This window comes from Python bivittatus, unplaced genomic scaffold (genome assembly GCF_059951505.1).
Source record: "Python bivittatus isolate LINGU-HERP-01145 unplaced genomic scaffold, Pbiv_v1 ctg000480_np1212, whole genome shotgun sequence".
NCBI classification, from domain to species: Eukaryota; Metazoa; Chordata; class Lepidosauria; order Squamata; family Pythonidae; genus Python; species Python bivittatus.
The window spans coordinates 68,329,729-68,401,817 of NW_028277075.1; the positions used below are offsets into that span (position 1 = coordinate 68,329,729).

The 72,089-nt window shown below is 43.9% G+C and overlaps 1 protein-coding gene across 1 annotated transcript; it reads right to left on the reverse strand.

Annotated features, from left to right (window-relative positions):
- Positions 1–285: 285 nt before the first annotated feature.
- Positions 286–25,838, reverse strand: LOC148215004 (acyl-CoA (8-3)-desaturase-like). The gene is made up of 12 exons (XM_088145139.1): positions 25,617–25,838; positions 22,418–22,528; positions 18,926–19,123; positions 11,746–11,847; positions 7,656–7,784; positions 6,500–6,557; positions 6,051–6,127; positions 4,877–4,974; positions 2,815–2,911; positions 817–896; positions 524–649; positions 286–373 (listed from the first exon to the last, which is right to left on the reverse strand). The coding sequence occupies exons 1-12, from the start codon at positions 25,836–25,838 to the stop codon at positions 286–288; spliced, it is 1,386 nt and encodes a 461-aa protein (XP_088001265.1).
- Between the last annotated feature and the right edge of the window lie 46,251 nt (positions 25,839–72,089).

The following is a 72,089-nucleotide window of genomic DNA, read 5'->3' on the forward strand; positions in this document are numbered from 1 at the left end:
GTTTATCAACTCCTTTCCCAACCTTCTTAAATAACTCTTTGTTGTTATTTCCCTTTTCCTAATTTTGGTACCAATCAACCCAAAGTGAGAGACCCCAAGAGGTCTGCCTGAACATCTTTCTCTCTCAGGCCCACCCCCCTGCTTGTCTCCCATTCATAAATGGTGACATGCAGAGGTGGCCAAATCCTGGTGTCTGTGCTAAGGAAGGGCAACAGAGGAGTGAACCATTCCTCATTGGAAGAATCCTATTCTCTCCATAATTAAAAGTCATCCTTTCTTACCAAGTTAATTTATTTCTGTTGTCTGAGAGCCTTCCTCTCCTAATGCATGGAGATAAGCTTCCTGCCAGTGCCGCCCAGAGTCCTTCAGGCTGCTGCAGAAAGAGAAAGGGGAAGGAGAAGGGGATTTATGGCAGCGAGGGCCTCTTCACCATGGCAATCGCTTCTATGCTGTTCCTGGCTCCTTATCCTTATCACTGGATAAGCCAGTGCCTGAGAGGACCCTCCCTTAGCCATGAACTCACCGTACGATATCTGCAAAAGCAGTGAGCAGGGGCTTGCACTTGTACTGAACACCGTGCTTGGCACACAGAGATTTCACCAAAGGAGCCACCTTGTAGCAATTGTGTCGAGGCATGGTGGGGAAAAGGCTGTGAGAAGAAGAGATGGTGTCAGGTGACTATCCCAGAACTTTTGGCAGGTCCAAAACATCACAGCCCTGCTTAACATCGGCTGCGTGTGGTTTGTGACTGCCATGAAGGTCTCGCCCCTCCCCCCACATTTCTATGGCCTGCCCTTTTCTCCAGGTCATACTCACTGATGCTCAATCTGGAAGTTCAGGTGCCCAGTGAACCAGTCATTGAACCAGGAATGATCAACATTACATGTTGCTGAGAGCTAAGGGAGAAAGAGACAGCAGGTAAAGACCTCCAGTCGGTCCCTTTCTTTCCAGCCGCTGTGGCTTCCTGTCACAGGAGGCTCTATAATGAGTAACTCTTACTTGGCTTGTGTGTTGGGTTTCTCTTTCTTTGTTTTCTAAGCATCCGAGTGTAAACCTTTTTGACCCAGGCCACCTCTAATGGACAATGTGTCCTGTACCATAACCTAGTGGCTAAGAGAGTGGCAGTGCAATCTTACACATCAGAGGTGCACAATCTGAGGGTCCGAGACCACACAGGGCCCCTACAGCCTTGGCGATGGTGCCAAGAGTCATTGCAGGTTGATAGCAAATTGTCATCTTAATTTGACAGGAGAAAAGGAGAAAAGGAAGACAACATTTTTAAATATAAGACTGGAAAGTAGGCATGTAAACTATTTTTGCTTTTAAGTAAATGTAAATGAAAGAGAGAACCAATTTTGTGTAGCAGTTAAGGCATCAGATTAGAAACCAGGAGGCTGTGAGTTCTAGTCCTGCCTTAGGCACAAAGCCAGCTGTGTGACCTTGGGCCAGTCACTCTCTCTCAGCCCTAGGAAGGGGGCAAGGGCAAACCAGTTCTGAAAAACCTTGCCAAGAAAACTGCAGGGAGTTGTCCAGGCAAGCAATAGGAGTCAACAGCGACTCAAAGGCACCCCCCCCCCCAAATGAAATGACATCAAATGTAGGTGTTGTCTTGATCCCTGCCTACAGTTTTTTGAGATGCAACTTCCAGCACACCACCCACAGGCCAAGTGTGGGGATCAGCCCATTCGAAGGTGGTGTTGGCAACGGCGCTCTCTCTTTGCACCTGACAGCCTTTTGACCACTGGGGCAAATGGTGGCAGACAGAGAAGGGGAGGGTCTTCACCTGCTGCCCCTGTGTCTGTTTCTCCCCTGGCCTATGGTTACTTAAATGAGAGTCTGTGTTTAGGGAGTTTTCTTTCTCAATAAATTGAACGTTGAACTGCTAGCATTCATTGATAGCTGGGCTAAACTTGCACTGGGCATCCTAGACTATCTACTTATTGATTTATTTGTATCCACCTTTATTATTTTTATAAATAATGCTAGGTGGTGAACATGCCAAATACTCTTTCCTTCTTCTATTTTCCCCACAACTACTTTGTGAGGTGTTGCATCAATGGGAAAATATGTGGTTAAAAGGGTTGAAATTTACATTGTGTTATGATCTTAAAGAGAATTTTTATAAAATGATGTATCATTGGTACATGATGCTAGAAAAATTATCTACAATGGATTCCCTCTAGTGTCCAAACTTCCAAGTCTCATCCTATCATTTTTTTTAAATTCAAAACAGCAGCATTCTCCCTTGAAGAATATATTATAATTAATTTCAAAATCTTATTCCAAATCCATCTGGACCCTTAGCCCATTTGTAACTTTCCAAAATCAATGTTGTAATCACCCTTTTGCTGTTTGTTAAAAAAAAAAAAAAAAGATTTGTCTTACATCCTGAAACCTGTATTTAAAATTTATGTTGCAAAGGACTGAGGGAGACTTACCTGGTGCTGTAAAAGCTTGTTATTCCAAGAGTTAGGGTTAGGGTTATTAACTGAAAAGCAAAATCTGCCAGAGACCACTGTATTGTGGTCTCCTTGAGAGGAGCAATTGTCTGGAGCACTTGTGGGAGATCCCAAGTCCTCTCCTTGTCTGGAGAGGAATCCCGAAGAGCCGGTCCACTCACCAGCCCTTCATTCTGCTGCATTTGTCAGCTCTGCTCTCAGCAGAGGCATCTTCCGTTTGCCTCTAGTGCCTACAGAACTAGTGACGATCATGAAAACCCTCTGGTCAAAGACCAGGTGCCCCAAAGCATTTATAAATTAATGGATTAATTGAAAGAAACATGATGCCTCTAAGCAGAAATGGAAATGTTCTCACCTGGGCAGAGACCCAGTCTAAATTCTGGTCGTAATTGATGGTCATCGGGATGTGGTTCATCTGAGAGACCCAGAGAAACCATGTGGCTTCTAGGAGCCTATGAAAAATAAAAAGAACGCTAATTAGAAAAATTCAATTTGAGGAGAACACATTCTTTGAAAGTTTTTAAACAGGATTCTTGGGACAAACTTGATTATTTTCTTAAGGTTTTTTCTTTGTTTTCCTGAAATCGTATAAAGAGCAGTTTCTAACCCATTAGAAAAGCTTTCCTGACAAATCTCACTTGTCTCCAGATTTTCCTGCAATGCTCTGCTCTCTTTTCCTTTGCAAACATCTTCCACTTTTCCCGTGTGTTACCTTCCAATGGAAGACAGACAAGAAAATGGGAGTAAAGTACTACTGTTGTCTGTAAGTGCCTCTTATTCAGGGAGGTATTTATTTAATTATACAATTCCCAGGGGAATTGGCATTGTGGAAGTCCTGATGTCAGGCTTTCACTCTCACGCCAGAGCAGAGCACCATCTCTTTTTTTATAATAATTTTATTATACATTGTATTATACAGATAAAACTAATACAATCTGCATCATATAAAATGATATTTAAAAAGTGCGGAAAAAGGAAAGGAAAGGAAAGGAAAGGAAAGGAAAGGAAAGGAAAGGAAAGGAAAGGAAAGGAAAGGAAAGGAAAGGAAAGGAAAGGAAAAGGAAAGGAAATACAGATGAAGAAACCTCCCCCTTCTTCCCCAACAATTATCATCAACATTAACAAGTTATCCCTCTCTCTCAAATTAAAACCAAACAACTCTTCATTGCACACCTCACCCCATTCTCTATAAACCAATCTCTAAAACCACATCTCTCCATATTAATCAGCAAAAGTCCATTAAGAGTTATCAGAAATAACAAGTATTACAAACTACATCTATTAAACCCAATTTGAATCCTTCCTTTTAGAGTTATACCATTTCTATTTTCCCATAGAAAAGAGTCTTTCAATTAACTTTAAAGTCTTAAAGCAAGCCCATCTGAGCTCTTAATCCATTTAAAATATTCTAAAGCCAACACTAATCATCCTTTTGCTGTATATACTCCCCAACTTTGTTTTTACAAATCTTTACACTTGCAGTTAAAACTTCTTTTTTAAATGAAGAAAATTCACCCAGTGATTTCAGTAAGACTTGCTGATCTGAAGATTCTCACTTTAAGAAGCAGCAATAAATAAATAAATCCAAAGTGATTAAGAAATGAGCCTCAGTCAAACCTAGAATCCGTATAGGCTATGTTGGCGCCAATAAGCTCGGTGAATCCTGCAGCTCCAGCCAACTGCAAGCCAACCGCAAAAATGCAGTTGCTACCGTCTGCTCACACACACGCACACAAAAAACAGGTGTCTGGAGTACATGTGGATAATCTTAGATCTCTCCTTCTCCGGAGAGATTTTGGCAGCCCGAATCCAGCAGTTGGGTGCCGTTTTCGGTTGCAATGTTGTCCCTCTATTCTAGGGACGTCAGTTCGCCATGGCGCTCACCAGAATCGTCCCAGGCCAGAGAAGAGCACCATCTCAACCCTTTCCAGTTCCAGTCTATTGCTGGCTTATTGTCTATGAATCACCCATCTGCTGGCGCTGAAAGGCAGCTTTTTAGAGAAGGAAACACTGGGAAAGTTCCTCATGCATCAGCATTTAAGAACATTGTCAAAACACAAAAGGATTTCGCTTAAGATAAAAATACCCAGATTTTTCAAAGATGAAAAAAAGTAGCAGGTGCTTAAAGGAAAGTATTCCATTAGGCTTTGAATGTGAAGAATGGGATGTGTCAGGTGGATGAGGACTTCCCAAAGCCTTGCATGGGCATGAAAAGGTGCAGAGCTGATATTTCCTGACCACTCAACTAGAAGCCAATGGCAGTCAACTGGGGGCTTACTGTCCAGGGCGACTGTGGCTAAGCATTACAAAGCAAGTCAAGGACCGACTCATGGCTCATATCACGTTTCATACCTCCATGCACAGCAGAGGCGGCAGGAGCAGCAGCCCAGCTGAGAATTCTCTAGAACGATCCTTACCTGGCCAGCCAGTAATACGCCATGAAGCTCTTGAATCCCATTAGAGGAATGTACATGAGACAGATGCGGATGCCGTAGAACAAAGCAATAGCCATATCCTGGCAAAAAGAAAAGGAGAGTAAAATGGATGAGAAAATATTGCTTTTGTAAGTTTCAGATCTACTAATTGGTTTATGCAGTTGGGTTGATTTTAAAATCTGTGATGCTGTATGATGCAGACTAGTTCGTTTAATATATAGGGAAATGCCCTGAGGAAAGATCATGTTAAAAAGAAAGCCATTGTATTGTGACATGGCACAACAGCAGAGGAATTCACTGGTCAGTTCTGTCCTACAATGAATATCACCAATGGGGCATGCAGGCCTCAAAACCAATCAGTGTAAAGTTCCATGGACCAGTTGAGTTCTTGAAGAAAGCCACACTCGGTAGAAAACAAAAGGAATTTCAACTCCTGTGGAAGGGGAGTCATCCACCCGTTCATTTTCTTCTACCTATCCCAGGTACATGCAAACCATATGCAAGGCCTTCTCAGTGCTGCAAATCCCAGTTGGGTCTCCATAATAGCTACTTATCTCGTGGCAGTCCCCTTCCCACTCCAATAATAGCTCCAACAACATGACCACAACAGACTTCCTGTTGTATCATAGCCCAGAAAAAGGCATCCAATGAATAAAATAACTGAGAAGGTCTCTTTTCTACGGATGGCTTATTGTCTTCCAAAGGCACAGCCCTTTGACAGCCACTCGCTACAGCCACTTGCTCAGTAGAGTAAGAAAGCATTACTCTACCAAGGAGCTATTTCTTTGTTTTGCAGGTCCAGAGTAGCTCTGGGAGAGAAGAGAGAGGACTCAAAATGGCTCTGTGACCAAAAACACGTAGAAAGTTTGATTTTCATTTTAGAAGGAGGAGAGAGAGCAATTTGGTTGTGGCACTTGGTGAGGGGTGAGAGTAGTAGAAATGTATACAGCTAAAACTAAGATACTAACGGTATCTTGTGTCTCCAATGCCTGGAAGAAATGGTAACGGCATCTCCGTCATAAAGGCAATGTCTCATTCTTTTTGAGGCATCTCCCTTTCTGTGAACAGTGATGATGCAAACAGTGTTCCACTCAGTCCCCAGATACACAGTCCCATTGCAGTAAGTGTTGTGTCTGTGTGTCCGTCAATTACTTACAGTCCAGTTTTTCTTTAGAGCTGGATAGCGGAATAAGGTGAACTGCATAAAAGCCATGTATGCTACTGGAGTTAAAACTGGAAAAAATGAAACAAGAACTCAAAGATGTCTGAGCCACTCAAAGTTACAAGTATTTCTGAATGGTTCTCATTCCTTTCCCATTTCATTTTGGCTAATTAATTCTTACTACAGAATTTTTCTGTCTGCTGGCCATCTCGCCAGTCTAACTTAGCACATTCTGTATGTGTTGGGACGGCAACTCCAGAAATCTAGGAATTATGGTCTAACATCTGGAAGAGCCCAGTTAGGAAAACCTGAATATTTTTATTGAAAGAGTTTGGTCTTTGAACCCATGTATCACCCTAAGCCAGCTTTTGGCTTAGCTTCTATTGATGCTGGCGTTTTAGAGTTGGATCCACTTGTTAGGGCAAAATGGCAGAGCTACTCACAGGGAAAGTATTTGTGCTGGTGCTGGTAGGGCATATATTTCTTTTTCTTCTTGCCAAGCTGCAACAGAAGCACAGCAGTTTAGTGCAGGGCCAAGTAAACCACTCTTCAGGATAGGCCTGCTAACTCTCTTCTTCACAGTCCAGCTCAAGAAGTGTCAAATGTTATTAGTTTTCCTCATTAAGTAAGGGCAGGAGTTTGGGGAGTTGCTGTTTTAAGCAGGGTATCAATGGGTTATAGACTGTAATGGTGGTTTTAATCTTTGTATGCCACCCAGAGTCACTGCTCTGTCGCTGAGATGGTGGTTCCATAAATCACATAAATACATCCATTTCTACATAATTTGTTTTCTGCGACCTTAAGTGTGAAGTGACTTGCTCCATCCCTTCTGGACAAAAGTAGATACTGGGGACAGGCAACTTTGCTATGTCTAGAGAATGAAGGGTGCAGTAACATTTACGGTAATGTTTTTGTCTTGCTGGAAGCTCGTAGGACTTGCTAAGGACACAATCATATCACACAAATGAATATAGCCAGGTGTTTTCAAGTTTTTCTGTACTTGGCAGGGTACTTTCAGACTGGACAGGCTGAGGAAGGTTTTTGCTGTTTTGTTGCTGAAAGTCGGGGTTGCAAATCTGGGAGTTCTGGGACTTCAAAAGAAGGGAGGGGAGGGGGAATCAGGCAGTACATGTGCCTGGCAGGCCACTGGCTGCCCTTCTTGATCATCAGATACTCAGGGATTTATCGTTCTCTGAAAATTGTGCACGTCTCAGTTCAAAATGCATGCATAACGAACTTTTAGGGATAGAACATTGGAATTCTGTTCTCTGAAAGAAAATCCAGATTGTTTTTTTATTTTATTTCTTATTTCTTATCTTGATTTTTTTTAACAAAACAATGTCTAGTCTTAAAGAAAAAACATTAAAAAAATAACATTACAAACTAAAAATACAAACTGAGAAGGAACAGAAAAAAAATAACAAAACATCTGTCTTATACTAACATAGACAACTATGTTAAAGCAGGCAAGTTCCTGGCTGAACATATGTGAGATTGAATGAAACTGGAGACAAATTGCTAGATGCTCTCTAATTAAAGGTAGGCATTTCTAAATCCTTTAGGTTCTTTCAGGCACTCCCAGACCTTCCCTTTACTCACCTCCACAGAGAGGGGCTTTCCAAGGCTGAAGGGAACTGGGTGCAGGTTGATATCAGGGTCTTTCCGGAAACAGTTGGGTTTGGCATGATGCTGGTTATGTATATCAAGCCACCAGCTGCTTGAAAAACCCTGCACAGAAAATATTGGGGGGAAAAAAAGAGTCTTCATTTGCTCTTTGGAAGAACCATTGCCATGTACTTATTCCTGATCAGTCTGCTTCTTCCTGACACTAAAAATTGCTAGCACAATAAAAAGTGATAGAACTACAAAAGTAACTGAGCAAATGGGGGAATCACTCAGACAACCTTTCACTTCTCCAGGGCATTTGGCTGATAAGTCACAGTTACTCAAGCTATTCCCAAATGGTTAGGAAGATGGACCCTATCAAGGCCTGGTTCTTTTCTCATTACAAATGGTGAATTTTTATTGCAAGCTGCAAAAATCACGTCACTCTCTAGTGCTGCTGGGATAGTTACTGGAGATACACGGTCTAGATCTACGTTCTGCCTAAAAGTATGACATGCTGTATCTCTTACACCTCCTGGCCTTTTGGGCCTACGGTGTGGAAGTTTTGTTCTATATATTGGGGGAAATTAATACATACAATTAATTAATTAATTAATTAATTAATACAATTAATACATACAATTAATACATATGTGTATTGCACTGTCAAGGAGAGCAAATTAGCACAGTTGCAAAGGTGCATTAGATTAAATAATTGAAGCTAGTGCTGAAAAATTACTTTATATGTAATTTTCAATTGTGCAGTATTTATCATCCTCACCATTGAAATCCCAGAAATCATCCTTCTGTCTCCATTACAGTGTAAAGTAGAAGGAGTCAGAAATCATCCTCAAAATCTAAAAATTAAGCTTTTATATACTATATGTATTACATTTATAGCTTGTCTTTCTTTCAGGGAACACAAGGCAGACCTTGCCAGACATAGAAGAAGAAAATAATAATAATAATAATAATAATAATAATAATAATAATAATAATAATAATGATGATGATGATGATGATGATGATAATGATGATGCCACCGCCGCCTATCCCGGGTCCTTGGGAAAGACTTGATAGGTGGATAAAAATGCCAACCAGGGCCAGCAGCTGCAGAACTACTGGAAGAAAAGTTGTCTGCCCATCGCAAATATACAAAGACTGAAAACAAAGAAGTACTGATTTGCTATTACAAATCAAGTCCAAAGAGAAGAGGATATCTGAAAAAAACAAAACAGAACACGCACCACTTCTGGAAAGAACAACATCCAGAATCAGAAACAACAGAACAGAGGCTAGCAGATCAATGCTGATTTACAACATGAAACAAAGTATTCATAGAAATAGAATTCGAAGAACTGCAAAGGGCAAAGAAATCGAAGCCTTGCCAGAAGTAGCTCAGACAGTAGAGCCTTCTCCTCAGAAAGAACAAAGCTCTCTAACTAAAAAACAAGAGGAATTGAAACAAAGAATAACTGCACATCTAGAACAGGACAAAAACAACAGAATAAGGTTGCCTGCATTGAATCTTGTTACAAAGAAACAGCTAGCACAAGTATTAAATGATGCCAATACTGTAATATCAAATATAAGCCCCAGCTCACTGCAAGAAACAAACCAACTGATGTAGAGCACGGCTGTAATTATAACTGAATACCCTGGATGCAAAATCAGCACACAAGAAAAAAAGCCAAACAGTGCACCCCCAAAATGGAAGATCCGGTTGGAAAATAAGATCAGTGTGCTAAGATCAGATGCAAGCAAGCTAGAAAAGGTGAAGGAAAAGAAGTTGAAGAACAAGAAGACCAAAGAATACCTGATCAAGAAATATCACCTGGAAACAAGGAAGATCAAGGAAGTACTGGAAATAATAAACAGCAAATAACAGCCATAGCCAAGAAGATCAGCACATACGAAGCTCGAATTGCACACTACAGGCAGAATCTCCAATTTCAGTCAAATCAGAAATGTTTCAACCCATCCATCAATGAAGAGACTGCAATGAACCAGTCAACACCTGCAAAGAAGAAATAGTGCAGTTCTGAGAGCAGCTATGGGACAACCCAAAGAAATGCAACAAGAATGCAGCTTGGATAAAGCTGGTAGGTAGGAATAAAAAAGAAGCTGAAATGAAAGAACTTGTAAGAACAGCAGAAATGGTGGAGAAAAGGGCACGGAAGATCAAGAATTGGTTTGCACCAGGTGAAGATGGACTGCATGGTTTTGGTTGAAACATCTGACTGGTCTGCACCTATTCATTGCCGAGCAGTTTAACAACATACTGCAAGGAGGTGAAATTGAAGATTGGTTAACATCTGGAAAACCATACCTGATAATGAAAGATCTAGCAAAAGGGGCAGCATCAGGCAACTACAGGCCAGTTACCTACCGACAACTTTCCAATTGCTAACTGGTGTGGTAGCTGATGCAGTCCAAAAGCATCTAGGTGAAAACAAGCTCTTTCTATCTGAGCAGAAAGGAAACTGCCTGAAGAGCAGAGGGACAAAAGATCAGCTCCTAACTGACAAGATGATTTTGGAAAACTGTAAGAGAAGGAGGACCAACGTGAATGTAGCTTGGATTGATTACAAGAAGGCATTTGACTCCCTGCCACATGACTAGATAATCAAGTGCCTAGAAATAACAGGCGTCAGTAGAAACATCAGAAGCATTGTGCAAAGATCAATGGCACAGTGGAAGACACAGTTGATGGTCAGTGGCGATAGTCTGGGAGAGGTTAACATCAAGAGAGGAATCTTTCAAGGAGACTCACTATCACCACTACTGTTTGTCATTGCATTGATTCCTCTGTCAACAATACTGAACAAGTCTGGCCATGACTATCAAACATCAAAAACAAAAAGGAGGTTATCCCACCTCCTTTACATGGATGATCTGAAGCTGTATGGAATCACACCAATGGAAGTGGAATCGCTGCTCAACACTCTCCAAATATACTGCCCAGATATTGCAATGGAGTTTGGACTGGACAAATGTGCCACCCTTAACATCAACAGGGGAAAAACAGTGAAAACTGAAGGAGTCAAGATGCCCAATGGAAATAATATCAAGAGTCTGGATGAAGAAGACCACTACGAATACCTGGGCATCCCCCAGGATGACAACATCAAGCACACTGAAGTCAAGAAGACAGTTAGTACTGAATACATCAGAAGAGTGAAGAAGATCTTAAAGTCAAAACTCAGTGGTGGAAATACCATCAAGGCAGTTAACACCTGAGCAATTCCTGTCATTAGATATACAGCTGGAATAGTGGACTGGACTCAAGGTGAACTAAAAGCCGTGGATAGGAAGACCAGAAAAATAATGACAATGAGTCATGCCCTTCATCCACGCAGTGACGTTGACAGGCTCTGCTTACCAAGGAGCATAGGTGGGCATGAACGTTGCAAGTAGACCAGACAGTTGAAGAAGAAAAAGGGGCATTGGAAGAATATCTGAAGGACAGCGAAGAAGATGAACTGAAGTTAGTACACCATGAAGGCTTACTGAATACCAAAGAAACCAAACTGGCCTAGAAGAAAGAGCAAATGAAGAATAGAAAAGAGACATGGCAAGGAAAAGTATTACATGGTCAGTACACAAAAAAACTAGCAGGCAAAGCAGATAACAAGAAGACCTGGCAATGGCTAATTACAAAATACAAAGACTTGCAAACAGAAGTAGAACGACTGTGGCAAAGGAAAGCAAAGATAGTACCAATAGTAATAGGCACCTTCGGTGAAATTCCAAAACATCTGGAGCACCACTTGAAGATTATTGGCATTGACAAAATCAACATCAGTCAATTGCAAAAGGCAGCTTTACTTGGAACAGCTTACATCCTGCAACGATACCTTTAACTCCATTAAACAACATCTGCCTATCCCAGGTCCTTGGGAAGGATTCGATAGATGGATAAAAATGCCCAAACCAGTCTAAACATCTGGCTGACTGTGTGAGCAACAATAATAATAATTTAAACTTGTATGCTGCCTGATTCCAACAACTCTGGGTGACTCACAACAATTTAGCTTCAGCAAAGTTGATTTGAGAAAACCCAGCCACACTTTTAGACTCTTACCTTAAGGATTCCCATCACAAAAGTGTGAGCCAGTCTGTTCCATTTTGGCTTCTGAAAGACTGAAACATGCCCAAAATCATGCTGAAGGAAGCCATATTGGTTCTGGAAGGCAAGAAGCAACAGCAAGTGTATATGATCTTTTTCCCTGCACAAGATCTTGGTTTGTAAGGACTGGTTGTTTTGTTTAAGGATTCTTCGGGAAGTACTTAAATTCAGAAATGTAATAACAGCTATCTATGTTATTAGCAACATTAGCAAAGAAAGTTAAACAGAAATGTAGGCATCTTCATCCTAAACATTACTGATTCCCAAAAGGCTAGGAAAGAACACTGTTATAACTCCCAATAAGGCCACATCTTGCAGAAACATGGATAATTTAAAAACTTGTCTGCTGAATGCTTTGCATTACACTTCAAAGACAACCACTCAATTAAATGAAAATTCTAAATATAATGGGAGCAGGTTGGGAGCAACATTCACGTGAATTCCCACAGGGCTGCTGTAAAGCTTTCAGGCCGCCAACCATAGGAACAAGCTGAGTTCCTCAAATTTTTAGCATGAACATAATCATTTCCAAGAGAGTAAGGCCTGCATTTATGATAAATGTTGGAATAACTGGCCCCACTACATTATTGTTAGCCTTTAAAAGCTACAGCAGTGAGACAGGATGAAGTGATAGAAAAGGATCTCCCACAGCTGCACCGTAATATTTAAGTATGGTGTACATATGCATATATGGTGTACATACACAGGAGGGAATTCTACTTGCCAGCTCTCCCCATGGTGGCCCAAGCAGATTTCTGCCCACAAACTCTGCTACCTTTGAGATTCCCCCTCTTTGTTTCAAATGAGTGGGGCAATGGGAACTGCAATTGATTCTGGTCTGCATGGTCAGAGATGGAAAGTGTAGGAGTTGTAGACTGAGGAACGATTGGATTCTGACTGAGGCTCAGGCTGCATTGTGGAAGGATGGGAGGATGAGAGAAAGAATATGAGCAGAAAAGTGTGTGGAAAGAAGATGGAGGTGGAGGAGGAAAAGGAAGGAGGAAAGATAAGTCAGGTGAAGGAGAACATTAGAGGGAAGAAGTAGACTGGTGGATGGAGAAACTGTGAGAACATCTAGGGAGAGAGTCATACATCTGGAGAAGATTCAAATTTTGTATACGAGGACGGAGAAAAAGTCAACAGAGATGTAAGAAAGTTAGACTAGTGGGATAAGGGAATCACTGGAAACTGGCAACTTGTGATGGAATGGAATTATGAAGGCCAGGCTCAGGGAGAAAAACATTTTCTTTCATCTCCTGAGGTGCATGGGAAAGATAAGAGGATGAGACTGGCACCTCCCTGAGGAATTCACAATGTTGTGGCTGGCATTACTTGGGAGCTGGGGTTTTAGTCTGGGAAGATTCTTGCTAGAGGTTGTAGCTAATAAACATTGCTGGACTGAATTTACATGGTCTCTTGGAGTTCCTTGGGCTAGGCCTGACATCAGTCTTCCCAGACTCCAATACTACCTTCCAGACGAAGGAGTTTGAATCATGGCAACAGATCCCCAGGGAGCTAATTTGACACTACAGTTTTTGGCAGCAGCCCTGCTACAGCATCAGCAGCAAGTGGATGCACAGATTAATAACCTGCAAGCAGCTATGGAACAACTAATACAGCAGCTCGGACCAGTAGCCCAGCCACCACCTCCCCTGCCACTGGTGTTACTATGTTCGCCTGGTAGCATGCCAGAGAAGTACGGAGGTGAGGTGGAACAGATGAGAACCTTCCTGGCACAATGTGAGTTGTTCATGGACGGCAGACCGGGAGAGTTTCCTACAGATCGAACAAGGGTGGCTTTTGTGATGAATTTATTGAAGGGCACTGCAGCCAAGTGGGCTACCCCCCTCATAGAGACAGGGGATCCAATGCTCAACAACTACCAGAATTTCGTCACAGCATTCAGGGGGCATTTTGGAGATCCAGTGAGAAGATTAACTGCCTGTTGGGACATTCGTAAGCTCAGGCAAGGCGACAGACCGGTAAGGTTGTTCATTGCAGATTTCAAGTTGCTAGCGGGGGATATTGAGTGGAATGAAGTGGCTCTTATGGACCAGTTTAGAGAGGGGTTGGACCCTGAACTCTGGTTGGAGATGGTAAAACAAGGCATCCCAAATACTCTGGATGACCTGTATCAGCTTTGTATAATAGTTGAGGCCAGGCTCATGGAGTTGAAACAGTATGCTCCGTCTACTCCCCTTGTTGCTCCTCAGCCTTCCTTGGCCCGCTTCCCTCCCCTCATGCTGTAACAAGAGAATTTGCGGAGGGAGAGCCGATGCAATTGGGAGCTGCTCAGAGAACAGTTTAGGGGGAGGAAAGGCAGAGGAGAAGAGATTTCAACTTGTGTTTCTATTGTGGAGCCCCAGGGCATATGGTAAGAGTTTGCCAAGGTATACCAGCGGGAGCCAAATGCACGCAACAGGCACCACCCAAGAGAGCAATTTCGGTCCCAGCACAGCAGCAGGGAAGCTGGCAAAGCCCCCTCCTCAGGGCTCGCAGGGGGGGATGAGCATCAAGCAATTAAGAAGAGCTCACTACGGAGATGGCAGCCAGGCATTCATGTTAGTGCCTCTCACAGTGACATTGCCTTCCGGCTCCAAAATAGAGCTGGAGGCTCTCATAGATTCAGGCGCTACCACGAGTTTCATAGATATTCAAACTGACAGAAATGGCAGTTACCTACAGTAGATTTGGACAAACCCATGAATGTAGAGACTATAGATGCCCAACCATTGAGAGCGGGTCCAGTACTGCAATCTACAGTCCCTCTGCAGGTGACCATTAACGACCACATGGAGTTATTACCCCTGTATGTTACAGCATCTTTACAGGTGCCAGTGGTCTTGGGCACTTCATGGCTTAGGTTGCACAACCCTGACATTGACTGGACAGCGGGGGCCTTCTCATTTTCAGCTCCAGATTGTCAACACCACAAAGTACAAGGAACTATCCTCACCAATTCTCTAGCAGGCATCCAGGATGTGGGAAGGAGTATGCCTGTCAAGTATGCAGACTTTGCAGATGTTTTCGGGGAGGAGGCGGCTACGGCCTTACCCCCCCACAAAGACTGTGATTGCACAATCGATTTAAAGCCAGGTGCAAAGATTCCAGCCAGATGTCAATACCCCATGTCTGCAAAAGAGTTAGCTATTCTCAAGGATTACCTAGAGGTAAATTTGAAGAAAGGATTTATCAGGCATCAAAGTCTCCTGCCTCAGCTCCCACATTTTTTGTACCAAAGAAGCCAGACCCGCAGACGTTCAGAACTGCCGCTAGCAGGACAGTTCCGATGCGCATGGTGCATGATAATAAGGAGCTGAACAAAGTAACCATTAGAATCATTATCCACTCGCATTGATTTCAGATCTTTTAGACCGGCTACAAAAGGCTCGCATTTTCACAAAGCTAGATCTTAGAACTGCCTACAACCTTATTCGGGTGAAGGAGGGGCATGAATATCTCACTGCTTTTGATACAAGATATGGAAAATACGAATATGCTGTGATGCCGTTCGGGCTTTCTAATTGTGGAGCAGTATTTTCTAGATTTATGAATCAGATTTTCTCTGACATAATTGATTCCTATGTGGTGATTTACTTGGATGACATTCTAATATACTCTGATGATGTTCAATCACACACGATGCATGTCAGAAATGTATTACAGAGACTGAGAGAAAATAAGGTCTTTGCCAAGCCAGAGAAGTGTATATCTGATTTGCCTCAATTGGACTATTTGGGCTTTAGGATTTCAACAGAGGGACTGCAGATGGATCCTGCTAAAGTATAGACAGTGTTATCTTGGCACCCACCCCATAATGTAAAGGATGTACAACGCTTTCTGGGGTTTGCTAATTTTTACAGAAAGTTCATTCCCAATTTTGCGGAGTGCGTGAAGCCCCTTACGCAACTATTGAAGAAAGGAAAAAAGTTTGCTTGGGTGGAGGGAGAGCCGGCAGCCTTCCAACAGTTAAAACAGCTTTTTGCCTCCCAACCTCTCCTCCTGCATCCCGACCCTTCCCGCCAGTTTGTGCTCCACACAGATGCCTCTGATGTGGCGATAGGGGCGGTTTTGTTGCAGGCAGATGAGGCAGGTGTGTGTGTGGGGGGGCTGCCACGCGCCTTTTTCTTTTGCATGCTGTCTCCAGCGGAGAGAAATTATGACATTTTTAACAAAGAGTTACTTGCAATTAAAGCAGCTTTCCAGGAATGGAGGCAATGGCTGGAAGGGGCGAGGTTTCCTGTGCGGGTGCGCACGGACCATAAGAACTTGGAAGCAATGCAGAGCTCACGCTTGCTCGCTCCGCGGCAAGTGCGGTGGAGTCAGTTTTTTTCATGTTTTGATTTTTACATCACGTACGTTCCGGGGGCACGTAATTTGATGCCCGATGCGCTTTCCTGGAAACCGGAGTACATTGCTGAGCAACCACCTCAACAGCGCCCAGCGATCCTGCAGCTTCGCAACTTTAAAGAATTGGACAGTGCGAGAGAAAAGTTGGGAGCGAGTCGGCAGACAGAAGATTTACTGGTAAGAATAAGGATGCAGCAGGCGCAGGATGCTTTTGTGAGGGCTCGGATGGATGACCTCCAGGGCACCCGGCAGGGCGAGGGTTCCCCTTTTTCAGTGGAAGGAGGATGCCTCCGTCACAAGGGGAAGTTATATGTTCCTTTGTCCTTCCGGGAAGAGGTTTTACAACTTTGCTATGATAATGTAACAGCAGGACATGGAGGGATGTTTAAGACCTTGCACAGGACTTTAAGAGACTATTGGTGGCCTAAGATGGCGGCAAACATTAGAGATTATGTGGCATTTTGCCACAGACTGTGTCACAGGGAGGGGTCCCAGGGGCAGCGCATTTTCTGAAAGAACAGCAAGCAGCTCAGCAACTGTTACGGGATCAATTAGCAAGGGCGAAGGAGGCGTACAAGAGGACTGCTGATACCCGCAGGCAGACAGGTCCACAGATTTCTGTGGGGGACAAAGTGTGGTTGTCTGCCATTTTTCTAGCTTCCAGTAGGCCATCCAGAAAATTGGATGACTGGTTCGTCGGACCATTTAAAGTTTTGCAGCAGGTGAATAAGTTGGCCTTTCGATTGCAGCTGACACCATTAATGAAGGTCCATCTGGTTTTTCACCACTCCTTACTAGTTAAGGATAACCCACCAGGTCCCTTGAGAATGCACTCATCCCCACCCCCTCTGGTTGTGGTCAAAGGAGAGGAGGAATACGAGGTGGAGGCGATATTGGACTCTTGCAGGAGAGGAAAGGGAATTCAGTATTTGATTCATTGGAGGGGCAATCCTGAAGCAGAGCATTCTTGGGAGAATGCAAGGAATGTTCACGCCCTGGAGCTGGTCATAGGCATTTCCCTAGCAAACCGAAGCCTCGAATGTTGCCCGGAGCACCTGTAGTTAATCAGCAAGAAGAAGGAGGGGGCAGCGTGCTGGAGGAAGGTTTGGTGGGGGATTTAGGGGAGAAGCGGACTCAAGCTAGCAGTCCACAGCCTTCTACTTCAGGCTTGCAGATGGTAGGAGGGAGGGGGGTTGATTCTGCTAATGTTGTAGATGTTTTTCAAGACCAGTCGGATGACTGTACGGAAGAGGCAAGACGTACCGAGAGAACATCATCATCTGACATTTTCTTTCATCTCCTGAGGCGCGTGGGAAAGATAAGAGGATGAGATTGGCACCTCCTGAGGAATTCACAATGTTGTGGCTGGCATTACTTGGGAGCTGGGGTTTCAGTCTGGGAAGATTCTTGCTAGAGGTTGTAGCTAATAAACATTGCTGGACTGAATTTACATGGTCTCCTGGAGTTCCTTGGGCTAGGCCTGACACAACTTCCCTCATTGCTACTGTGGTTGGGAGAGAAAAGTTAGTGTTGGAGGTGAAGGAATGAAGGCCGTCCCTACCATTAATGAAGAGGCAGACTGGACTTGGCAGTGAGCCCATTTGCATCTGGTGCATCAGTGGTGACCTTTTTTGGAGAGGGAGGTCCGGCAACAGCCACCTCTACATTGGATGACTGCCACGCACTCTACCTGAGGCTGCCCTTCAACCATCCACAAAGTGCAATTCAGCTCCCTGCAAGCTGACGGTGTAAGATGGCTTCCTCTGGCTTCCAGGTTTTCTGAGGACAATTCAAGATGCCGGTTTTAGCCTAAAAACCCTTACGGGATATGGGCACAGGGATTCATTCCAATTAAGTCTGGCTGGCTTGTACATTCTCTTGAGGGGGGGGGGGACACACTTAGGCTAGCTTAATTTTGTCCTTTTTAATGAACGCTATGATGTGGTTTTATATTTTTACTATTTTAGGACTTAGATTTGTGGGCCCCTAGAGACATACAGTTGTGACAGTATAGTGGTAGTGGAAAATAAAAACATGGGTAAAATCTTGTGAGGGAGAGGAGGACGAGGAGGAAGAGGAGGAGGAGACAAGGACCTGAGGGTAGGATCCCTTATATACTCAATCTGTGTTCCAAGTGCTGACACAGAATATCAATTCATCTAAAAGAGGTTTTCATTGCTACAAGGGACTGTTTCTAAAGGAACTGTCAATTTGTGTGCAAAGTCTTCCTCAGGCATTTTTCTCAAGGGTTCTGTGTATGCAGGCCCACATCTGTCCCTCAACGCATCAAACACTAGAAGCTTTGGCCTGTAAATATAATCTAATTCTCTGGAAATTTTCTGTTCTTTTAAAATCAGAATTGAGAGAAGTCTCGCTCCCAAACGCCCAAATGAGTTCTCCAAACTTGGGACTCTCCATCTCCTTATATTTGACTAATATTCATGTATGCCTTTCTCTTTCTCTCTCTCTTTCTCCTCCCCCCCCCCTCCCCCGCTTCTGGGTATAAAAGACTCCCATCCTAAAGAGTGGGCAGAATATAGCAGGCCTCTGCTTGTCTGAGTGTAACATTTCATTTCTGAGCTAGAAGAACCAGCAAACCAGCAGGTCTGATTTGGTATCAACTAATTTCCCGTGTTCATATGTACAAAAAGGTTGAAACTGCATTAGCAACACACTGAATGCTTACCAAGAATATCTTAAGAAGTATTGACTTAACTATTAGTTTTGGAATACTTAAGAATAATTTCACATCCTGTTGTACTCAATAGTGATAATAGTACATTACCTGTGCAATGGTGAAAAATGCTGCGCCAATAAGGAAAGGCACCCAAGATTTTCCAAAGTACCAGATAGTGAGCCAGGATGTAATGTCTAGCAGGAAAGCGTGCAGGAACATCAAGGTAAAAAAGGCAAAACTGGACTTCAAGAGTCCCATCTTCTTCACTTTCGAGCGTAGTTCACGAAAATCCTGTACCAGCCTTTCCTGTGAGGAACGGTGACAGTTAAGAGAGCGCCCAGCAACTGGTTAGCAGAGCTTGTGCAATCTGTGCTGCATTTTCACCTTTCCATGAGATCACAAGGGCAGTGACAATAATATCCAGCTGCTTCCTTGGATCTGTGTCAACGTTGTCAGGTTCAGCCGACATGGCATGGCTAGGAACTTGCCCAGCCGCGCTTTAGCCAATTTCACTGCTCAAGCAGTAGTGCAGAAAGAGGAAGGTGATCCCCGGCTACAAGAAACCCTGACCAATCCAGGAAGGAGGCAGCAGCTCGCGGAGCGGCGTGCAGCGGAGCCGGCTGGCTCACGAGGAAGCCTGGCTCCGTGAGGAGGGGAGAGCGAGCCAGTGGAAGGCGACGGCCGGCAAAACTGAGGTGCACCCCAAAGCAGCCAATGGAGTGGCAGCATGAGGACCCGTGGGACAGCAGAAACTGCTCGCCCATGCGGGTCAGGGTCCACCTCAAGGGGGTGAGATCGGAAGCAGAGGCGAAAGTCAATGCCCTGCTGGACTCAGGATGCACCCACTGCCTGATCCACCCGGTACTGGCATCTGTGTTGGGGCTCAGAGTGAGGAGACTCAGGGAGCCCCTCGCACTCAGCCAGTTGGATGGATCAACAGCGGGGGAGGGCGGCGCAGTATCACACTGAGCCAGTCAGTTTGACAGTTGGGACAAACCGGGAGGAGCTATGCTTGGTAGTTGCCCCGGTGGCCAACCATGCACTAGTGCTAGGGCTGGCATGGCTTACACGCCAGAACCCGCACATCGATTGGGCGGCTAAGACGGTGCGGTTCGGCGGCACCACCGAGCAGACAGGGTCAAGCCATGGAGGAGGTGCAAGAGCAGAGGACCCCACGGAGCTTGGCGAAGTGGCGGCTGTGCGACAGAGAGCCGAGGGCCAGCAAGCTGCAGTAGCGACGGCAGTGGGGCCTGGGCAACCAACCGCACGCGAGGCAAGGACAATGCCAAGGGTGACCAGCAGAGGAACGGGGGCAGAAGCACACGAGGGGGTGCGGCAGCAGAGACGGTGTGATTCAACGGCACCACCGGACAGACTGGGCTGAGCCGCGGGATCTGAGGACCCCACGGAGCTTGTCGAGGTGGTGGCTGTGCGACAGAGAACCAAGGGCCGGCAAGCTGCAGCAGCGATGGCAGTGGGGTCCAGGCAACCAACCGCATGTGAGGCAAATACGAGGACAGCACTGAGGGCAACCGACAAATGAGAGGGTCCGGCAGCCGCAGAGGCAACTCTGGGAATTCCCGAGGTGGCGGGAGCGCCGGTGCTGAGAGGCACCAGCCCCGCGATAGAGGGGGTGAGGACAGCCGCGGAAAAGGTGGCGAGGTCGGAGACCGCCGAGGTGGCGGTGGCATCGACGGTGAAGGGCCACGTAGCAACGCAGAGGTCGGCTATAGCAGAGACGGCGGCAGCAGGACCCGAGGGCTCCGTAGCAAAGCAGGTGGCGATCACACTGGCGCCGAGAGCGGGGGCCGTAGAGGTGATGGGAGCTGAGCAGTCTGCGCCAAGCGTGAGTGGAGCAGCCGGCGGTAGACAAGGACCTGGCCATGGCCAGGGGAACCTGGAGGGTTGTAGGACCCTGCGGGAGTTGCTGCTCATATGGACGGACCCGACGACCCAGCGGGAGGCAAAAGGCAGAATCCAAACCCCAGTGGAGAAACAGGGGAAGGGAGCCAAGCTGGAGCTGAGGCATCACTGTGCGGAGGTGAACGAGGGAGACTCCTGGTTGGCAAGCAACAAGGACTCCCTAAAGAAACAAGGGACCTGGTGGGAGCACCAAGGGAGGCTCTACGTTCCAGAAGCTTGCCGGGTGGATGTGCTCAGAAGAGGGCACACCGAGGAAATGACGGGACATTGTGGGTTCGTTAGAACTTTCCACCTCTTGCGTGAACAGTTTTGGTGGCTGTCTCTCCAGAGGTATACGAGGGAATATGTGGCCAGCTGTTTGATGTGCACAGCGACGAGGGAAGGGAAGGAGAACCTTCGGGGACCCATTCCAATAAGTGACTCGGCCATGGTAAGACCAAAGCCCCAGCCCGAGGAAAGGCACGCCATTATGGCAGATGGGGGGGCAGCATCCCGGCAGCCCAATTAAGGAGGGGGATTTGTCTTCAGGGGGGCGGTATGTCAGGTTCAGCTGGCGCGGCACAGTTAGGAACTTGCCCAGCCGCGCTTTAGTCAATTTCACCGCTTGAGCGCCAGCGCAGAAAGAGGAAGTGTGAAACCACAAACTAATGAATGGGAAACCTGGTTCCACTTTACTAATCTGGAGCGGATGCGTTGTGTTAATGCCGGATGGCCACGGGTGCTATGGACAAAGGGGAGAGCCGCGGATTGAGGAAGAGCAATCAGGTCCCCGGCTTTGCGCAAAGACCCAACGAAGGCAATGACCACGCCGGCGGCTAACAACAATCAAAGGACAACAGAACTGGGCTGAACCTGACATTAGAGTAAAAGGGGGGATTACAGTGGGCAATCTGTAATTCGCACAAGTACTATGTAACCTAGCAACGGGGCTAGCGGGGGATTACATTTTTCAACTATAAATTAAACCATGTAATGTGCCAAGCCAGTCTTGGCTTTGTCTGTAACTGTTGCGTTACGCTTGAGTAAACCTCTTTTGTGAACCACACGTGTCACGGGAGTTTTTCTTATCGAACGGGGCATTCCTTACAAACGTCTCAGCAGGTACACGTGAAAAGTTATTTCTGCTGCTTCCTCATCTTTGCTTTAGGCAGAACAGACATTGTACAGGGGGTAGTTCAAAGCATTAGGACAAGGCAAATGAGGCTTCCTGCATCATCATGAAGAGAGAACACACCAAGGGAAGTTTCCAGCTTATATTTATACTGTGTAATAAACATCTATTCTTATACCAAACTAGTCGTTCTTGAAGGCTATACATCCTCAGACTATGCTTTGACTTGTGAAAGCGTAACGAGATCGATTCTACTTTATTCTTCATTTCAGTTGTTTAACTGAGGAGAAGACAAATGGCTTGTTGGCGCTTGTTGCCCTGGAAGGCAGAAATTAGTACTGCAAATAGCAGAATTAGATACAGGTCACTACGGGAACTATCAGTGCAACTACTTGGGGATTCCTAGCCATGTTCTGTCTACTCCATGCTCTAACTGCAATAGAGGATTTTGTCTACATGTGAATGGATTCGGTTCTCTCTTCATCTCTCTCTCTCTCTCTCAGACACAGACACAGATCCACGTGGAGGTGCCTTGTGTTCTAAAGGCAGAGCTGGGAAATACTCACATTTTTGGTGGGCTCGCAGCTAGGTTGATTCGGTGCCAGTTCTCCAATTAATAGTGAGTTCAAATATTTCTTTACCAGCCCCTTATCCTTGTGGAAAGCTTCAAAAGCATCCTGATAAATTCAGAAAGAAAGGAGGTGTAAAAAGGAGAAGACAGCAGGGCTGATATGGTAGATATGGTTATTTATTTATGTATTTATTTATTAATTTGTAATGTTTGTATAGCTGCCTGTCTTAAAACCAACTCTGGGCTGGGTGGCTTGGTCTCCTTTTGTGAAAACGTTTAGCTACTGTGGATGCTGAGGCACTATACACAACATTGCTCACAAATATGGACTTCAAACTATCAAGATAATAACTGATGACAACACAGCACAGCTTCCTACCATACAGGAAACCTATAGATCATCAAGCATACCTACCTGCTTCCAGCTTCCATCCGGAATATACCATCAAATCCACGGTCTACACCCAGGCCTTATGTTATCTGAATTTCTTTTGACCCACTAGACAGAGATGCTCAATTGATGGACTAAACCAGGCATTCAGGAGGCTAAACGCCCCACCCAGTGAGAACAATAGAGTCAGACTGATTCTCAGAGAGGAACTATTGAAGTACAGATCTACAAAAACAGAACCACAGAGGACCACCGGCTGTTATTTACAGCTCACAACACAAGCCGCTCAAGTGCAACAAATAAGCTACAGTCCATCCTGGACAAAGACACAGAGCTTTTTTAGATATTTGGTGGCAGGCCCATAGTTGCATACTGTACTTATTCAATGAATTCTGAAACAACTCCTCTTAAGCTACAAGAAACAACAGGACAATGATGCTAACGGGAACCAGATCCTACAATGGCCCCAGTGTCTACTTTGCTCCTACATTTACATCAGCAACATCCTCACCACCCACAGTAACATGATAAAGTTAGAGGTTCCTTCACATGTTCTTCTTCTGTTGTGATACAGACCATCATCTGCCAGCAATGCCTACCTGGATTCTATGTGAGACAAACAGAGCAGACTTCACCCAAAAGAGTTAATGGATACAAGTTTGACATCGGAACTCAAAAGAAGGATAAGGCAACAGTAGAGCATTTCAGCCTTCCAGAACATTCCATTATAGATCTCAAAGCAGGAGTTGGAATCAAAGAACCTTCACCAGCAGAACAAAGTGTGAGACAGCTGAACCTACGTACATCAAGAGGTTTCAGGCTATCTCAGAAGGCCTTCACAAAGACAGTGGGGCTTTGACCCATTATAACTGTCTAACTTGTTTCCCAAGGAACCTTCATCTGCATAATTCCCCAGTTTCCCCTTTCCTTTCCCACTTTCCTTTCTTCCCTACTGCCACATTCCATGCACATAAATCCTGTATCAATTTAGCCACTCTGTGCATCTGATGAAGTGAGCTAGAGCTCAATTCTCCAGTTGTAGCGTATAAACTCCTATTGCTTTGATGTGATTTCTTTAATTCTCATTCATTCATTCATTCATTCATTCATTCATTCATTCATTCATTCATTATTCCAAATTTAGACACCGCCCATCTCACAAGAAAATTGCATCATTCTGATGTTCTTATAGGGAATTAAATGTTGCTGACCTCCTTTGAAGAAGGTTTTCTTGTTCATAGAGTGATTGTGTATGGATTCGCCATTCAGTATAATTCTCCCTTTCATAAAACCACAAAAATTATGATTCAATGTCAAGGTAGAATGTCATGAGCATATCAATGGTGGTCTGCTGACAAGTATGGCACTAATACCTGGATGTCCCATAAGAGATGGTTTAATATAAAGAGACCTTTCTGTCAGGGATTAATCTGAGGGCAGAATATATTAGGTATTTCTCAGACATGTCTAGAGGTTTTAATATTGCATGTATCCAGAAAGTGTGATCCTTTTCCACCCGCTGCAGATGCTTCAAAGATCAAAAGCGCTCATAGATGTGCAAGAATATAGAGGATGACTCTGAATTGATCTATCTGTCTGTCTGTCTGTCTGTCTGTCTGTCTGTCTGTCTATCTATCTATCTATCTATCTATCTATCTATCTATCTATCCATCCATCCATCCATCCATCCATCCATCCATCCATCCACACGGACATACACACATACATATACAAACATACATACATACATACACACACACACACACACACACCCAGGGCCTGAAGGAGAACTAGAGAGGACGTGGAAAGTCAAGGCCAAAGTGGTCCCAGTGGTGGTAGGAGTACTCAGGGCTGTGACTCCTAAGCTGGGAGAATGGCTCCAACAGATCCCAGGAACAACATCAGAGCTCTCTGTCCAGAAGAGTGCAGTGCTAGGAACAGCGAAGATACTGTGCAGAACCCTCAAACTCCCAGGCCTCTGGAAGACACATACCACCCGTAGGGGTGAGAGGGGAATTTTATATATTCGTGTGTGTGTACGTATATATATGAACATAGAAACAAAATATTTCTTCTAAATATATTCTGGGTCTATAAACCATTGTATTATGAAATATAAAATAGAGGCTACAGATCCTAAACTTACCTGGAATTCAGACCCCACTTAATTTACTAAAAAGTGCTAAAAGCCCACAATACTTGATAGAGCACACACATCTTTGCTACCAATATTACTCATATATTTTAGCTGAGAAAGTCTGCTAAACTGAATTTAGCTTAGGCAAGATGTAACCTGTGTCTATATTTTTGCACAAACACCTCAGAGCAGGCCTTCAGATCTAAGCCGCATTTTGGCAAACGGGGAATTGTTCACATTTCCTAGAAGTCAATCAGGTTTAAGCAACCGAACTGCAGCCAGACATTTACTTGAAACTGAAAAGGAGGCTGCAAATCACAGCAACCTGTTTCTCTGGTGATCAGCTGCCATGTCCCTGCCCCATCCCCTTCCCAATGCCACTTTTGAATTTTGGTCAGATTTTGTCACTCAGTCCTCCAAAATTGCCAAGTGACACAGCCACCACCTGGAGCTTCCCTACATTATGTCACATCACTGGGCTGTCCAACCCAAATTGACTTGGCTTCAGGCAAGAGGGATTCTTTTCCCCTCATTCTGCTAGCTGAGAACCTTGGAGAATGGCCGGGGAAGACAGGACCTCAACCAGAAGGGTGTGCATGCAAAGCAAGTGCTTTGTGGCAGCCCTCAGGTCATTCTGAACTCTCTTTCCCCCCAGCAAGGACTCACCGTGGCATCTTGTCCAGAATAGTGTCTGATGAGACGAGGCCCTCCTGGATGCCGCAAATAGAACTGGCTGACATCATAAACCTTTCGGTCGATGACCAGCCATCTCTCTTCCTTGAAGTCTCCATTGCCTGTGCGGAGCCCCACCTCCTCCCAGGTGAAAAGCCGGGTGACCCCTGGCTCAACTTCTGGCTTCCCTGCACTGGCTCCTGACTGAGGGGACATTCTCACTGGGGACATTGAGTTCCACTAACTTGTGGGCTGTGCTGTTTCTCCTGTGGAAAGTTGAAGCAACTCTGCCTCTTCCTTCTGTTAGATGTTGTAGACAACTTTATATACACCTCTAGCAACCACCCATACCACTCTTAATCTTCTGTTGCTCCAGGCATGCTCTTGCAAGCCTCCCTGCTCCCAATACATTTCTCAATGGAGATGGTGTAAGAATGTTTTGCTACCCATAACGTCTATTGTGTTTAGAATATAAAACTGGATGAACAAACATATTTTTCAGTGGAGTTTTTAAATAAACAACAGAATATATCAGTATATAAATTTTTATGCTGGCTTCTGTATCTTGGGCAAGAGCACTGTAACATTCCACAGAAAATCATCATCAGGAACAGTAATTTCTACTGGCTTCTGGTGAGGACTGATGGCAAACTACACATCCCTGAAGGGTGGAGATCAGTGGTGCAACAGCAAATTCTGGCTGGCAAAATCTCTCTGGAAAAAGGAGAGATGATGAGATTGCCCACTTGCGCTCTGGAGAGCTGCTCCTCATGAGTAGACTGCAGGAACTGAGGTTTTTTTGGTTGACCTGCGAGTCGAGTGGCTGGAAGTCGAGGGATTTCAATCACACTCACAGCCATAATGCAGCCTACAGTCAGGTCCAGAAATATTGGGACATCGACACAATTTTAACATCTTTGGCTCTATACACCACCACAATGGATTTGGAATGAAACAAACACAATGTGCCTTAACTGCAGACTGTCAGCTTTAATTTGAGGGTATGTACATGCAACTCAGGTGAACGGTGTAGGAATTACAACAGTTTGCATATGTGCCTCCCACTTGTTAAGGGACCAAAAGTAATGGGACAATTGGCTTCTCAGCTGTTCCATGGCCAGGTGTGTGATATTCCCTCAGTATCCCAATTACAATGTGCAGATAAAAGGCCCAGAGTTCAATTCAAGTGTGCTATTTGCATTTGGAATCTGTTGCTGTCAACTCTCAAGATGAGATCCAAAGAGCTGTCACTATCAGTGAAGCAAGCCATCATTAGGCTGAAGAAACAAAACAAACCCATCAGAGAGATAGCAAGAACATTAGGCGTGGCCAAAACAACTGTTTGGAACATTCTCAAAAAGAAGGAATGCACCGGTGAGCTCAGCAACACCAAAAGACCCGGGAGACAATGGAAAACAACTGTGGTGGATGACCGAAGAATCCTTTCCCTGGTGAAGAAAACACCCTTCACAACAGTTGGTCAGATCAAGAACACTCTCCAGGAGGTAGGTGTATGTGTGTCAAAGTCAACAATCAAAAGAAGACGTCACCAGAGTGAATACAGAGGGCTCACCACAAGATGTAAACCATTGGTGAGCCTCAAAAACAGGAAGGCCAGATTAGAGTTTGCCAAACGACATCTAAAAAAGCCTTCACAGTTCTGGAACAACATCCTATGGACAGATGAGACCAAGATCAACTTGTACCAGAGTGATGGAAAGAGAAGAGTATGGAGAAGGAAAGGAACTGCTCATGATCCTAAGCATACCACCTCATCAGTGAAGCATGGTGGTGGTAGTGTCATGGCGTGGGCATGTACGGCTGCCAATGGAACTGGTTCTCTTGTATTTATTGCTGATGTGACTGCTGACAAAAGCAGCAGGATGAATTCTGCAGTGTTTCGGGCAATATTATCTGCTCACATTCAGCCAAATGCTGCAGAACTCATTGGACGGCGCTTCACAGTACAGATGGACAATGACCCAAAGCATACTGCAAAAGCAACCAAAGAGTTTTTGAAGGGACAGAAGTGGAATGTTATGCAATGGCCAAGTCAATCACCTGACCTGAATCCCATTGAGCATGCATTTCACTTGCTGAAGACAAAACTGAAGGGAAAATGCCCCAAGAACAAGCAGGAACTGAAGACAGTTGCAGTAGAGGCCTGGCAGAGCATCACCAGGGATGAAACCCAGCATCTGGTGATGTCTATGCGTTCCAGGCTTCAGGCTGTGATTGACCGCAACGGATTTGCAACCAAGTATTAAAAAGGGAAAGTTTGATTTATGATGATTATTCTGTCCAATTACTTTTGGTCCCTTAACAAGTGGGAGGCACATATGCAAACTGTTGTAATTCCTACACCGTTCACCTGAGTTGGATGTACATACCCTCAAATTAAAGCTGACAGTCTGCAGTTAAGGCACATTGTGTTTGTTTCATTCCAAATCCATTGTGGTGGTGTATAGAGCCAAAGATGTTAGAATTGTGTCGATGTCCCAATATTTCTGGACCTGACTGTATATGGACATAAGGTTCACTGAGCCTCATTTCTTAGCCACTTTTGAATGCAACTTATTGATAGCTAAAGAGGGATTTTCTGAGGGGCAGGATAAAATTCCACTTGGTGAGTTATTCCTTTTTCTGCATTACAAAGGAATAAAGGACTCCTGGGGGAGCAATGGTGGATTGAAGATGACTCCAGTTTTTGCAGAGCCTACAACCATGGCAGTTAAGAGGAGCTGGAGAAAAGTCTGGCTCTTCAGAACCATCTCCAGACAAAGGAGATGACCGCATCACCCACAAGTACTCCTTACAGAGGCTCCCTGTGATGAGATTGTAATTTAGTGGGTTGAGTGCTCTGGGAGTCTTAGGAATCACACAGCCCAAGCCACGGTTTGGAGCCTCCAAAGAGACACTAGATTTGCTTTTATTTCCTTTTTTAATTAACCAAGGAAATTACTTATTAGTGATTTACTTGGAAATTAAAAAACATTCTGAAAGGCAGGTTGCTGTACCTAAGGAGAATTTCTTTCTATCCTGGGAGAAAGAAGATTTAAGTTAGTTTAAAGATTAAAAAGACACATTTTAACCTTTGGAAAACAGTGAAAGGGAATCAAGAATGTTCTCCATTCACCACTGAGCTCTATTCACCACCGAGAGAGGGGAGGGGAAAGAGGACAGAGTGAAACTGCTGTCTGCTGAAGGATTTCAGCTCCGTGCAGAGATGAAATCCTTCAGCAGGCAGCTCTTTCACTCCATCCACTTAATGACCCGAAACATCACTTAAGGACTGCAACTGGGAATGCCCGGATTGCAGTCATTGAGCAAAGCAGTCACGTGGGTATCTCGCTTAACAAACGAGATTGAGATTCCGGTCCCAATTGTGGACCTTAGATGAGGATTACCTGTAAAGGGAATATCCTGATTATAAATCAGAAGAGTGACGTGGAGAATTATCTTATTTTGGATCCACAGAAGGGAAGCACTAAATCTCTGAAGCTGCTACTGAAAACAGATGGAGAGAAAATGATAAGAAATCACTATGAGGGACTTTATTTGAAGAAGCGACTGAAGATTAAGCCTCTTAAAAAGAAGAAAAAGGAATTCAAAGTGGACTTATTTAACCAGGTTTAAATTGTATAAATTTTGATTTTGGGTTGTTATTATTGGAATTTTATTTTTTTTTTGACCAGGATTGCAAGACAATGTAAAGATTTTTTCATATGGGGATAAAACTTTTACCTCCTACTTGTGAGAATTATGGGTTAGAATGTAAAAAGGACCTATTGGATCTAGTTTAAAATATATATGTTAATATTATGGATATTCTTTATACATATGGAGATAAGTCTTTTATGTTTTACATATTAGAAAAAGTTATAAGTGAAAATGAAAAATAGATTTATTTGCTTAAGATTAAAACAAATAGGTTATTACTGCTGGTATTCTTAATGCTTTTGCTGAGTAAGACTGATCAATATGTCTTTCTATAATTTGGTTATTGTTGAGCAATGAGAAATGGGAAGAGGAGTTTTTTTTTCTGTAATATCAGAGAAGGTGTGAAGTTACTGTAAATGCTTATACTTGTTTGGAGGGAGGGGGGAGTCATGTTTTATATGTCTTTCTTTCTCTTTCTCTTGTTCTCTTCTTTCTTCTTCTTTGTTTGTATATCTTTTCTAATTCTGTATTTGCTTTTAACTATAGAAAACTAACAAAATATTATTAAAAAAGGAATAAAGAAAAAAGGTTTTATAAAGTTTCTTAAATTTTTTCATTACTTTCATATTTATATCTTGAAAACAAGATATAACTTGCCTAAAAGAGACACATATTAGAAAAAAAGGACATAAAATATTTGATTTATAAAAATTTGGGTGAAGAATTTTTTTCAGCAGGCACAAAAAAAGAAAAAAAAAGGAGTTGTTTTGTATATAAATCCCCAACTTAAACCAGAACTTGTACTGACTGATGAGCATGGGAGATTGGATAGGGTGGAAGTTAATAAGGATGGGACTAAGACTTTGATACTGGGAATTTATGCCCCAGATGAGGACAACGTATTGTTTTATAAATGACTTATGGAGGGATTAATAGGTTGTTGTTTTTTTTTAATAAAAAACATAATAATGAAAATTGGTGTTTGATAGGAGATTGGAGTGGGGTGATTCCCCACAACTGACAGAACTTCTGAGAAAAATGTTAAAATCACTCAAGGCAAATTACCAAAAGTTTTCTTTGATTTGATGGACAATTTAGGGCTGGTTGATATATGGAGACATAGAAATGGCCATTCAAGAGAATATACCTTCTCTTTTGAAAGCATAGATCCTTTTCAAGAATAGACATGATCTGGATTTCAAAGAACTCGGCTACTACAGTTTCTGAAGCAGAGATACTACCAAAGATTTTTTCAGATCATAATCCTGTGAGTTTGATGTATAAAAGGAAATCTAATTCTTTTAGATGGAGACTAAACAAAATGTTGCTACAGAAAGAAGCAATAGTGGAGGATTGTAAAAAGAAATGGAAATAATTTTTCTGAAAATAATTTAGGTAAAGGCATTGATTTAAGAATGGCTTGGGATGCAAGCAAAACTTTTATTAGAGGTTATTTTAAATAACATAATAGTGAACTTAAAAAGAAGAGTCAAGAGAAAACACCAGCTATTTTGGATGAAATAAAGAGAAAAGAAGAAGAATGAAAGAAATTTCCCGAGAAGATTTCGAATTTATTTCTCAACAAATTAAGCTTTTACCACAATTATCTATGTTAACAGTAGGAGAAATGGAAAAAAACATGAGTTAAGTAAGGCAAAAAAAATATTTGAGTTTGCAAATAAACCAGGGAAGTGGCTAGCATGTAAATTAGAAAAAAAAAAAAAGAAAAGAAAATGATATTGAAATTACAAGCAGAAGATACAGTATTAATGGACAATGCAGCCATACAAAAAGCATTTCATCAATATTATTCCAATTTATATAAAGGAAGTGACATCTCTCTAGAGAGAACAGATGAATATTTAAAGAAGCAACAGTTTCCTAAGACTACAGAGGAACAGAGACAGATCATGAATGGGCCTATAACAATAAGGGAAGTTTTTGAAGCCAAAAAAAAGATTAAACCAGGAAAGGTGCCTGGACCTGATGGATTATCAGGTTCTTGTTATGAATGTTTGGAGGATGAACTTTTACAACCTTTACAAAACTCAACGAACTCTATCCTGCAGGGAGGAAAGATTCCAGAGAGCTGGAAAAAGGCCAATATAGCAATAATACTCAGAGGGACAAGATTTGACTTTAGCAAGAAACTGTAGGCTGATATAATTATTGGATGATGACGACAAGTTGTTCACAACGATTCTAGCTGATAGACTGAAAATAATTTTGCAGGAATGTATTCATGAGGATCAATGTGGGTTTTTACCTAAAGGACAGTTAAAGGACAATGTTAGGAATGTGTTGAACATTTTGGAATATTTGGAGCAGCAGAATGAAAAACAAGCTGCGTTGATCTTCTCAGATGCAGAGAAGGCCATTCACAATTTGAACTGGGCTTTCGTGTTCAAGTTTCTGGAAGATAGGAATTTTGGAGAGAACTTTATAAAAGGATAACATCAATTTGTACTTCACAGAAGAAGACAGGGATGCCCACTGTCTCCTCTCTTGTTTATAAGACAAGATGAGAGGATTATGGGAATAAAGATTTCAAAAGAAATTTATAAGTTAAGGGCTTTTGCAGATGACTTGGCGTTCTGGAAGATCATTTCAGTGATATTTCAGTGAATTTCTGTGATAAAAATGAATGACTTGCCTAGAATGACGTTTTTGTTTCAGACAACACCTGTTTTGACAACTGATACAGCATTGAAACAATGGCAAAAGGACACATCTAAATTTGTGTGGCAGGGGAAAAAAACATGAGTCAAATACAAGGTGTTACAAGATGCAAAGGAAAGAGGACGATTGGGTCTACCTGATTTGAAATTGTATTTTGCAGCTGGCTGTTTCATTTGGATGAAAGAGTGGGTGTTGCTGAGGAACAGAAGTCAGAACATGACCTAAGATTTGAGTGGCATGGATATTTGTGGAATGATAAGTTAAGGTTAATGGGATTTTAACAATCATTATGTTAGATGTGCCCTATTGAGAATATGGAATAGATACATAACCAGGTTGTGCCCGAAAACACCTCTGTGGATCTCAGCACAAGAAGCATTTTATGGACAAGAAATAATAGGCGAACACAAATGGCTAACTTATCATGAGATCCTAGAAAATTTGCAAACGGGAATATAAAATAAAATCAAGAGAAAAGAGGGTAGCAGAGGGATATAGTTGTCAATGGTTCTCTTATTTACAATTATTAGAAAGATTTAAAGTAGAGAAAGGAATTCATGGTTTTGAGCATTGTAAGACTGAGTTTGAAATGGAACTGTGTACAAATGATGAACATGTAATTGCTAAAATGTATAAAATGTATTGAAATTTGAAGCAGAAGAATAAGTGAAAGACTGTATGATAAAGTGGGCTAAAATTTTGGTTATAAGATACAGATGGAGGAATGGGAAAATACATGGCTGAAACTATTGAAATTTACACTACTGTATGTTATAATCTTAAAGAGAATTTTCATCAAATGATGTACAATTGGTATATGTCACCAGAGAAATTGTCTAGAATGTATAAAGGCATTTCAAATTTATGTTGGAAATGTGAACAACAAGAAGGGGTATTTTATCATGTTTGGTGAACATGTAAAAAAGCTAGAAAATTCTGAATTCAAATACATACACTGATTCAGAGGATTTTAAAGATTCATATACAATTGAGACCAGCCGTTTTTCTTTTGGGATTGATGGACAAACAGTTGGAAAAAAGTAATGGAACTTTGTTGTTGTATGTGATAACTGCAGCAAGATTGTTGTATGCACAAAAATGGAAAGATTCGGCAGTACCCACAATGGAGGAAAGGCTGGTGAAGAGGATGGAGTCTGCTGAGATGGCTAAACTGACTTCTTTGATGAGAGAAAAGACAATATCTATGTTTATTGCTGACTAGAAACCCCTTATGGACTTTTTCCATAAAACAGAAACAAATGAACATGTGATTTGTGGTTTTGATGATGAGACAGGATAGATTATAGAACGAAGAGAGTTATGTTGTAACCACAGAGTAAGAGGTAAGTTTATGATTGTACTCATAACCAAAATTTTAGCCCACTTTATCATACATTCTTTCATTTATTCTTCTGCTTCAAATTTCAATACATTTTATACGTTTATACGCTGTAAAGAAGATCGGAAGCTACTTCTTTGTATCTTTTTTCTTTCTTTTCTATTTTTCTTTTACTTTTTTTCCCTTTCTACACATTACATCCCAGACTCAAGAAGACCCTGAAGAACAACTGGATGTGCAACCAACACCTGAAGCTGGAACATCACTGCCAGCCCCTCCATTTCAAAGCACAGCAGCTGATATGAGGCATAAGATCAGGGATAAACTAGCTACAGTCAACCCTCGGGAGCGATTACCAAGGCTCAGTGGAGAAGTACCATCAGATAGTATACCAGAAGATGCCACCATAGCACTTATGACAATCCCTACAACCATCATAATTCAAACCAATGAACTGGAATATGCTACAGCTGCTGTAATCCTGGAGTTGCTTGGCTACACAGTCAAGAAGAACAGCGGTACATAACCCCCACCCCGCCGGAAAATGAGGTTGGAGGCTAAGATCAAGGCAACTCAGAGAGAAGCTAGTCAGCTGGTGGAACTACAGAAGGGTGTGTAGATTAAGGATAAGATTTGGCTATTGAAAAAATACAAGAGCCTGACTCCAACTGAAGCCCTGGAGACTGCTAAACAAAGGGTCACAGTGTTGGCTAACAGGCTAAGGAGACACACTCGAGAAGCGGGGGCCAAGAAGATAAATGCCCTGTTCTCCAAAGAACCATCCAAGGTATACTCCCAACTGTAATACAACAAGCAAAGCCACCAACAGCAAAAACTGAACGTACTGGAAGAATATATGGGAGAAAGAGAAGATGTGTAACACCAGTGCAAAGTGGCTGCAGGATCTGAGAGCAGACCACAGCAATCTCCCAGAACAGGAACCAGACACTGTGATGGAGAGCATGAGCAGGGAACATTCTGAAATGGAGCTTCAAGGTTTTCAGGAGGGGGGAGAGACATTCCAGGGGAAGCACTTCCTCAACCCACAACAAGACTGTGGGAAAATGAAGAGGATGAGGCTGGCTCCTCCCTAGAGCCTCGTGGAGTATATTCTATAGTAGCTGTAGATAAGTTTAGTCTGGTGAGATTCTGTCTGTTAGATACAAGTGGATAAAGTATCTGAACTGTACTACATGACCTCTTTGCAGTCTCGGCAGACTCATACTCCTATCGTGAGGGAGGAAATTTTAAGCCTGGCTACAGATCCCCAGGGAGCTCCGTTAACCCCACCACATCTGGCAGCGGCCTTGCTACAGCATCAGTAGCAAATCAACATGCAGATCAATAATTTACAGGCCATAATGATGCAACTGGCACAGCAGCTCAGGCAAACCGCTCATGTTATCCATCCATCACCATCACAGTAGCAGACATCCAACAGTGGGTCAAGAACATGAGGAGCTGGACAGCACCTGCCCCAGACATGATCCATACCTACAGGCTAAAGAAACTAACAGCAGTGCATGAATGCCTAGCAGCAGAGATGAACCCCCTGCTAGCAGCAGGCTCCCATCTGGAGTGGTTAACACAAGGAAGGACAGTGCTGATCATGAAAGACCCCCACAAGGGAACAGCACTGTCCAACTACCGGCCAATAACCTGTCTCGCCATAACATGGAAAGTCCTAATAGGCATTATAGCTGCCAGGCTACAGGACCATATGGGCCAGCACACAAGCACAGCTCAGAATGGCATTGGGAAGAACACCAGAGGCTCAAAACACCAGTGGCTCATAGATAAAAAGTCGTCCATGACTCAAGATCTAGACGGACCAATCTGAGCACAGCCTGGATTGAGTAGAGGAAAGCCTATGACTCAATGCCACAAACATGGATCTGAGAATGCCTGGCACTATACAAAGTCAACAGGACCTTTCTCAAGAACTCAATGGGACTGTGGAAGACAACACTGGAAGTCAAGTCAAGGCAGCTCGCACAAGTGGCCATCGAGTGAGGCATATACCAAGGTGATGCAGTATCTCTGCTGCTGTTCTGCATAGGCCTGAACCCCCTCAGCCAGATAATCACAAGGACTGGATATGAATACAAGTTCAAGAGTAGAACTACCATCAGCCACCTCCTCTACATGGATGACATCAAGCTGTATGCTAAGAGTGAACAAGACATTGAGTCACTGATCCATCTGACACGGATCTACAGTAAGGACATTGGGATGTCATTTGGACTGGATAAGTGTGGCCAGATGGTAATAAAGAGAGGGAAGGTAGTTAAGACTGATGGGGTGGAACTACCAGCTGGCCACATAGCAGACATACAGACCAGCTACAAGTTGTAACAAGCTGCCACCTATTGATCCCAAATCCAGTCACTTTCCTTGCAAGCAATATTGATTCAAAAGAAAGTTCATTTATTGAGAATAAGTGTACAGATCCAAAGCATTGCTAAGACTGAGCAAAAGTGTGCCAAGAATTGTTTTTCTTACTTTACCCCCCCCCCCCCCGGCCCCCTTCATCTCTCTTAGTTCTTGGTCTTCTGATTCCCTCGCTGGTACGACCTTGCACATTCCAGTGCCTGTGATAAGGAGCCATCTGCTTTTAATGGTTTCTCATTCCTTTTCCCCCAACTTTTCCAATGGCAGAACCACAGCATGTAAAAAGCAATTTCTAAACCATCCATATAACAATCTATTATAAAATCTTGCGAGGATTCTGACATTCTGCCCCTCCACAAGTGAGGATGTCAGTCAGATGATTCCTCTTCTTCACTCTAAAAAATAAAAAGCAAAGATAAACATAATACAATAATCATTCTAATTGTTAAGGCTTGGTAGGATAAAGATTATAAAATTTCTTAACTAAATGTGGAGCCTTTACATGTTTCTTGTCAACCCACTCAGCCATTGATTTAGGAAAATGTTTCCACTGAATTAAAAATTGAACTCCCCCTCTATGTTTTCTACTGTCCAATACTGTCCAATATTTCTTTAACTTCAAAATGTTGTTCTCCTTCAACCATCATTGGTTTAGGAGGCACTGGGGAGGGATGCCATTGAGATGACTCTTTATAGGGTTTAAGCAGATCGCAGTGGAACACTGGATGGATTCTTTTAAACGTAGCAGGCATCTGTAATCATAGTGAAACTGGATTAATTATTTTATCAATAACAAAAGGCCTTACAAACTTTGGAGCTAGCTTTCTGGAAGGTTGTAATGATTTAAGACCCTTGGTAGATAAAAGAACCTTATCGCCTACTTTCCAGTCTTTTTCTGGGGTTCTCTTAGCATCTGCAAATTTCTTGTACGTTGCTCTGGCCTCCTTCAATGATGCAGCAATCTGAGGCCACACTTGTGTCATTTGTTGGACCCATTCATCAACTGAAGTGACTTGAGTGGACTGTTTAGGTAGTTCTGGGATGGGTACAAAGTCCTGTCCTGTAGCCATTTTAAAAGGGGTGAGGCCAGTGCCCTGGTGCACTACATTATTATAAGCTACTTCAGCAAAAGGTAACAGCTCATCCCAATTGTCTTGTTGGTAGTTAATGAAACATCTCAAATATTGTTCTAGAACTGAGTTCAGACGTTCACAGGATCCCGCCGTTTGGGGGTGATACCCCAAACTCAAGCCTTGCGATGCCCCCAGTAGTTTTAGGAATGCCCTCCAGAACATGGCAGTAAACTGGACCCCGCAATCCAAAATTACTCATTCTGGGACACCATGAGCTTGGTAGACATCCTGTAAAAATAACTTAGCCAGTTTGGGGGCTGATGGAAGGGATTGGCATGCCACAAAATGTGCTTGTTTGGAAAAAAGGTCTGTAACTACCCGAATGACTGTCTTTTTGTTGTTTTCAGGCAGGTCTACAATAAAATCCATGGAAATGTGTTTCCAAGGAGTCCCTGGGTTTGCTACTGTCTGTAGAAGCCCCCTTGGTTTGCCCCCCCTCCTTTTGGCCATTGCACACATGGGGCATGTAGCTATATATTCCTCTACATCTTTTCTCATTGTTGGCCACCAAAATTGACGCCTGAGTAGATGTAATGTTTTCACAAAACCAAAGTGCCCAGCTGTTTTGCTGTCGTGACTTCTTTGCAAGACCCACTTTCTAGCGTCTGAAGGGATGTACAGCTTATCTTGCCACCACCATGCCCCTTGTTTGTTCACTAGTGATTGGCTGTTGTTTTTAAACCAATCATCCTGAGTAATCTGGGCATTTAATTTTTTCAACAACTCTCCTTCTGGTTGTTCTTCGCCCCTCTTCCTCTGAGCTCTAGTGACCACTGTTAGGGCAGATTGGGCACATGGAATTACAGGAGCGACCACTTCTTCCCATTTGCTGTTGCGTTGAGGCAATCAAGACAGGGTGTCCGCCAGAATTTTTTTTCCCCCAGGAATGTACTTCAGGGAGAAGTTAAATCGATGAAAATATTGTGCCCATCTCATTTGCTTGGGCAACAGCTTCCCCGGTGCAGTCAAAGCCTCTAGATTTTTGTGATCAGTCCAAATTTCAAAGGGGTGGGGTGATCCCTCCAACAAGTGTCTCCAGCAAACTAAAGCCCAACGCATCATGAACACTTCCTTTTCCCACACCAACCAGCGTCTTTCCGTTTCTGAAAATTTCTGGGATATGTATGCACATGGGAACAGCTCCTCCCCTGTCCCCTTCTGTAACAACACAGCTCCCACTGCCACATCCGAAGCATCTGCCTGGATGACAAATGGCTGTTCTGGATCAGGGTGCTTTAAGATTGGTTCAGCCATAAACAGCTGCTTTAAACCTTGAAACGCTTCCTGGCACTCCTTAGTCCAGGCCAAGGGGGCTCCAGGTTTTGAGGCCTTTGCCTTGTCCTTGCCCTTGGTTTTCAACAAGTCTGTGAGTGGGAGTGCTGCTTGGGCAAAGTTGGGTATGAATTGCCGATAAAAGTTAGCAAAGCCCAGGAAACTCTGAAGCTGTCACCTGGTTTTGGGAGCCTCCCAACCCATGACGTCCCTCACTTTGATTGGAACCATTTCAATTCCCTGATGCAAAATTCTATACCCCAAATAGTCAATTTGCTGTTTATGAAATTCACATTTGGAGAGCTTGGCATACAATTGCACCTTCCAGTAGCTTTTTTAGTACCTGTACATGCTGCTCCATGGTTTCAGTGTAAATCAAGATATCATCCAGATAAACCAACACCCCCTTATATAAATCCTCTTGTAACACCTCATTTATGAGTTGCATAAACACCCCCGCTGCTCCTTTTAATCTGAATGGTATTATTTCATAACAGAAGCACCCCAGGGGGCAATTGAAGGCGGTTTTCCATTGATCTTCATGGATTCGCACCCTGAAATAAGCATCCCTTAAATCCAGTTTCGTGAAAATGTTCCCTTTGGATAACTGGGCGAACAGGTCTTTCATTAGGGGTAGTGGGTACTGGTTGTCTACAGAAATGGCATTTAGGCCCCGATAATCTGTACATAAATGTAAAGAGCCATCCTTCTTTTCCCTGAAAAGCACTGGTGCAGGAATCTGAGAATGCGTAGGTACAATAAAGCCCCTCTTTAGATTCTTATCAATAAGCTCCCGCAAGGCTTCCAACTCTTTGGGTGTCATAGTGTACATTTTCTTCCTTGGGAATTTAGTCCCAGGCTCAATCTCTATAGCATAGTCACTGGCGCAATGGGGGGGTAGCTGATCTGACTCCCATTCGCTAAACACCTCCTGCAGATCACTATACTGCTTGGGAATCTGAGTTGCAGCCTCCACTGCCTTTTCTCGACTCACAGCGCCCATCTCTCCCTCTGACAATGTCTCGTTAATTCCTTCAACTTCCACTCCTTTGGGAAACGCAAAATCTTTTCTTCCCAGTTTACTTCTGGGTTCTTCCTTTTTAACCAGTTCATGCCCAGAAGCACTAGGTTGGATGCCATGGGAGTTACTAGGAATTTAATAGTCTCTCTATGGTCTCCCATAATCAGCTCGAGCTCTTCAGTACGATATTCCACCGGACCTCCCCCCGCTGGGGATCCATCCAGCTGGGTAAAAATCACAGGGGTTTTGAGTCTCTTTAATCGCAGCCCCAAACCCCGGGCGAGGGCGGGATTAATCAATTACGAGAGCAGCCAGAGTCTATCAGTGCCCGTATCTCCGCCCTCTGGTCCGTCCTCACTACCCTTAGTTCCACCCAAACTTTAATGGGACTCACCCCCATTTCTTCACTCTCCGAGTCCTCCCGTGAACTACTTTCTTTCTCTGGAACTGCAGCCACCTGTCGGAGAGAGAGCGGAGCTAACAACCTCCGGGTTTTGACATCACTGTGCGTGGCTGCTCTGGCGCCCGCCTCGCTGCCGACAGCTGCTGACTCTTTCTTGCCGGGCTTTGAAGACTTCAGGCCCTTCCCCTCCATCTTCTTACCTCCTTGTTCCGGCTTCGCTTTAGGGCACACCATGGCAAAGTGCCCTGGCTCCCTGCAGTTGAAACAGACGCGACGGCTCCGGCTACTTTCCGGTGCACTGGTCTTTGCCTTGGGCACTGCCTTCTTTGTTCCGGGTAAGGGCAGAAATTGGGTTCTCACTTCTACGGTGCGCCATTGCTCCTCCACCTTGCCGGCCATATCGACCCATCCATTAAAGGTTTTGGGGTAACCCCGACACATCACGTGCTGCAGTAAATCAGATTGCAAGCCCCTCTGGAAGAACTAGATTAGGAGCTCCTCAGGCACGTTAGGCAGCCTCTGTGCCAAACCCCAAAATCCGTAGGAGAACTCAGATACCATCTTGGACCCCTGCTTCGTGCTTTAAGCGCCACGCACAGGTCTTCAAAGTGCGTGCAGAGAGCTGCCATGAAATCCTCTAATTTCCTTAAAGCCCGATCCTTCGCCCGGGGCAGGCCAACCACCCATTCGGCTACCGTGCCTTCAAAAAAACTGGACACATAGGAGACCTTCTCCTCCTCACTGTGGAACAATCCCCCATAGCCCTCCATGTAGATCCGCACCTGGGTGATAAAGCAAGCCAGCTGCTCAGCATCTCCCCCGAATTTCATGGAAATGCCCCGCTGCTGCATTGGCCTCTTTTTGGCTCTGCTAGGTGGGAGATCCTCCTCCTCCTCGCTGAAGGTCTCTCCCTCGGGTGATTGCTCTGCCGCTTCCGTTCCTCCCGGTGTAGCTACTGACTCTTGCATAGGGAGCGTAAATCCCCCTCTAAGCAGTTGATCCACCACTGCCCTTAGCGCTCGCATATCATTGGATAGGGACCCCATCTGTCCTTCCAGTTTTCCCATGTGGTCTTTCATGAAAGGGCCTCGTCCCTTCATTGCCGTTGCCCTCACCTCCGCTTGGGTTTGGCACGATGATTGCACCATCTCCTCCTGGGTTACCACCTTAACTTCCAATGGAGGAGGATGTGGCCTCTCTTCCTCTTCCTCTTCCTCTTCCTCTTCCTCTTCCTCTTCCTCTTCCTCTTCCTCTTCCTCTTCCTCTTCCTCTTCCTCTTCCTCAATGACATCGTCAGCCATCCCGTTGCTTGGTAGGTCCCAGTCAACATGAGGCTTGGGACTCCCCACAGGGCAAGCTCCCCGGTGGAAGTCTTCACTGGGAGTCTTAGCAAAATGTAACGATCTGCCACCCACTGATACCAAATCCAGTAACTTTCCTTGCAACCAATATTGATTCAAAAGAAAGTTCATTTATTGAGAACAAATGTACAGTTCCAAAGCATTGCTAAGACTGAGCCTGAGTGCGCCAAAAGTTGTTTTTCTTACTTTTCCCTCCTTCACCCCCCTTCCCTCCTGATCTCCTGATTCCCTTGCTGGTACGACCTTGAGCATCCTAGCGCCTATGATAAGGAGTCATCTGCTTCTAACGGTTTCTCATTCCTTCCCCCCCCCCCCTTTTACAATGGCAGAACTGCAGCATGTAAAAAGCAATAGCTAAACTAGCCAACATAACAATCTACTATTAAATCTTGTGACAATTCTGACACCAATATAGTGAGCTGGCCAAAGGAGGACATGGAGGCTGCCAATGTGAAGACCCAGAAGCTCCTCACAATATATGGAGGTTTCCATCCCAAGTCCAACACCCAGAGACTGTACGCCAGCCAGAAAGAGGGCAGGCGGGGTCTGGTGATTGTCAAAGCCACTGTTCTGGACAAAGCCAGAGCATCCAGGTGTACATCAGTAAGACGGCACCCAAAGATGAGCTGCTGAGTGAATGCCTGAGGCAGCAGCAGACATGGGAGGAAAATCAAGCAAAGGAAGGTCCATGCCAAGACAAGACCCTGCATGGGATGTACCCTTAACAGATAGCTGAGGTGGCTGACATTGGGAAATCCTATCAGTGACTGGAAAGGGCTGGACTAAAAGATAGCACTGTGGCACTGGTCATAGCAGCACAAGAACAGGCATTAAGCACCAGTTCCATAGAAGGAGAGGTCTACCACACTATACAGGACCTGAGGTGCAGACTATGGAGAGAGGCCTCAGAGACAGTCCAACACATAATGGCAGGGTGTAAGATGTAGGCAGGAATATACACTGAACGGCACAACCAAGTAGCTGGCATTGTGTAGAGGAACATCTGTACACTGTAGGGGCTAGACTCTCCGAAGTCCAGATGGTAGATTTCACAAAAGGTTATGGAGAATAACAGGGCCAAGATCCTGTGGGACTTCCAGATCCAGACAGACAGGCAGGTACTGGCCAATTAACACAATTACCAATTGTGGTAGTAGACAAGGGCCAGAAGATAGCAGTGGTGATAGATGTAGCGGTGCCAAGTGACAGCATCAGGAAGAAGGAGTATGAGAAGCTAGAGAAGTACTAGGGCCTGAAGGAAGAACTAGAGAGGATGTGGAAAGTCAAGGCCAAAGTGGTCCCAGTGGTGGTAGGACCACTCGTGGCTGTGACTCCTAAGCTGGGAGAGTGGTGCTGTGGTTAAGGCATCAGGCTAGTAACCAGGAGACTGACAGTTCTAGTCCTGCCTAAGCACAAAGCCAATGGGGTGACCTTGGGCCAGTCACTTTCTCTCAGCCCTAGGAAGGAGGCAACACCAAACCACTTCTAAAAAATCTTCCTAACGAAGCAGCAGAGTCTTGTCCAGGCAGTCTATGAGAATCAGACATGATTGAATGGATTAAAAAAGAAATTAAAACACACACACACACACACACAAATACAAATGCCCTCAAATAGTACAGGGAAGACAATATTGGACTGGGAGCAAATGGAAAGCAGGGATCAAAAAAGATAAAATATGCATGCTTTCTGTTCCATGTACTTGACTTTAGTTACTACTCTGCAAGCTCAAAAATCAGCCAGTGTTGATTAATGTTTTGTATACGTATGTTGCAATTAATATAAGAACAAGACATTACAAGAACATAAGTAAAGGCCTTTCCAAATACAGACATACTCGTGCATCAGATTGGCATTCTTTAATCCCAGGCTTGAGTAATCCTGCACCTCTTGTGGTGAGACCGATTGTTTTCAGATTTGGTTCTCTTAGACTCTTTACCATCTGACAAATCTCACTACGAGAGTCATATTATTTATGATGCAGAAATCTATGGTAAAGAATTTGTATGTGTGTTTTGTTTTGATTTGATTTCTTTTTTAATGTTAGAAGTAAAGAATCCCACTGGATGAGAAGCATTGCAAAGGCAGAGTGGAATAGCGGCCTATCTCTTTTCCTCCAACGTTTCAATTAAGATCCCTCTTAAAAACAAAACAAAACTGCTTTTGTTCTGGATATATGTGTCTAGAGTGTGTTTTCACCACACTCTAGAACTACTCCAACAATGCCTCAAATCTGCAAGCTCCAAAGCAGCTTTACCACACATGCTCCATCAGGGCTACCAGTTCTGAGTTGCAAAAATCCAGATTTCCCTCTACTGTGGATGGTGGATGGTGGAGACAGTGGGGATTATCTTGGTGAACTATCTAATTGTTACTTAACAATCTCCCTTCCTGAATTAGGTGGAACAATTAGGAGTAGTGTGGGATCCTTTTAGGACTTTTTGTTCTGGGAGTCTTCAGCATTCACACTAAAGTTATTCAGTCAGGATGGGAACTGCAGACCTGTCCCAACAAGTGCTTGGCTCTATGCAAACAGAAAGTCACACTCCTTTATCAGCTTTAGATAAGCTGTGGGGATGACAGTATGAATGGATTACTTAACTATGAAGTAATCATAGTGAAATAAACTATGGTTAGCTGGGGAATTCTGGGAGTTGAAGTCCACACCTCTTAAAGTTGCCAAGGTTGAGTAACACTGAGTTAAAATGTCTGTCCCAGTTTCCTGAACGATCTGAATGGATTCTGGAATGTGCCTGGGAATTTCGCTCCCTTGTTTATTGGTGAGATTTTTGAAATCTGATCCAATTTATGGAATGCAGAAACTACCTGTATGGTAGACCATTACTCCTAAATGCTCTCTTTGACCCTCACAGAGTCAGATCAGCATCCTGATTTAACAGGGAGTTGAAAGCAATGAAGTGGGAGGAACAATCATTTGATCATCAATTGAGGAAATCTCAAAACTGTAAGGTTTACCACATTCAGCTCTAATGAAACCCTTGTGAAACACAGGTTCAGCAAAAGAAGTTTACTAGAGTGTAACGTAGGTAGATACAAACAAATCCAGGGTTGGCTTGGCACAGATTACATAGTGTTTTATAGGTTCCCTGTTCCCGTGCTTTCCCCCATTGCCTAGTTACTGATTACCTGCAGTAATCTCCCCCTCGCCCAAATGGCAGATTCAGTCCAGTTCTTTTGTCCTCTTGATTGCTGTCTATTGTTTATGGGGTTGTTGTGTTCGTTAGGCTTTCCTTCTGCAGGTAAAGCCGGGAGTTCTTAATTGCTTAATCGCTGCGCTTCCAAGCTGCTGCAGTTCGCTTTGTCTGAGACGCTTGAGGGAAGCCGGCTGTGATACAATGTATCCACTCTCAGCTGGAGTTAACCGGCGCCACCTGTCACCAATTAACTCCCGGTTTGGCTGACTTCCTCTTTTCTGCTGCTTGGGCTTGGGGCGGTGAAATTGACTAGTTGAAACTGAGCAACGACGTTTGCTGTGCTGGCTGAATCTGACGTACTGCCCCCCTGAAGAGAGATCCCCCCCCACATTGGTTTCCTGGGGTATCTTTTGTAAAAGTCTGTGACCAGTTTGGGTGCCCTGACGTGGGATTTGCTTACCCACTCGCTGTATGCTTTCGGGAAGTGTTTCCATTGCACCAACAGCGGGATCTGGCCCCTGTGCTTCCTGGCATCCAAAATCTGTTTCACCTCGAAGTGTTGTTCCCCATCAACCATGATTGGTGCCGGGGTTGGCTTGTTCCTATGCCAGTCGTTGGACAGTCGATGCGGCTTCAGCAGGCTGCAATGGAAGACTGGGTGGACCTTCCCGAGTGCTTTGGGGAGCTTCAGCCTGACGGTCACAGGGTTTATTATTTCTTCAATGTGGAATGACCCCACGAACTTCGGGCTGAGTTTCTTAGACACTTGATGCGTCTTGAGATTCTTGGTGGATAGGTGTACTTGGTCTCCTACCTTCCACTCCCACTTGGGGAGCCGCTTGCGGTCTGCGTATTCTTTGTAGTCTGCTCTGGCTTCCTCCAATGCCATTTGGGCTGCCTGCCGTGTGGCGTCTATTTGGCCAAACCAATTGTCTAAAGAGTCTATCCAGGACACCAGTTGGGGCAGCTCTGGCATGGCTACGAACTCCTGACCAGTAGCCACCTTAAACGGTGTGAATCCGGTGCTCTTGTGGACCATGTTATTATAGGTTACCTCTGTGAATGGCAGCAGCTCTGCCCAATTGTCCTGTTGGTAGCCTACATAGCACCGTAAGTACTGTTCCAAGCCCCTGTTAAGGCATTCCGTGGCCCCATCCATCTGCGGATGCACCCCTGATGAGAGGGCTTGCTGGGTCCCCACCCACTTCAGGAACTCCCATCAGAAGTTTGCAATGAAGTTCCTGCCCCGATCGCTCACAATTCATTGGGTGGTGCCGTGCAATCGGTACACATGTTGCACGAACATCCACAATAGTCTCTCCGCCGTAGGGACCCGCCAGCATGCCATGAAGTGTGTTTGCTTAGAAAACAAGTCCGTCACTACCCAAATGGCCATCTTCCCCTTGCTCTCGGGTAACTCCATAATGAAGTTCATTGCGATTTCCTACCAGGGGGCATCTGGGGCTGCTAAGGGCTGGAGGAGTCCCTGGGGCTTCCCCTTGCTCCCCTTGGCCATCGCACAAATCGGGCAGCCCGCTGTGTATGCTTCCACGTCCTTCCAAAGATTTTTACAAAGCCCTGCGTTTTTATTGTCATAGGCCCTCTCCATTACCTCCCTCCAGCACCCCTCAGATACATATAGCTTGGCCTCGTGCCACCACAAGCCCCCATGCCCCATTAGAGAGTCTTTATTTGCCACCATCCAAGAGTCTTTCTCTCCGGCTTCTACGAAAGTCCACTTGAGCACCGGCTCCGCGTCTCTCCCCCGCCCCCCCCCCCCGTTTGGCTACGAGTCACGGCTTTCGCAGCCAGCTGGGTCACGAGGATGACTGAGTCCATGATCTCCTCCCATTGGCTGGCGTGCTGTGGCATGTGGGATAGTTCGTCTGCTAGGAAGTTCTTTTTACCTGGTATATGTTTGAGTTCAAAATTAAACTGGGCAAAGTATTGGGATCAGCGTACTTGCTTGGGCAAAAGCTTCTGTGGGGTCCTAAGGGCCTCCAGGTTCTTGTAGTCTGTCCATACCTTGAACGGCTGGCTCGTCCCCTCCAGCAGATGTCCCCAGGTGGACAGGGCCCACTTTATAGTGAATGCCTCCTTCTCTCACACCATCCACCGCTGTTCTGTCTTGGTGAATTTCCTTGACACGTACGCACATGGGTGGAGGGCTTCCTCTGGTCCAGGCTGTAGGAGGACCGCTCCCATCATCATGCCCGAGGTGTCCCCCGGATCATGAATTGCCAGTCCGGGTCGGGGTGGCGCAGGATGGGCTCCATGGTAAACCTCCGCTTTAGGTCCCCAAACGCCTCCTGGTACTCCAGGGTCCACGTGAGGGGCATGCTGGGTTTTGGAGACTTTCCACTGCCCCAAGTCTTGAGCAAGTCCATCAGTGGAAGGGTGATTTGGGTGAAGTTTGAGATGAACTGCTGGTAGAAGTTAGCAAACCCCAAGAAGCTTTGGAGCTGCCTCTGGGTCTGCAGTGCTTCCCACCCCAGTACGTCTTTTACTTTCGCTGGGTCCATCTCCATACCCTGGCTGGATATCCGGTACTCTAGATAGTCCAGCTGCTATCGGTGGAATTCGCACTTAGAAAGCTTGGCGTACAATTGTGCCTTTAGCAGTCTTTGGAGCACGGTTTACACTAGCTTCACATGCTCGGTTAGGGTCTCGGAGTAGATCAGGATGTCATCCAGGTAGACCAGGACGCCCTGGTAGAGAAGATCATGCAGCACTTTGTTGATTAGTTGCATGAACACCCCTGGGGCCTCTTTTAACTCAAACAGCATCATGTGAAACTGGAAACTGCCAAGCGGGCAATTGAAGGCAGTTTTCCACTCATCGCCCTCATGTATCCAGACCCTGAAGTACGCCTCCCACAAGTCCAGCTTCGTGAACACCTTCCCCATGGACACATGGGATAATAGGTCCTTCATCAGGAGAAGGGGGTAGTTGTACTCTGTGCTTATGGCGTTCAGCCCCCTGTAGTCCACGCACAGTCTTAGTGAGCCATCCTTCTTTTCATGGAACAGCACCGGGGCTGCCAGGGGGGACTTCACTGGTTGGATGAATCCCCGCTCCAGGTTTTTGTCCACGAACTCCCTTAGGACGGCCATTTCCTTCCCCGACAGGGAGTACATCTTGGGTTTGGGTAATTTGCCCTTAGGCTCCAGCTCTATTGCGTAGTCACTGGGTTGGTGAGGAGGGAGCTGATCTGACTCCGCCTCACTGAAGGCTGCCGCCAGGTCGCGGTAGTGATGTGGGATACTCCCGATGCTTCCTTGCTCCCCCACTTCTACATGCGTGGACCCTGCTGCCGCTGCCGCCGTCTGGGTCGCCGCCACCTTAGGGCTTCATGTCACTGGTATCGCTGCCACTTTGGTGATCACTGGGCTCGCCACCACTACTGCCTTGGCTCCCACCGCTGCTCATTCACCTCCCCACGGGTCCACTGCCTCCGCTGCCGACTGCCATTCTGGGGTTGCCTCCTTCCTTGCTGCTGCCTGCTGTCACCTCCAGCTCTCCTTCATCTGCTCCTCCTCATCTCCGAACCACAGCACCTCCAACGCCCAGTCGACATGAGGGTTCTGTCGTCTCACCCAAGCCAGTCCGAGTACCAGCACGTAGTTAGCGACTGGGACCACTATGAACCGTAGCTCCTCATGATGGTTCCTGATCGTCATTTTGACCAGCTCAGTGTAATGTTAAGCCGGTCCCCCCCCTCCCCCGCAAGTGAGCCATCTAATTGGCTAAAGGCTATGGGCTCCCTGAGCCTCCTCACCCGGAGACCCAGTCCTGATACCAGCACTGGGTATATTAAGCAATGGGTGCACACGGAGTCCAGTAGCGCCTGCAGATTTGCCTCAGCTCCTGACCTTACTCCAAGGATATGGACCCTCACCTGCATAGGAGGGTAGTCCTCGCTTATCATCGGGTCTTCATGTCTTGGCCCCTCTGCCCACACTGGGACATCATTCAGTGCAGGCGCCACTCGTTTCCCACCAGCGCAGCATTTTCCTCTGATGATCCCATCTTGGAGGTGGACCAGCTGGTCCCGCTGCACTCCCATGCAGCCGCCACCACTCCCTTACGTGGTTGGTCTGGGGTATGCCACCCGGGAGCCTTTGGGGCCCCAGCATCCGCTCAGTGTGGAGAACCGTCCTGCTCGGATGGGCACTGCACTGCCCGATGCCCCGTCCCCTACATCAGTAACAGAGACCCGCCTTCCTCCGGGCGTCCCGGTCCCCTGAGCTCCGTCATCAGCCGCCTCGTCTCTCCTCCATGGTCACCTCGCCTACCTCGACCTTGCTCGGCTTCTGATGCCGCATCTGCCTCTTGACTCTCTGCCTCGCACTTTCCGCTGTCCCAGCTAACCAGATCTACTCCTTCAGTGTCATTGGGTTGTCCCGCCTGAGCGCCATTCCAGGATCTCTGGGTTGAGTCCGTTCTGGAAGCAGTCTATTCCAGGGACTCTGGCCAGTCAGTAAGCTTTTCGGCAAGGCACTGAAACTCTAGGGCATACTCTGCCACCGATTTCTCCCCTTGTCTCAGCCGTTGGATTTCGCCCCTGGCCTGTCTGGCACTCAGTGTGTCCTCGAACTGGTCCTGGAGTGCCTGCATAAACTCCGGGAAATTCTCGAGCTCCACTGTGTTGCCGTTGTATAAGCAGATGACCCACCCAGCTGCTCGTCCTTCCACTAGGTCGGCCACGTAGGCAACCCACTCGCTGTCATGGGAGAAAAGGTGGCTGCTCCGCCTCATGAAGTTCCTCATCTGCGTGAGGAAACAAGGTAGTTGCTCGGGGTCCCCAGAAAACTTGCTGCTCATGCCCCGGAATTGGAGTGCATCTGCTGCTTATCAGTCTCCCAATGCCCCACCTACATGGTGCGTCCTTGGGGCCGGCTGGGGCACAGGGCCGGTGCTGGCCTTGCCCAACCCCTCTACTGCCTGGGGCTCTCCTGTTGGGGCCTCGGGTCCATGAAGGCCAGTCTGCAGCATGGTCTGGATGGCCATCAGTTGCTGCTGGAAGTTGTCCTCCGTTCGGGTCATCCTCTCCTCCAGCTCTTGTCTTTTGGATCCCAAGACACAGCTCGTCATGACTCCCCATCCTGCTGATCCGTCGGGGCCCATCCTGACGCCAAACGACCACCTGGCATCCTCCAGTGCATTCTTGGCTGCTTCCCCACGCCCCTCGCTCTGGGCCGGCCCTGCTGTCACGCCTTCAGGCTTGGGCTCTTCGTCGCACTGCAGGCTCGCGCCTTCTCCATCGCTGGCCATCCTGGTTGAGGTGGAATGGATTGGAGCCCCTGAACTGCTCTACAAACGAAATTGTGAGTGATCCTCCGTAAGTACTGGGTAGTACTCGAAGGTGAACCCTGGCTTTATGTAAGTTTACCACATTCAGCTCTAATGAAACCCTTGTGAAATGCAGGTTCAGCAAAAGAAGTTTACTAGAGTGTAACGTAGGTAGATACAAACAAAGCCAGGGTTGGCTTGGCACAGATTACATAGTGTTTTATAGGTTCCCCGTTCCCGCGCTTTCCCCCATTGCCTAGTTACTGATTACCTGCAGTAATCTCCCCCTTGCCCAAATGGCAGATTCAGTCCGGTTCTTTTGTCCTCTTGATTGCTGTCTATTGTTTATGGGGTTGTTGTGTTTGTTAGGCTTTCCTTCTGCAGGTAAAGCCGGGAGTTCTTAATTGCACACTGATCGCTGTGCTTCCGAGCCGCTGCAGTTCCCTTTGTCTGAGATGCTTGAGGGAAGCCGGCTGTGATACAATGTATCCGCTCTTGGCCGGAGTTAACCACCGCCACCTGTGGGCAATTAACTTGCGATTTGGCTGACTTCCCCTTTTCAGCTGCTTGCGATGAAATTGACTAGGTGAAACTGAGCAGCGGCATTCTGCGGCATTTTGTCCTCATTCTGACAAAAACAAATCAGAATGAGGACAAAATAGTCTCTATTTCTCTGCCTCCACCATATTTTCACAGAAGAGACCAGAGTTATTCTTTTATACTGTTTGACAGTTTTTGACCAGGTGCTGGGTAAGAGGAACCAGAAGAGTTGGTGACCCACTGTGAGAAATTTGCATCATTTTTTTATTGGTAAAGTCAATCAGATCCATCTAAACTTTAGTACAGTAATAGAGTAAGTTGTGGTGATGTAATTTTGATAACTGCATGTCCTATTATTTCAAATTTCCTTTAGTTAGTAGGTCACAAGGCAGAATAACAGGTTGTTATTCAAGCATTTTCCCACCTGCTGATTAAATACACCAGTTTGGGACTGGCTGCATAGTTAAGTAATCCATGCTTCTATGTGGGAGGGCTATGATCCCCCCTGTTTAAGGGAGACAGCTATAAGAACATTCCTTTGACCTAGCAAAGCTAAAAGATTGTAAACCTGTCATACACACACACACACACACACACACACACTTAATTAATTAATTAATTAATTAATTAATTAATTTTTGGACATGGCTATTGAGCGGACAGCAGCCTTGCAACTCTATTTGCACGTGGAAGATACTAATTACTAATTATCTGAACCTCTTTCAGTTGAGTTTGAGGCTGGGATATCGGACTAAAATGGTGTGGGTTGCCTTGATGGTTGTTCTACCCTGGGAAGTGTGGTTGTGCTCATTCTCTTGGACCTCTTGGTGGTTCTTGACCATGACAACCTCTTGGATCACCTGGAAGGTTTGATGCTATAGAGGCCAGAGGGAATGGCCTTGAAGGACATTCCCTCTGCCCTCTACAGATCCTGAAGATGGTGTTGAGGGGCTATTCTTTGACATTTCACTGGTTGCCCAATGCTATTCCATAAGATTCCATCTTGCTTTCTTTACTCTTTAATATTTACCTCAAACTGTTGGGAGATGAAACTTGATTCTGTTATTCCAATAGAATTTAATGTTCCCTGGACAAGGGTAAACAAGCTGAAGTTAAATCCAGATACAGTGGTACCTCTGTACCACTTAATTCGTTCCGCAACTCTGGTTGTGAACCGAATTGGTCGTGAACCGAATCATATTTTCCCATGAGGTTCAATGTAAATACGGTTAATCCGTTCTGACCCCTCCGAATTTGGTCGTGACCCGATTTTTGATCGCGTCCCGAATCAAATTTCCCCATAAGGTTCAATGTAATTACGGTTAATCTGTTCTGAACCATATGTTTTTTTTTTTAAACTGCAAAAATATGACACAAAGTACAGTATGAAGAGAGAGAAAGCTAACCTTGCTCGACGCGACTTCCGGCGTGGAGGACAGGAAGGCAGGTGGGGAGGTGGTTACTGCTTGGAGGGAGAGTCCCCCTCCCTACAGGAAGCCGCAACCACGTGTCACAGGAGGGAAAATGGCCGCGGATCCTGTTTGTCACCCGATGCGGAGTTCGTGAATGGAGGCAAAATTTTGCGACCGGAGCTGTTCGTGAACCGAATTGTTCGTGAACAGAAGCGTTCATGAACCGAGGTACCACTGTATACAGATTGGGGTTCAGTCTGGAGAGAGTGGTAAGAGTGGGACTGCCCTCAATTCATGACATATCTCTGCCTACATAAGATCTTCACTTTTTCATACATTCAGCCTCTCTTAGTTCCTCAAATATCTCCTGTTCCTTCAAGGAGCTTTGCTCAATTGCATACTTTGTTAGACTTATATGGTGCCTGCAGAAGCTCAAGATATCCAAGCAGCATTCCCAATTGTGAGGTAAACTAGGCTGAGAGAGGACAACTACTCTAAAGTCACCCAGTGAGTTTCCATGGCTGAGAGTTAGACTTGAACCTGGACCACCCCTGTCCTAGTTTAACCTCAGAGGTGCCAAACCATGTGAGCTCAATACTCCCACCGGCTTATACCTTTTGTCCAGCAAAAATAATCAGTGGAAGAAAAAGACTCGGAATTTTTTTTGAAAAATGGAGGGGGAGGACATCACCTTTTCAGAAGGGTTTTTACAATTCCAGAACTGTTTTAAGACTTGAAACTGGAAAAATGCTGTTTCTGTCAGAATACAGACTGAACATGGTCATGATGGACTCATAATCTTTTATGGCTTATATTTTTGCTGGACTGTTATACCTACATATGGATGTAGAGTACTGTGTACCAAATTTAATACCTAAACTGAGTGCATCAAAAGCTTTCCTTACACACAGACACACATACACACACACACACACACACATACCATATTCAGCTAATTAGGGCTATGCTCTGTATGATACCTTTGCCCAAGATCTTTCACAGATATTGCTTACAAGTAAGCTTTCTCAAACTTCTCATTTTTTCTATTGACCCTACCTTTGCACTGCTTTTGCTAAGGGCTAGTGGTTCTGGCTTGCAGTCAATTGTATCAAAAGCTCTTTTGTTATGGCATCATTTTTGTTTTGCAAGAGCAATTGTTCACTTAGTGCAACCTATCAAAGCTGTTTGGAAAGATGGCACTAACAGTGCTTCTGAGGGATTTAAAACTGGCCTTTGGAAAACATTTCAAAGGATGCTATTTTGAAATGCTACAGATGGAGAAGAGCAATGTAAGTCACTGCACAGAGAAATGTCATGTTCTTGCTTCACAGAAATGCAGAGCTTGGTTGCCAAATAGGAAATATACACACACAGTTACTTAACCATATAAATAGATATATGTCAGAGTTACACATATCTACCCACACCTCATTAATACTACATTTCTGTCCTCAGATATCACTTGCACTCAGCTCAGGTTTTCTCAGAAAGGCACTAACTTTGGGGATAATTATTCTGGAGAGACAGCAACAGTAGCTTCCCCAGGGAATCAGGCACATGCTTTCTGGCTGCAGAGAGTAATGGTGATTGGGCTTCTCTGCTTATTTTCTTGTTCTCAGAAGTTGCTGGCTGTCCTGTTCAGGCATGCTTTTTGTGAGCGTCTCTTGATACCAATCTTAGGAGCTGAATCTGGGGAGTAGACCTTCCTCCCCCTAGTGTAAGAAAGTGAAATTGCAGATTGACTACACAAGTTCACTGGTGAAGGTTGAAAAACTGGGAATATTGGAAAAGAGATGAAAAGAGCAAGCCTTGTGTGACTTTTTAATGTAAGGCCAGATATGATGCAAGGCATGGTGGATATTTCTAGGAATGCAGCCAGTTGAAGGAAGAGATGGACATTTTTCTGCCCTGGTAAGATACTGTTTCATAAAAGAACTTTAGGCACTTCTTAAGATAATATTGAAAGTGCAGGAATGAACATTTCATTTCCCCCCTCCTCCACATGGGAATTCAGAGTAAAAGTCAATTAAATCGAGGTCTAATCTGTCCCAAATCATTAGTGTAGCAACCTCTGACACAGGAGCAACAGGCCTAAGTGAATCAGCTCTGATTCAATGCAGATGGGAGAACCAAGATTTGAAGAGGGAATAATTTGATTCAAGCTATGACTTGACAGCCAACCGAATCAAATCAAGATACCAAGTTTAGAGGTATTATTTATTTCTTTGTCTGAAGATTGTTGTTGTCGTCATTGTTTTAAAAAGAGATCTGTTGGCTATAATGGAAAAACTTTGAAACATCTGCAGTTGCTTCATTTTTCAGCAGGAAAGGGTGAAGGTTTCAGGGATGATAGACCCTTCAAAGAACATTAACCCTACCAGGTCTCAGCCATATATCTTTGAGAGGCTCACTGCAGTAAATTTTTGAAATGTTCTCATGTGTCTTTCCCGTGGTTGAGGAAAGGCAAACAAAGAAGCCACCAGCTTGTCCAATGTACTGAACCAATGCAGAAAGTATTCTACTTCAACTTAAATACCTGTTTGAGAAAAAACAAAACGCATTTTTATTTTTCCACCTGTTTATCTGTAGTACCAGGTTTAGCATGATGGGGCAGTGTCTGGGTGCCAGAAGGCCTGTCACAGCTGATTCGCAATCTTGACTCCTCAAGGAAGAGACAAGGAGGCTATTGTCTTGCCATTAGGGCGCAAGGTAGTTGTTCTGTCTCTGATTACTGGATTTTGTAGGATATTAGGAGGGTTGACATATTATGAGTTTGAAATGAAGTTTGAAGTGGAGATGAAACCCTAAATCAAAAAATAGCTAGGAAGTTTGGCCCCTCATCACTGGCAAGACGGAGTTGTGTCAGGAATGTGATTTGCTGGTAATACCCTAAGCCATTGCTTCCCAAACCTTTTCCTTCATTACCCCAAAACCCTAACTTCGAATGGTCACTGAACAAATGGTTGTAACTCAGGGACTACCTGTATTATAAAAACAATATCACTGAATGATCTTGATGTCATTTCAACAAATCACCACTGGTAATTTCATCGAATTTCATCTTAATAGGAATACTTTGGGAGATTTTTGAATATATTTTAGTGGGCGTGGCAATCTTTAAGTCAATTTAAATGTCCCTGTTGTGATTGGGTAATGGGGTCATCTGTTGTTACCCAAAGGAAAACCACTTTTTCCCAATTTTGGGTAATATATCCAACTTTGGGAAGCACTGCCCTAAGCTAATTAGTTAGGTAGCAGGAGCAGGCACGCAGGCCCAGTGAGATGTAATGCTCCTGAAATAGACAAGCCAAAGAAAAGAAGGCCGGCCCAGAAAAAAGTGGCATTTGTAGCTTTATCACCGCTCCTGGGTTTAAGAACTGTGAACACTGAAGACAACATCTGCAGGTATTTGCCTAATACTTATTCACGCATGGTCAAGAATCTTAATTCTGCCCCAACTTACAGAATTTTAAAGTAAGGTTTCACTCAAGCTTGAACCAATATTCAGAGAGCTCGCAGGCTAGCTGAATTCCCAGTACTAGTGGTGAGATTAGTGCAGGAATGTGTCATCTTATTACCGTGAGACAGAGTAAGATGAAGGCTTGTTGCTGACCACATTAAAGAGGTTGAGAGCTGAGAAAATGAATGAAACCTAAAGCAGTGTTAGCCTTGTCTCCCCAAAAGAAGTCACCTAGAGAATTTAATGAGGTGATAAAATTCATTGGCTGTCTTTCCATGTCAGTATCACCAGTTTCATCACACCGTTCACGACACGCCTCTTCCACCAACATTCATTACTCATGAAAATGAAGTTGCAATACTATTGCTTAAAATAACTTCTGGAACAGTAGAAAGGCTTTCCAGATCTGCAAAGTGCTTCAAAAGGCCGTCAAACCCTTTGCAGTCTCCAGATCATAATTTACTGTTTCCGAGTGGGTCCTTGCTTTGATTCATGAATTAGTGGTATCTGGGGGTCAGGGGTGGGGGTCAAAACTGGCAAGATGTAGATGGGTCATTGTGGTGCAAGCCCCATCCCTTTGGTACTTGCTTGTATTGTATCACTCTGTCCGCCATGTTGCAATTTTGACACACACACTTCGATGGAGACTCCTAGTTTATGAATGTGCTTTGCTTGAGTGATTCACCTGAAAGTTTGTCAATAATATTTTAAAAAATACAGCCTTAATGAAGAAAATACTGCAGAAAGAAAGAAAATTCCAAGTATTTCTAAAAAGCGCTAATGCTTATAAGATGTGAATTATTTTCAAACTGAGTTCCCCAGCCAAGAAAGGAAATGGATTTATAGTCCTACATAAACGTTTGAGGATTATTTGTGGATGACTGAGTTAGGGGAGTGAACTGGTTGGAGGTCATTTATGGCAGCAGTCCCCAACCTTTTTGGCACCAGGGACCAGTTTCGTGGAAGACAATTTTTCCACGGACTGGGAGGATGGGATGGTTTTGGGATGATTCAAGCACATGTCATGATAGGGTTTTGATATGAGTCTGCAAGCAATTGATTTATTATGCTCTCTGGGCAGTCAAACCTCTCTGCTAATGATAATCTGTATTTGCAGTTGCTCCCCAGTGCTAACATCACCGCCTCAGCTCCACCTCAGATCATCAGGCATTAGATTCTCATAAGGAGCACGCAACCTGGATCCCTTGCATGCGCAGTTCACAGTAGGGTTCGTGCTCCTATGAGAATCTAATGCTGCCACTGATTTGACAGGAGGCGGAACTCAGGCGGTAATGCGAGCGATGGGGAGCAACTGCAAATACAGATGAAGCTTCACCATGGGTTGGGGACCCCTGATTTATGGTATTCTGTTTTTATGATATTGTATAATATCTGTACATAGAATTTGTACATAGACTTCTGGAGTCATGAGTAGGTTGTTGCATCAGCCAAGCAATCTAGGGAACATTTAGTCTGGGCCTGGTTTAAAGCCTTATCCACACTGTTGGTTGCCTCATTTCAGAAAAGCCAGGGAACTGTTTCTGGAGGGCAGAAATGGATGACATTGGCCTCTATTAATCCCCCATTCACCTTCAAAGCGACCTCAGTGTGCATTTCTCTATTCCACTTCTGAAGTACACATTTTCGTGTTATTTTTAAACCAACCTATGGGCTAAACCTCGCAACTGCAAACCTTATCTGCATGCCTTGTCCCTGTATTTAAAGTCTTGCACTATTTATTTACTTACTTACCTATTATGTTCTACACATCTTGTCCTTCCTCCCACCTTTTGAATCTTCTTGGCTTTTGTTTTCTAATGTAGGTCTACAGCTGAAAGACTTTGCTTTTTGACTACAAAGGATTTGTCTCTATATTGTACTACAAAGGTTTCCCCCACAGGTCAAGAAATACATGTTGATATCAGATATAATGAGTCTGGAATAGTGGTTAGGATGCTGAACCTGGCCTAGGGGGACCTATGTGTACTTTAACCCATGAATCTATCAATCTCTTTTTCTAGACCCATCTACCTTAGAAGGTTGCCTGTCAGAAAAGTATATACAGTCCGCCTTATACCAATGCTAATTTATGTCTCTCTTGGGTATGAGATTTTACATGGCTTCCATCTCCCTTCAGGGTGTGTGTGAATGTCTCTGTTTTTACATAGTGTATATCCTGTGTGGTGGTTGTACTTACATAGACCACTAGTACTGACTATATTGGGACTTGTGAGACTTGTTAGAAGTACATTTCACAGGGTTGCTCTTTGTGGTGAAAAAATGAAGGGAGAGCATGTCAGCTGCTAAGAGACTTTGGAGAAAAGGCAGGATGTAAAATCTAATACCCAAATAAATGAACATGTCTTTAATACTAAGCCACTGAATGGCAATGTGTATTTCACACCCAATCATAGAAACGTATTCCTTCCTTCCTTCCTTCCTTCCCTCCCTCCCTTTGTTAGGTTTGAGTCTTGCCTTTTTTCCAGGAGTTCAGGGTTGCATACATATGGAAGTAGAATTCTCTGACTTTAACTGAAAAGTCCCTTGTCAAGTATATCTTCCCAAGGAAAACAGAATGGTAGCTCTGCTATAACCAATTAAATGCAAGGAACACTCAAGGTGAAGAACACTGTAATTAGATGGTGCAAGTGTTAAACTAAGACAATAAGGGAGTAACACATAGGGCTGGAAACTCACTGGTTATTGAGATGGCCACAGCAGTGTTTCTCAACCTTGGCATTTTAAAGTTGCCAAGGTTGAGAAACACCGGGCTAGAATGTTGCAGCTTCAGATAGAGTTTGTTTGACTCTGGAACTCAAGGGTGCCACTGCACTCTTATCACAGTACATGCTGTAACTCAATCAATGAAACAAAATCAAATTAAAGGTATATTATAATTTTCCTAAGCCTATAAAGAGGGAGTGTAACTCCTCCTCTCTTTAGGCTTGTCCTTGCCTCCAGCACTAAGCAATAAGCCAATTTATGCTTTGTTGAAGATGTGCTGGTGTCCATTTTAAAGAAACTCAAAAATACTCCCACAATAGTACTCCCTCCTCCAATTTTCCCCACAACAACAGTCCTGTGATGTAGTAGTGTGATGGAATGCAATAGAGAACCAGGCTCTCAGGCAGGAGGGAGCATGTTTCAGGAGGGAAGGGGAGAGACAAGAGGCAGCACAGTCCAGAGTAGGAGTGTGGAAGAGTAAGAGATTTAGGATAGCCCTTCCTAGAATCTCCCTGGGTATATCTATTAGGTTAGCATAGTATAGATTTAGCCTGGCAAGATTATGTCTATATGGTGTAAGCAATAAAAGAACTGAACTTGATTGGATTTCTATGTTGTTCTTGGGCTGGGCTGGACACTCGGTAATCAGTTGCACCAGGGTTGTTATCTAACTGGTTTGACCTGGTTCCTCCAAACTGGTTATTAATTTTTTACTAAGTACTAAGGCGGGCAGCTCTCTAGTGCCTTTCACAGCCCATGTGCAGGAACTGGCTGCACCAGACTGAGACTCCCTCTAAAAGACCGGGTACCTCTCTGCTCTGCCTTTGGCAGGACATGGCAGGCAGCATCTTAGAAGAATGAAGGGGCAGCCACACAGTCGTCCTGGAGGCCCCTGGTGATGCCAGTCCAGAAGCTCTGGGAATGAAGCACAAGGCCACCACCACTACTCATCATCCAGAGAGAGAAGCAGAAGGAGAGGTGAACCCTCCAGCTGTGGGAACCTATCTCTGAGCACATGGGTGCCTCAGTTCCACCTACCACCTTGGCTGGCTCTATTCCTTGCATGCTCAGAAACCACTTGTGGCCTAATTTGATTACACTCTAGGTTGCACTATCAAATTGCTCTTCTTGTTAGCGTGTTTTTCCCACCACACACGTGGGATCTTCCTTCCTGCCCCTAACCTGCCTTCCTGTCCATGAGTCCTGCCCACTTGAGAGAATGGGTTTTGGAGTTCTGTGTAACGTCAGGTATTTGATGAGCAGAGTCATGTTCTCTCTTGACCTTCTATCATTGAGTCTACCCTAAGTCCTTCAAACTCTTCCTAAAGAGTCTAACCATATTGTCCAGCTATTAGTCCAGAATAAAAATGAAAAACAAAGACATTCAGAACTATGTGTTTCAAGTCATATACTGAGGATGCAATAGTCATATTGGGCAACTATGAACTCATTCTGAAGTGGAAAGGGACTCTGCATAATTGATTATATGTCATCAAGTTGGTGTTGACTCTTACTAATCATACAGATAAATGTTTTCCAGGATGCTCTGTCCCCTGGCCTGGCCCTTTGGGTCTCCCAACATTACACCCATCACTGTGGTAATTGAGTACATTCACTATTATAGCCCTGCTGGATATATCTTCATTTGAGGGGGAGGGGAAGGAAGTGGAGCCAGGAGCATCTAGTGACAATAGTCCTGGTGGGGGTGATTCCAGCAGTTTTGGAGCTAATGACTCCACTCTGGTTGAGGCAGATCCAGCAAGCCCCCAGGCCTCCCTGCCTGCACCCATTGACAGCCCCCCAGACTCTGAAGTTCAGCCACTCAGCCCTAAGCAGAGTGTGTGATAAAGACCTAACAGCAGAGAGCTGAGTTCTGTAGGTCAGAGAAGCTTGCCAAAAAGCAGGCCAACAGAAGAACAGACTCTAATGAATACCATGCCTCAGCTGTTGAAGTTCAACATGGCGGATTTATTGGCCTCCTTGCCTGGGAGAAAATGCTGAGAATAATGTCCAAGCCTTAGCAATTTTGTGTTTACCTTACTGTGCTTAGAACTCTGGATTCTACCCCACTCTGTCTCCTATCTTTCCCCTTGCATCGCTTGATTGCTAGATTTCTTATCTTAACCCCTGCCAAGCCTGTTGAGTATATTTAGAGTTACCATCCTAAGATACTGGTAAAGAGGACTTTCTACTTCTAAAATACTGTTTTGGCAGAGCTCCTATATTGCTGGACTGTGGCAGGCATCCAGTCTGCTGTTTTGTTGGCTGGCAGCCAGTAGGACCAGTACAGAAAATTTACCTTGCTGTTGGTCATCCTCTTCTCTTTTCGTCCATCTTTCCCAGTGTTATAGATTTCTGAAGGGAGCTGCGTCTTTGCATAAGGTGTCTAAAAGATGATAACTTGAGCTGGTTCATTTGTGTCTTGAGTAAAAATGGTGGGTTGCTTTGTTCTATGATCCATTTGTTTATTTTCTTGGCTGTTCATGGTATTCTGTGCCAGAGTCGCTCTGCAATGAGATGGGCGGTGAGAAATGTGAAATATAAATAAATAAATTCTCAGGAAGTTTCTCCAACAATAAGTTCAAAAGCATCAAGATTTTTCCTATCCTGCTTCTTCCAAGTTCAGCTTTTGCTTCCATAGAGTGTCACAGGGGATACCATTGCCTGCACAATTGTATTCTACATAGGTATAGACCAGTGTTGTCCAAACTTGGCCACTTTAAGATGAGTGGACTTCAACTCCCAGAATTCCCCAGCCAGCATGGCTGGCTGGGGAATTCTGGGAGTTGAAGTCCACTCATCTTAAAGTGGCCAAGTTTGGACAACACTGGTATAGACTTTTCAGGGTTTCTGACTATCTTTTCCAAGGCCCTCAATACTACCCTACTTAGTGCTAGTCTGCACATATTTCCTGAGTGCTGGTTCCTTTACTATTGATAGTTGATCTTAAAAGGCAGAAGCTGTCCACCACTTCAGTGTCTTCCTTGTCGATTCTATGGTGGATTGTTCTTCTTGTCATTAGTTTCTTCTCTTAATCCCATTTTTTCACTGTGCTTCTTGACTTTCAGTACTAGATTTCACTGCAGATCATTTGTGTTTTCAGCTATCAGAGACACTTGGACTGCTGCTTTAATGCAAACGTTTCATCTCTATCTGAATGGAAGAAAGTTTATAACAAAAACTGGTCACAGCCCCTGATCATCATCCTGAAGAAAGAATGCATTAATACTGCAACCGGAATACAGTGACTGTTGCTAACACTTCAATAGCATGACTTTGGTCTCAGTTTTAAAACAGAGATTTAGTAATGGCAATGGTGAATATTCTATCTCAAGTATACCTCACAGACTAAATAGTAGTTATCATTTAGATCAGATAAGCCTCAATCCTAATGGCCTTTCGTAAGGCTTTAAAGACCTGGGTTTACCACCGGGCTTGGGAATCCAGGTGTGTGGTAGAACCTGTTGTTGTTGTTCAGTCGTTAAGTCATGTCCGACTCTTCGTGACCCCATGAACCATATTGCGCCAGGCCTTCCTGTCCTTCACTGCCTCCCTGAGTTTGCTCAGTTTCATGCTCAGGTAGAACCTGTACAGTGATTAAATTGAGTATTGTTGTCTGTTTTTATACTTTGGCTGCAGATTATACGTTTTTTAAAAAAATGATTTAATATGATTTTTATATACTTTTTATATTGTATTCTGTTTTTTTTTTGTATTGCTTTTAATTGTTGTAAACAGCCCAGAGTCATGTATGTGAGATGGTTGGCTATATGAATTGAGTAAATATATAAACATCGATGTGGTTGCTAGGAGTTGAAAATGTCTTGATGCCACATAATTGTAATGGTGCATGGGAATGACCTTAGGAGACGGGAACAGCCGCAGCCAAGGCAACAGTCAGATAAGAGGCAGCTTAGCCTGCAGCAGGAATGTGGGCATGGCAAACATCTCTGAAGGGACCCTTCCTAGTTTCTTGGGCTGCAAAGGTAATATGAGAGAAAGGTACTTTCAGACTTGCAAGATTAATGTCAGCCTTGTGAGGTAGTCCAGACAAGAAGCATGCCCAGATGAACTAATTCTACTTTATTGTAAGGTTACTGCGGCTCTTCCCCCATCTCCCAAGGGCATTCCCACATACTATTACAATAATCAATCAAATAAATAAATAAACAAATAATCAAAGGGAACTCTGATACTTAAATTCAAGTGAATAGCACAGAGTGGAGCCTTTATATGTGACATCAAATTGCAGAGCCCTCTAAGGCAGATTAAGTTGTGAGGTAACTTAAGTTGCGATTAAGGTTTGCAGGGTAATGTGAGGACATGCTGAGGAACTCTCAGTACCTTGGTCTCTCTTGTCTCAGCTTTCAGAATATAAACGCATGCTTTTTCATGGTCACTACATCATCATACTTTGCTCATTATAGCCCATGGTTTTAGCCCATATCCATGAAGGTCACACAGGGATTGAGAATTCCAAGAGAAGCATCAGACACAGTCTCTACTAGCTTATCCTGTTGAAGTGTGGCTTGCTCAGTGTAAAGTTTTTCTGACACATCATCCCACTTTATCAGTGGAACTCTTTGGAGATGAGAATTTTCCTCTAGCCCCATGGAAAAAAGTAGGCATTGACTTGTTCACATTCCATGTTCCAACGATTTTTTTGTGAGTACGATTATTTTTCAAATTAATAGTAATAGCTAAACTAGAAGACTTACTAGGGCAAGCAACTATTAAACACATCAAAACTGTGTTTGTAATAACAGTTAGTGGACTACAATTTGCAGGTGTTAAAACGAAAAAATGTTGCTGTAGCATATAGATTTGAACATGGACTTGCAGAAACTGGTCTGAAGATTATCAGAACTCTCCTGAAAAGGGGTAGAGGTGCTGAAGTTTACTTCTAATGCCATTACCTCTTTGTAAATGAGCAACACAAATGGCAGGTCAAGGCTCTGGATTTGCTAATCTTATTTTCTCTCCAGGCTGTGAATCAAATGGAGTGCTTCCAAATTTTAAATTGTACTGGTTTCTAAATCAGGAAACCAAAACTTTGGTTGCTGTAGATTACCATAGTATTCATTCAAAATGTGATATGTTCATTGATCTAGTGACACACTCAAATTAAAATGAATCTTTACCACTGAAAAGAGTATCATTGGAATATGCAGCAACCATATTAAAAATCTATTATTTCTAGGACCAGCTAAACCAGTTCTCCCAAGCAAGAGTAATCCCAGTTTTTTCAGAGTACTAAGAAGAATTTGTATGAATTCTAGGGACAATATAATATAAAGTGTATTCTCAAATTATCAATATATTTTATGTGGGTTCTGTATAGAAGTTGATTCTTAGAGACCACATTTGAATTAAATGAACTATATGGGTAACTTTAATTAATTCCCAATCAATGACAGAACAAAAGAAAAAATAATTAAATGCACTTAAATATTTTATTAGCAATTGCCTATTCTTTCCCTATCACATACTGTATATTCTAGACTTGTTCAAGGTTGTCGTGCTTTGCCTTGATTAAAGTACTTTTCACCACTAATGAAAAGGAGATGGAAAATATATGATGATTGAGGAACCTTAGAGGAGGACCTATAAAAAGCAATAACACAGAAGCTCTGTGGAGCAAGAGCAGGGGCAGCTGGGTAATGACTCAGTAAAGCATTTAATTAGAAGCCACATTTCTGCAAGTAGAAAAAAATGGAATATAGGGCCTGATTTGATGCAACATTTTCTTTGAAATATATTACAAGATAATAGTGATGTGCAGTTTTCCTAAATAAAGATAATACGATTACTTCCACATATCTAATCATTTCCCCCTTCTGTATATTAAAAATTACAATAGGGTGACAGGTTTTGGAGAGGTTTTACGATTGTCTTGACTGTGCGTTAAGAAAAAAACTGCTAAAGGCAGTCTGAACATGAATATGCATGACTGAAGTAGGAATATACTGAATATTTGAACATACGCAGAACTATAGTACCAATAATTTTATGTTGGATTTTACCAATGTGCAAGAATATTTGCGACACCAGGAAAAACACTGCACGTGCACAATTTTTATTAAATCGCAGGCTTCACCGCATCAGAATGGTTGGTTGGTTGGGTGGGTGGTTGGTTTCTGTGGTGTGAAATAGCGCAGGGGCACGCTCTGTAACTTGGCAGGGGGTGGGGGAGGGTTAATGAGGAGCATCCTGCCCATTAGAGCTGTGACTCCGTATTGAGCCGGGCACATCTGGGCACAGCTACCTGGGTACAGGTCCCCTATTCCGCTCTTTCAGGGATCAAAAATGGAAGTAACTATGTGTCCCAGTTCCAGAATTAGTTTTAAAACTAACCTGGGAACAGAAGAATGCTGGCTAAAAAGTTAAACCAGCAGAATAAAATCTGGTATTGAAGGAAGCTAATCATCTTGATTACTTTATTAGCCCCACTTTAGTAGATTCTGGCTTCCTCCTTCAATGCTGAATATTCCTTTTTTTCCTTCCTGGTTTCCCTATTTTAAGTTATAGTTTCATTAGATTGTGAACTCGTATAACTTTATATTACGTAGTTCTAGGTGGCTAGTAATGATTAAAATATTTTTATTATGGTTTTTGACTGGCATCAGGGAGGCCTAGGTTCAGCTGTACCCTCAGCTATGGAAACCCACTGGGTGACTTAGGGCCAGTCACTCTCTTTCAGCCCAGCCTATCCCACAGGGTCATTGTGGAGAATAAAATAAACAGAGGGTTGTTGTTTTTTGGGGGGGTGGGGTGGGAATCTTGTGAGTTTTATTGTATTATTATAAAGCAGAAGTAGTACATGATATTATTTGGGTACAGTGGTTTTATGCAGTGTGGACTGGCAATTATTAACACTGATGTTTAGAGAACTTAAAGCTTTAAAGATACAGAAAATAAAAGAACTAGGGAGAGAAAAACCTGCCTTTTACTTTCACTATTGTAATTGACTCAGTTTTGCTTTTGGATTACAAATAAGAATGGCAACCAGCAGGAAGGCAGCAAAATTTGGTGAAGGCAGGACAGGGTCATTTGAACAACTGACAGAAAAGGGAATTACTCTAGAGTTACTACAAAAAACGTTTGAAGAGATGGGAAAGAAAGTATCTGCATCTGTCAAATCTGTTAAAAGTGATCTGGCTGCCTTTGAAGGGAGAACGGAAGAAAAATTTGTAAAGATAAAAGAGCAAATGACAGAAGAAGTCTTGTAGCTCATGCATTTTTTTTTTACCAGTTGCAGTTTCTGAACTATCTTCAAGTATAGCCTCACACAGAGGGTATTGTAATGAGAAGGATACGGAGAAAGGTTGAACCCAGATGAAACAGAGCTACTGATTTTGTTCCTAAAACATCACACGAATTTCTCCAGAGGGAATAATCCCAAAGCATTCTGCATTAGTTTGGATCTCTGTACCACATCTAGCCCCAGGATATTCTCAACATTACCCCTGCTAGTTTGGTTCCAAGATATGTATAGTATGATATACTTGGCTTCTTTCACTTATTGTTAAATGATTGTTCAATTTAAGCATAACTTACTGAGTATAACTTGCTTAGAAGAGGGGTTTTGAGATGCATTGCACTAGACATGTGCGTACAACAGAAAACTCCAAAAAAGAAAATTAAATCATCAAATAATACAATAGCTTATAAAAGGAAAGTGACAAATGCTTATCAGCCCTATGAGGTAGACCACATCAGGAAACTGCCTCTACAGGAAGACTAGAGCATCTTTGGGTGGGGAGGGAGGAGGAAGAATTTGAGATGGAACATATTTTGGACTCCTGGCACAGGAAAGACAGTGTGAAATATTTCATTAACTGGAAGGATAACCCACATGTGGAACAATAGCAGCAAACATGAATTATTACAGAACAATTAAGTTCTGATAAGGAAGTGTTAACTTGCACATACAGTATTGCACCTTCCAATTTCAAATTCACTTTCAAGTTCTGCAAAAGTTCTTCTCAGGTGGGAGTACCACAAATAAAAATAGTTGCTTTTGTTCTTTCTCTGTTCAAGCTTTGAAAAGGAGTTCTTCTCTTCAGTGTTGTTCCAAAAATAGAAAGATACATTTTAAATATAATGCCAATATTTGGAAAACTTGCCACCTTAACATATGTTGAGGGCAGAGTATCTGTAAGAAACTGGGGCACTCAGCTCCCAACGAAAGCAACTCCCCTTGAAAACCAATGCAGGTTCAAAGAAAAGTTCATTTATTGAGAAGTAGTGCACAGCTCTAAAGGCATTGCTGAAACTGAGTCCTGCGTGTGCCAAAAGTTGATTTTACTCCGTTTCCCATTTCACCTCCCCCCTTCTGTCTTTGAGGCTCTCTTGCGCATGTCACCGGCTCTCTCCTGGTCTCACACTGGTACTGCCTTGGGCATTCCTGAGAACCAGATAATAGTCCATCTGTGCCTAACAGTTCACCTACTAACCTTCCCTCCACCTCTGTTTTCAGTACAATGGCAGAAACGAAGCAAGCAAGCTAGCAGGACGGTTGATTGATTGCAAGGATTCTGACAGTATCCTGGAGAAAATCTATCTATGTGGTTGACACCGACTCGATAGCACATAATCAAATTACTGTATCAATATATTATTATATATATACATATATATATATTCTGTATATTAAATGTTAGTACAACTTAATTTTTTGTTGTTGTTGTTGTTAGATAAAAAATAAATTTAAACATTCTAATATTGTCTTCCCACAACCCAGTGGATCATTTTGCACTCTCCTTGTGGTATGTGTGCCCTACTATGGAGACCACTGATCTAGATTAATAAAGGTTGGCTAGGTGCTGCCCCTGCTTTGACTTTGGTTAGAAGCTTGTTAAATAGTAAATCTTCAGAAGAAGCAGTAACAAAGGAAACAAAGAACTAAGAGATGAATTTTTAAGACTGGGTCCTAATTACTTTCTGATTAAAAAAAACAGTGAGATGAATTTGTTAATTTCCTCTTGCTTCTTTGTGAGCAGCAAGTACTAAATATATACCAAGCCCAGCCCAAGAACAATAGGGAAACAGTCCAACCAAGTTCAGTTCTTTTATTGCTAATACCTTATAGACAAAATCTTGCCAGACTAAATCTGTACTATACTAACCTAATAGATATATCTTAGGAGAGTCTAGGGAGTGGCTATCTTAAGTTTCTTCTTCCTACACTCTTGCTCTGGACTGTGTTGTCTCTTGTCTTGCCCTCCTTCCTGGGAACCTAGATCTCCACTGCATTCCATCACAATATATGTATATATTGAAGTTTTAGATGCAGTGGTACTAGTACTTCTCTTCCTTACATGTCAAACATGCATTAACATAGAATAGATGCTAGGTTATGTCACCCTGTAACCCTACAATGTGTTACCCAGACAATTCCACTAACGGTTCCCCAAGAACCCTGGGTGAGGCCAGGAGGAAAAAAAGAAAAAGGAGCTACTTCATGTCACATTTGGATCTCCCACATTGTGAATAAATCCAAAAGAGTTCTTCAGAATGTAAGGGGTTCATTTTTCCAAGCCGGGCAGGAATGATTTCTTAGCAGATCAGCCATGAAGCCCATGAACTTTCCAAGTAGGTGCTTAAGATGATAGGAAAAAAACAAAACAAAAAAACAAGAAGTCACTCACTGATGACCACCCGGAAGATTCTGTATACTTGTTTTTAGAGGCTGAAAGATCTGGAGACAGAGAAGGGAGTACTCTCAAGGCTTCCCAAGATTGCAACGTAAGTTGTGGAATTAGATAGAAAAATATGGACAGATCAGAAGAACTCATGCCTGATTCTTAAAATGCTTTGGGATTTAGAGTGGGTGGCAAACTGGCAGCCCCTCCATGAACCAAGGGATGGGATGGTAGGAAGAAGCAAAATCATGCTCCTTTTGTATGATTCAGGGGCTGTCTCCCCTGCAATAACTGGGGGAGGGAGGGAGGGAGGGAGAGAGAGAGAGGGGTGATGAGACTATTCCTGCCTCGACATATTCCTACTGAGTAGGAGCTGCTGTAGATATTACTCACGTTAGTGAATTTTTTTTTTTTTTAAAGGGAGGGGGCTAGACCATCCCACTTCTTTTTTTTCAAGTGAACATGCAGTTGTTATTCACAAGCCTTAGACTTTTGAAAGGAGGGGAAAAAATAGTATACCGTTCCAGGCAGGCACCTGGAAAGGTTCACACTAGTCTACCCCACCCCTTCATGGATCACTGCCTTGTCGTGGCGAAGGGGCTTGCGTAACTCAGTGAAGCCATGAGCTATACCGTGCAGGGCCACCCAAGACGGACAGGTCATGACAGAGAGTTCTGACAAAATGTGGTCCATTGGAGAAGGAAATGGCAACCCACTCCAGTATCCTTGCCAAGAAAACCCCATGGACAATGTTAAAAGGCTAAAAGATATGACGCCGGAAGATGAGCCCCTCAGGTCGGAAGGTGTCCAATATGCTACTGGGGAAGAGCGGAGGGCATTTCCAAGTAGCTCCAGAAAGAGTGAAGCGGCTGGGCCAAAGCCGAAAGGACGTTCAGCTGTGGATGTATCTGGAAGCGAAAAGAAGGTCGGATGCTGTAAAGAACAATATTGTATAGGTACCTGGAATGTAAGATCTATGAACCAAGGCAAACTGGATGTGGTCAAACATGAGATGACGAGATTGAACATCGACATCTTGGGAATCAGCGAACTGAAATGGACGGGAATGGGTGAATTTAATTCGGGTGACCATTATATCTACTACTGTGGGCAAGAAACCCTTAGAAGAAATGGAGTTGCACTCATAGTCAATAAGAGAGTGGGAAAGGCAGTAATGGGGTACAACCTCAAAAACGACAGAATGATCTCAGTGCGTATCCAAGGCAAACCATTCAATATCACAGTCATCCAAGTCTATGCCCCAACCACTGATGCTGAAGAAGCTGAAGTTGACCGCTTCTATGAAGACCTACAACACCTTCTAGAACTAGCACCAAAAAGATGTCCTTTTCATCATAGGGGATTGGAATGCTAAAGTAGGAAGTCAAGGAATAATCAGAATAACAGGCAAGTTTGGCCTTGGAGTACAAAATGAAGCAGGGCAAAGGCTAATAGAGTTCTGTCAAGAGAACAAGCTAGTCATAGCAAACACTCTTTTCCAACAACACAAGAGACGACTCTACACATGGACATCACCAGATGGTCAATACCGAAACCAGATTGATTATATACTTTGCAGCCAAAGATGGAGAAGCTCTATACAGACAGCAAAAACAAGACCAGGAGCTGACTGTGGCTCAGATCATGAGCTTCTTACTGCAAATTTTAGGCTTAAATTGAAGAATGTAGGGAAAACCACTAGACCACTCAGGTATGACTTAGATCATATTCCTTGTGAGTACACAGTGAAGGTGATGAATAGATTTAGAGGATTAGATTTGGTAGACAGAGTGCCTGAAGAACTATGGACGGAGGTCCGTAACATTGTACAGGAGGCAGCAACTAAAACCATCCCAAAGAAAAAGAAATGCAAGAAAGCAAAATGGCTGTCTGATGAGGCTTTACAAATAGCTGTGGAAAGAAGGAATGCAAAAAGCAAGGGTGAAAGGGAAAGATATAAGCAACTGAATGCAGATTTCCAGAGAATAGCCAGGAGAGATAAGAAGGCCTTCTTAAATGAACAATGCAAAGAAATTGAGGAAAACAATAGAATGGGGAAGACTAGAGATCTCTACAAGAAAATTGGAGATATGAAAGGAACGTTTAGTGCAAAGATGGGCATGATAAAGGACAAAAAGGCAGGGACCTAACAGAAGCAGAAGAGATTAAGAAGAGGTGGCAAGAATACACAGAAGAACTATACAAGAAAGATCTTAATGTCCCTGATGTCCACGCTGGTGTGATCACTGACCTTGAGCCAGACATCCTAGAGAGTGAAGTCAAGTGGGCCTTAGGAAGCATTGCTAACAACAAAGCTAGTGGAGATGACAGTATTCCAGCTGAGTTATTTAAAATACTAAAAGATGATGGTGTTAAAGTGCTGCACTCAATATGCCAGCAAGTTTGGAAAACGCAACAGTGGCCACGGGATTGGAAAAGGTCAGTTTACGTTCCAATTCCAAAGAAGGGCAACGCCAAAGAATGCTCAAACTATCGCACAATTGCACTCATTTCACATGCTAGCAAGGTTATGCTCAAAATCCTACAAGCTAGGCTTCAGCAATACATGAACCGAGAACTACCGGATGTACAAGCTGGGTTTCGAAGAGGCAGAGGAACTAGAGATCAAATCGCCAACATTCGCTGGATCATGGAGAAAGCACGAGAGTTCCAGAAAAATATCTACTTCTGCTTCATTGACTATGCAAAAGCCTTTGATTGTGTGGATCACAACAAACTGTGGCAAATTCTTAAAGAGATGGGAATTCCAGACCACCTTACCTGTCTCCTGAGAAATCTGTATGCGGGCCAAGAAGCAACAGTTAGAACCGGTCATGGAACAACCGATTGGTTCAAAATAGGGAAAGGTGTACGACAAGGCTGTATACTGTCACCCTGCTTATTTAACCTATATGCAGAGTACATCATGAGAAATGCCAGGCTGGAAGAATCACAAGCCGGAATTAAGATTGCAGGGAGAATCATCAACAACCTCAGATATGTGGACGATACCACCCTAATGGCAGAAAGTGAAGAAGAACTAAAGAGCCTCTTGATGAGGGTGAAAGAGGAGAGTGCAAAAGCTGGCTTGAAACTCAACATTAAAAAAACTAAGATCATGGCATCTGGACCCATCAATTCCTGGCAAATAGAAGGGGTAGAAATGGAAGCAGTAACAGACTTCATTTATTTGGGCTCCAAGATCACCGCAGACGGAGACTGCAGCCATGAAATTAAAAGACGCTTGCTCCTTGGGAGGAAAGCTATGGCAAGCCTAGATAGCATATTAAAAAGCAGAGACGTCACCTTGCCGACAAAGATCCGCATAGTCAAAGCTATGGTTTTTCCAGTAGTAATGTATGGCTGTGAGAGCTGGACCATAAAAAGGCCGAGCGCCGAAGAATTGATGCCTTTGAACTGTGGTGCTGGAGAAGACTCTTGAGAGTCCCCTGGACTGCTAGGAGGTCAAACCAGTCAATCTTAAAGGAAATCAACCCTGATTGCTCATTGGAAGGATCGATAATGAAGCTCAAGCTCAGATATTTTGGTCACCTAATGCGAAGAGAGATCTCTTTGGAGAAGACCCTGATGCTGGGAAAGATTGAAGGCAAAAGGAGAAGAGGACAGCAGAGGATGAGATGGTTAGATAGCATCACTGAAGCAATGAGCATGAAACTGAGCAAACTCAGGGAGGCAGTGAAGGACAGGAAGGCCTGGCGCAATATGGTTCATGTGGTCACGAAGAGTCAGACACGACTTAACGACTAAACAACAACAACAAGTCTACCCCATGCCACAGATTTATATAATAACATTATGATACCCTGAAGGAAGAAATAAATTGCAGCAACCTATATAGCTTCATGCTTCTTTTGACAAGATATAAAGATAGAGGTGCACATATACTTGGCCAAGCAGTTCATTAAATTTAAGAAACCACTAAGAAGGTGGTTCTGTCTCAACAAAGATAGAGACTTCCCAAAAGAAACAGGTGAAACTGCTTTTTAAAGCTATTTCCATCATTAAATAAACAGATTTGAATAGAATACAGGAAGAAAAAACCTGCAGAGGGATTTTTTTTTCTACATCATATGTGTGTGAATAACAACTCTGCTTTTCACACATATAGTAATTTCTCCCTTAGTTCAGTGAGACACCATATACTGGGCACAAGGAATAACCTGGAGGAACAGGAGGAACCAAGACAATGGTCAGATAAAGAAATGTGAGTCCAAGGCACAAATGTAATCTGAGAAAGCATCTCATACATGATCCTCCCTAGTTCTCACAAAGTTGGAGGGAGGGAGCGGGAGAGGCGCATTCAGATCTGCAAGATTATGCTCCTATAATCTTTTAATAAAAGCAGTACAGTGATACCTTGGTTCACGAACTTAATTTGTTCCATGACTCTGGTCGCGAACTGAATTGGTCATGAACAGAATCAAATTTTCCCATAAGATTCAATGTAAATACGGTTAATCCGTTCTGAACCATATGTATTTTTTTTAAAACCACAAAAATATGAAACAAAGTACAGTACAGTACAGTATGAAGAGAGAGAACACTAACCTTGCTTGACGCGACTTCTGGCGTGGAGGACAGGAAGGCGGGTGGGGAGGCGGTTATTATTTGGAGGGAGAGTCTCCCTCCCTACAGGAAGCCACGATCACGTGTCACAGCAGGGAAAATGGCCGCGGATCCTGTTTCTCACCCAATGTGGAGTTCGCAAACGGAAGCAAAATTTTGCGAATGGTGCTGTTCGTAAACCGAATTGTTCATGAACAGAAGCGTTCGTGAACCGAGGTATTACTGTATTAGCTTGAGTCTCTTTGGTTTCCAAGTTTGGTCTTCCTTGAAAGGCTGATGGACCACAACTGTTGAATTCAGCAAAATTTCCTCCCATTTTGAGGCAGGAATTCAGACACATGAAAGCCTGGGTGCACCCTAGAACAGGCTGAACACACTTGATCAAGAGATCCTT

Bases quoted from the DNA above. Each gene is read 5' to 3' on its own strand.
- LOC148215004 (XM_088145139.1), bottom strand. From the start codon at position 25,838: ATGTCCCCTCAGTCAGGAGCCAGTGCAGGGAAGCCAGAAGTTGAGCCA. The intron at 7,785-11,745 runs GTAAGAGTCTAA...TTTTCTGTGCAG, and splicing joins TTGTGATGGGAATCCTTAAG to GGTTTTTCAAGCAGCTGGTG. The intron at 374-523 runs GTGAGTTCATGG...CTCTTTCTGCAG, and splicing joins GCTTTTGCAGATATCGTACG to CAGCCTGAAGGACTCTGGGC.